This window comes from Tinamus guttatus, unplaced genomic scaffold, assembly GCF_059628265.1.
Source record: "Tinamus guttatus ecotype Peru unplaced genomic scaffold, ASM5962826v1 Tinamus_guttatus_pri_ptg000215l, whole genome shotgun sequence".
NCBI classification, from domain to species: domain Eukaryota; kingdom Metazoa; phylum Chordata; class Aves; order Tinamiformes; family Tinamidae; genus Tinamus; species Tinamus guttatus.
In genome coordinates, this window is record NW_028288749.1 from 427,656 (window position 1) to 499,744 (window position 72,089).

The window sequence follows — 72,089 nt, forward strand, 5'->3', positions numbered from 1 at the left end:
TGTACTTAGAGTATGCATTGGATCTCAGTTGTTTGAAGTGCCTCGAATTTTCTCATCTGAGTTGACATTGTTTTACTTCATTGTTCTTGTATTTAAGATAAAAACACTATTTTAAAGATAACACCAAAAGTAATCACAAGGAACACTGGAAGTTCACAATTCTTTGTAGGCTTTTCTAGATGTGTTTTGAATGACTGTGCTTTTCCTGTGCAGGTCTAGTTTTATGTTAAAGTATTATTTACAGTATTACACGCTAAAGAACTGGAGGATAAATTTTTCATGAATGTCCAAGAATCATTCAGGTCTTCACTTTGGTTTGCCAATTTGGGTGGGATTCTTGCAGAAAGATGATCCCTGGAGGTTACTCCTATTTTCTGTTTTTGGCTGGAGTTTATATGTTGATTGGGAAGAAGCGTCGAGTAGAAGTGAGATTTTTATGGAGTTTACAGGCCTACCTTTTGCTTGAATCTCCTTTGAATGCTCCGAGCTTAGCAGTGAATGTTCACTAAGTGGTGTATGTCTTATTGCTTCGCAGGAAGCGGGATTTGGAGGCCTTTGCGTTTGGGGTTACAGCTCAGGGCATCCCATCATGGATGCGTGATTGGGAGGCTCTCTTTGTGATTCTGAATGTATTTACAAATCCCTAGGAGACCTGCCTTCTGAAAAGCTGTATTTAGCACCACGGCCGCTTTATTCCCAGACTTTGATCTAATACCTTTCCTGTTGCTATTGCTCCCATCTTTCCTGGGGGATGTGACTTTACAAGACAGACAAAAGACATCAGGCTGTGTGTGTGTCCAACTTGGAGCTGCTGCCTCCTGATTTATGTCGTAAAGGAAATTCCCTGTGGTGAATTCAGCCTGTTGGTATCCAGGCTGGAGGCACCGAGTCCTGCTGTTGCTGCTAGCAAAGGGAAAGGCCCGTGTGGTGGTGCTGTTGTGCCTGCTGAAGGGCCTACCACCCAGGCTGGTCTAGCTGTTAAATCCTCCTTTACAACAGCTGCTGGTGTGGGAAGTTGCTGACCCCCCAACCCATTGCATCTTAAGCCCTTTGTGTAGGTCTGTAGCAGGTTTTTGCTAAATGATATGTGTTGGAGGAGACCAAAGGAGCATCTAGGGGTGGAAACCTCCGCAGCTGCAGTAAGAGGGGGACGTACTAGGAGATGTGATGTTTCATTCCCTGCCCTTGTATCTAGGGAAGGAACCCTTGGTTGAGCCAATGAACTTATTGAACTGTTTTGATCTACTTTAGCTATTAGGTAGGCCTTTTCATGTAGGAATTCTTCCCAATCACAAAGCAATTATAATCACAGACTGAAACATTTAATGGAACAACAATCACTCTTTTTTTCTCTCTTTTTATTGCAAGCATATGTTTGTCTCCTGAGTTTTGAAAGATGCTGCTACATCCTATTCAGTCACAGGGAGGAATGAGCCATGACATTTCTTCTTAATGAAAATGCTCATCTACTGTTTATCTTCATTGAGCTAAATGAAAAGTTTCAAAGATTGACTCAGTTTATATATATTTACACTTTAGCAAGTGAAATGTAGTCCTTGTGAGTGTTTTGGTATCTTTGTTCATATTTGGTTTGCTGTTTTAAAAAGTAGGGGAGAGCTCAGCTTGCTTAGTATCTCATCTCTTTCTGGGTCTTCCCTGACTTGGGATGGATGGTTTTATGTGGTGGAAAAAACTAAATGTTGAGCACTAAAGAATGTTTGTTAGGGATGCTTAATATGATCCTTTCCTGCCTAAACGAAAGGGTCATTCATGTGTTAAAGAAGTGGATAGATTGTCCAAGATGATAACTCCTGTTTTCTTAGACCTTCCAATCTGTCCCTTTATGGTTACCCAGCTTTATGGAGGATGCTATAGAGAGACAACATCTATTTCTTCCAGCTCTGCCTCATTCCACAAGAAGACACAGATTTTGTTACTCACTCCCTCTTACCCAGAATGATCATATCCCTGAGAGCTCCCTCTCACATCCTTATCCTCTGCTGATGCTTCTTGGAAAGGTGATGGAAGTGAAAAGGATGGAAGATTTCTCTGTAGACCTGTCTCAGCTGAACCAGCTCTGGGCTTCCAGAGGAACCTGGACCTCTCCAAGACCCGCTCGCTTCTCGTGTGTCCCTGCAACTCGGGTTGCCCCGCGCAGAGACACAACGGCAACTCGTGCCATCTCCACACGTGCAGTGGTGGCATCTCATCTCTCAAACTGGCCCACTTCCACAAGATCTCAAGATCTCATTTAAAAAAAAAAAAAAAAGAAAACCTCACCAAAACTTCAGTGTTTGGCAGCAGCTAATATTCCTCTGCTTGCAGTAATGTGTTGGAATACATGAGTGCCCTAGCATTTGTGCAGGGACCAATGTGAGGAATGCCACTCAGTATCTAATGCTAGCTGGCGTCGTGGCTCGCAGAGAGTGAGTTTTCAGCAAACAAAACATTTACCACGATAACGATGCAGCAGACACACACTGTGCCAAGCGACTGTTAAAAAATAATTTGCGCCTGCCAAGGGAAGGTTTTTGTTTGTAAGCTGCACAACAAGAGCGTTGCTGCTTCGGAATGGCACGTACCCGTAGTGCTCGAGACTGCCTGGGTTCTCTTCAAACGCACACCTTCAGAGCCAAACATCAAGTATTAAATGTCAAGAAAAAAAAACCTATAGTTTGTACCTTCCTGACTTTAATTCCGTACCTTAAAATTTTAACAAGGATGAACTCTAGATTTGGGAGCCGTGTAGAAGTTTTCAAGACTATTCAGTAAAGTCAGATCAATACGGAGCAAACTCCCTTCTGCAGTTTAATGCTCGCTCCTCACATCAGTGTATTTCAGTTTGGAAGTCTGCTTTTTTGGTGTAGTCAAGTCAAGTTTAAACTTGACTTGAATCAGTTTAATGACCACAACTTGCATTATTAGCCAAAGGACCAGGCAGATTTTTAGCGTAACCTTTCTGTCTGTCTGAAACCTCTCCCTGACCTTTCTTTCCCAAGCAGCTTTTACTTTATGCCATGCGGTGCCTCCTGGCTGCTGGAGGTCGATCCATTCAACTCTGAGAGCCTTTTGCTAAAGCAGCTTCCATAGTATGTCACAAATCATTCCTAAAAGTCACAAAAAAAAAAAATCATTTTTGTTATTTTCCAGTTCTAGCAGTTTTAACCAGCTGTAGGGAATTTTAATTTTTGAACCTGTTTTATACACAGAGATAAATGTTTTCTCTTCCTTTTGGTCTTCGTGATTTTTCTCTTCTTATATTAAATTTTGTTATAGTAGATTTTATTATTTGTGCATGTTGTCAAGGTAGCCTTTCTGCTAGTCATGGTTGGAAGTAACTAGACTCAGGTTCGGCTAGCCTGTGTCCCTTATAATCTCTGTATGCGTGCTTTATTTTCAATCAATGATGCAAATGAGTAGGAATTTGGGTCTTTACACGGCAAGCAGAAAGCTCCTTGAAGCTTCTGTCCTTCACTGCAAATAACTCGTGTAAGCAGTACAGCTTTGTAGCTAAATTTCCCCTCCTTTCACTGAATAATAGGAGTAAAAAGCTCCTCCACCTTTAGAATTTCAAGTCACATATATTTTATCCTAAGGCTCTAATCATGGTGTTGTGCAACTCCCGGTTAACTCAGTTGCCTCCTAGAATGAGACAAGCTATTGCATTCGCCCGATCATTTGTCTGCCTTTTGGTTCTCTTCTAGCATATCACCTGCCAGCACGACATGATCTCATGGCAGGAGTCAGCAGCAGGCAGGCTGGGGACACCCAGAGAAGTTTCCTGTGTGTCTGTGTCTAGGAGCCAGGTAGTCCTAAGGGGCAGCTGGCCAGACCAGCCACCAGCTGCCACCAAATGCCACCAGCATCCCTGCAGAGCCAGACCAGCCACACGCCACCCCTGCAGAGTGAATCCTGAGATTCCCTTTCCTATAATGGTAAGATGACAGATACTGCCCCCCGAATCTGACCCTCCTCCAGTAATTGTTACAAGCAAGTATATCTGCCTAATAGGTCCATATTACCTACACTCCTAGCGCATATTTCTCTCTAAGTGTTATTGCTTCTCTTTTATGTTAAGTTTTGCATCGGAATTGCTGCTGTCACACAATAAATTATTTTTCTGCTTTAGATTAACAGAGCTGCAATACTCAATGCCATGGGCAAATCATGATGTATCTGCACACATAGATCAGGGTGGCAGTGAATGATGACTGCTTTGCAAAGCAGAATGCCAAATTGATTACATATTGCAGTAGTTGGAATATAAAGCATCATACTAAAAAGACATAATACTTTATGTTGTTTAGCCCTGGGAGAACATTTTTTTTTTTTTTAACAATGAGGTAGAGGTGATTTTTATGGGATTAATAGCTTTACAAGCGATAAGAACTCAGCAGCATGGTAAGCCAAATTCTGTTCTTGTCTATGCAGAAATTGGCTATTTTTGCAATTTATTATTTCTGCGCTGCTCTAAAATGATGCTTCCTTTCCTAAAGAAGGTGTTGCATGCAGTGGAATGTGTGTGTTGCCATACCAAACTATGATGGATAAGGGGCTCCTTTGCTCTACACTGACAGAACAAACAGAGCTCTTTATTTAGTTTGTCTTCAAGATTGCAGCCACCCTAGTGTGCCATGCCATTTTCCCTACTCCCACTGAATGATGAGGGCGGGCAGTCTGAATTAGTGTTTGTTTTCCCTCCCCTTGCTGTCCTCTTGCTCTCTTTGCTCTCATTTTCTAATGGAATGAATAAACACAGGCCAGATTAACCAAAAGGTGGTGCTGATGCATCTGTGGAGCTGGTTAGCCAGACCTGAGAGAGGAAAACAAAATTTGCACCAATGTACATGTGCTCTGAGGAGACATGTATTTTAAATAATGAATGAATATTTCTGTTCACTGTATAGCACTGTGAATGTAAACAATATTTACTGATAATGTTCAGCTTCCATAAATGGATTAATAGATATAAGTAGCTTAATGGTATCTTTGAGAATTAAATGGGATAAATTAAAATATATCCACATGGTAACTCTTAAATTTTGCTATTATATTACAATTCCCATGACTGGCGCCTCTCCTCATAAAAAATTTATCCGAAAAGCGTAGAAAATACCAGAAACACGTAAGTAGGATGAAGAGTTGAACCGTACTTTTTGCCTAACCATATTTGAATGTTTACTTTAGTTTATATCATGTTCAGTTTAACCACTATAACCTTGTCATTTTCCAAAATCATCATCAAATGATTAAATGTTGGTGGATGCATTTTGCTGATGATACTGCTGAAAATGCACTTAGATGTTGACACTGGCAAAAAAAAAGCAAATAACACGAAGCTTCCCAGTTATATTATTAAGGAAATGGCCAAGAATTCTTGTAGCCCGTGCAAGACCTCGCCTGGTGCCCTCTGCTCATAGCCGCCTGGCAAAGGAGCAGGATAATCATTCCTTCATATCCGAACGTGCAAAGCCAGCGAGGGGGTACGTGTGTGCTGTCCCCAGGGGGAGCGAGGAAATCCTCCGGATCCGATTCCTCCCTAGCAGGGGAGGATTTTTGGTGGGAAAGCTGTAATCCCCAACTACTCTACTCCAACCATGGTTTTACAGGCAATATGGTTTTCAAAATCCTGGGCTACAGCTTTCCAAAAGACAAGCTTTCCACAATATGCAGAAGTAAAGCTGTTGCTTGTTGTCAGAGCCTTGGAGATTCAGAATTGCTATGGACTTGAGTTCTCAAATGTGCTCTTAAGAACCATGCTGTCAAGCGCTAGCAAAGTATTGGAATGACTTCTTCACCCTGCCAAGAGGTCATCTCCGCGCTGCGCCTTGCAGAGCAGCCCCTGCCAAACGGAGGATCCTTCGGGCCCACGACAGCTTCTCAAAGAGCGCGTTTGGGCTGCAGCACCAGAAGGCCCTCGGCTTTAAGCAGTTAGAAGCATAAGCTAGGAAATACCCTAGGTAGGTCCCTTCCTTGCCCCCACACACGCGCTGTGTGAGAATGCTTGTTTCTCTTCCCAGGCTTGGCTACAGTGATAGAACCCCCGTAGGGATTAACCCTCCTTCCCGTGCAAACAGGCAATGTGGGAGGAAGAGACGTTGTCTCCTGAGAGGGGTGACGATGACGAGCAGAAGGTGGTAATTCCCTCCACTGAGCTCGTACAGCTGAGGCTGCAAGAGGTTGTGTGTTTTGCTTAAAAACAGGCAAAAAAAGCTTCAGGAGTTCTTGGTCACAAGCTCCATGGAATAAGCAAATAGGAGCTGTCTGAAAATTTTAGCAGCACGACTCTGTCTCAGTGCACATCAGCAAAGCTTTTGCTGCGTTATATTTCCATTCAGGAAGTTTTAATTAATAGTTGCATTTCTGAAAACGAAGATGAAAGGGAAATGGAAGAGTTTGGTATTCTCTCAACTTTCTCAGATCGAAAGGAGACAGTTCAGATGGTCGGAAGATACAGACTGAGATGTTCTTTTATAACGGCTCCCAACTTCTCCAGATTTCTGTCCTGCAATAAGACAGATAGCCCTGTAAATATATACACATATACACAAATATATACCGTGTGCATATGGTGTCATACAAATCTGTGTTTTAAAACAAGGGGGTAAAACACTTTCCCATTAGTGCAGCAGCAGCTTTTTATTTTCTTTTTCCAGATGTGGCCAGGAATATTTTTTGTTTGGTCTGCTTTGCAAACACGTTGATGTTTTAATGTGACATTTGTTGATAAATATAACTAAAAATGCATTTATGGTTTTGTTTCAGGTTTCTGTTGACTGCACAGAAAGTGTCTTTAACATCTATATGTTTGTCAGGGTTGTTAATGAAAGAAACAAGCATAAATTCTTTAGCACTTTGGAAAGTGAAGAGAGTGTTTTTCTTTACATATAAGGCAACTGCCTTTGGGATAAAGAAACTGAGAGAGTAAACATGTGCTACTGGAAAGTCCAGATTATTATGATGCCATTTTGAGCATCTTCTCATTCAAGTTACAGCTGGTTGATAAAATTCCTGTGGTTCCTTAAGACTTTTTACCCACTTTATTATACAACCTAATGCAGACAATTGCTGTCAAAAATATTTTATATGTTAGCTTTTATTATTATTTATTATATATTTTATATATATGCATTTATTTTTTGTTTTTTATATATATATGCATTTATTATACATCATTATTTTATGACTTCAAGTCTCTGACAAGTTTCTAGAGGATTCCCTAAGGCTTCTTTCACTAGAAATTGCAGAATTTGCCAGAGTTAATGATGTTTTGTGCCTGCCTGACTTCGCCACGTTTTAGAAGAGTGACAAGTTCTTTTCCTGGACGTTGAAGTGCCCATTGCTGCCTCCTGCTCCCCTGAGAGCAGGTGTGGAAGAGGAGTTTGTGCTTAGTCTGCTCTCCACAAATGCAGTGGTGTGGTGCAAGACTCCCTTAGTGAATCACAGAATCATGGAATGCTCAAGGTTGGAAGGGACCTCTAGAGGTCATCTAGTCCAACCCCCCGGACCTGCTTATATGCAGAGAATCATCCACAGAGGCTCACAGAGTATGTTTAAGCTTCCTCAGAAAATAAAAACAGTGACACTTTGTGTCACGAGATGTTTTTTGTTGTTATTCAGAAATAATCACAACTGCAATGTGATTCAGTCCTGAGCTGTGAATGCATAGAGAGAGAATTTCTGTGTCCTTGACATTTTTATGGTCTTTAAGGTCAGATGAGAATGTGCGTACCAGGAGAGGGGAATGAAATAGCAACCAGAAGTTGTTAGAATTACATCCTGACATTTTTATTAGATCTAAATATGTCAGTTCCTCTCAAGAACAAGTGTATTCTGTGTAAAACCATATTATTCATTGCTGGTCTATTTTCTCATGCCTTCTATGAGAGGAGATAAGCCACTATGTGGAGCTGGCTACCGTGGTACACATGGCCTTTCGGAACACAATCAGCAGCTCCCAGCTGCCGACAGCTGTGAAACAGCAGCGTTGAAGTTTTTGTGGGTTTTACATTTTAGCTGATCCTTAAAAGTGAAAGCATCTCTTGCTGAAACCATACAAAAGGTTTGGTCTGAATTCTTAAGCAAATTTTCATATTTAGAGATCTTGATGGAATAAAAAGATCTGGATAGGCTTAGCTTCTTTGCCTGTTGGAGCTTTTTGAAGAAATGCCTTATGGAAGGTATTTATTGATAATATTATGTATATGCAAGGCTGAAGAAATGTGCTCTCTTAAAATCAACGTAAACACATGTGTATCAGTCTAATATGACTTTATTTGTAGAATTTATTTGATATCAGCTATGTATCATCTCTGCTTGCTGATCAACCTTTGAATGGAGATAGTCCATTGATACTCCTCGCTGCGTGCGGCTCTGTTTCCAGTTCAGAAGCTGTGCTTGGTGCGCCCGTGTCGGTGACACATTGTAGGGTGCATTAGCAGGGAAGGTAGGGGTTAAATAGCTAATGTAGAATAAGCTGAGTCTTAGAGCACAAGGACCCATGATAACTGGCAGAGTCCGGATGTCTTGCTCATGGCAGGGGCAGAACCCTTGATAGATGGCAGGGTCAGGATGCCCTGCTCATGGCAAGGTCTGGACCCTTGATAGGTGGCGGGGTTAGGGTGCCCTGCCCTCAATCAGGATGATAGGGGGGCTGCTTATCCAGATGTTTTAATTCAGCAAAATAGATAACATTAACAAGAATGCAAAACAGGAAAACGGGAGGGGGAACACTCTTGGGTAAGAACGGTATAAAAGAGGGACGCTCGAAGTGGTCGGGGTCCGTGGTGTGACCCCTGCGTGGGAAAGCCCGGACCCCAGCTAGCTGGTAATACTTATTATCTTTCTTCTATTAATAAAAGACAATATATCTATGGTGGTTGTCTCTCTCCCTGTCAGTTCGGGTACCGGACCTAACATTTGGGGGCTCGTCCGGGATCCGAATGCAGGGGAGGAGAAAGAGATAGAGAAAGATAATAAGTCAAGGGAGGCCTCAGGGGGTGAGAGTGAGCCGACAGAAATCCAGGTGGACGCACCGAAGGATAGTCGGCTGGAGTCTGAGGGAGACGTCCCTCAGACTCCCACGAGAAGGAAGGGTGGTTGGTTAGGTTGTTTGGGAACACCGTATCTCCTTAACGAAAGGAGACCGGTGTGGGAAGGGAGAATTCTGTTAATAATCGCCCTTACTGGTTTACTGGCAGTTGTATTAACTTTGGTTTTAAGCGACGAGCTTGATACAATGGGACAAGGGAAATCCACCCCTTTGTCATTTATGTTAAATCATTTTGGATATGTTAAACGTCGGGCACATAATTTGTCTGTAGAAGTGTATAAAAACCGATGGGAGGCATTTTGTAAAAGTGAGTGGCCAAGTTTTGATGTAGGCTGGCCGAGAGAGGGAAGTTTTGATTTAGAATTAATAAGGAGAGTAAAAGAGGTAATAATGAGACCTGGGTCAGAAGGACACCCAGATCAATTTCCATATATAATCACATGGGAGGATTTGGTTCTGTATCCACCCCCATGGCTGAAACCTCTTTTGGGGGAGGGTAGAAAAGACGGAAAAGTTGATATTTACGTAGTGAGAAAGGAAGGGAAAAAAGCAGTACTACCAGATTCGACCTTATATCCAGAAATATTAGACGAAGAAAGTAGGCATAACCCCCTCCCTTACGTACCTCTGCCCGAGGCACAAAGGGAGGCGAGTAGTAGTGATCAAAGAAGGGAGAGAAGGGAAGATAGGGGTCCCGCATATAGGACACGATCTCATCAAAGAGAAGATGAAGAAGGAATATCAAGTACCACCCATGCCTTCCCAGTTAGAACGATTGGAACAACTGGGCCACAGGGACAGCGTACGTATCAATACTGGCCATTCTCTTCTAGCGATTTGTATAATTGGAAAAGTCAAAACCCCTCCTTTTCCGAGAAACCGGGGGCGTTAATTGATTTATTAGAATCCATCTTGTTTACGCACAACCCTACCTGGGATGACTGTCAGCAGCTTTTAAAAGTGCTGTTTACGACCGAAGAGCGTGAAAGGATCCTGACCGAGGCGCGAAAGTTGGTGCCGGGAGAGGACGGGAGACCCACCGGGCAGCAGAACCTTATCGATGAAGGATTCCCATTGGTAAGACCACCGTGGGATTTTGAACAACCTGAAGGTAGGGAGCGTCTCCGAACATACCGGCAAACGCTGATGGCTGGGTTGCGGGCGGCGGCGCGTAAACCTACTAACTTAGCAAAAGTAAATGCTGTTAGGCAGGAAGCCGAGGAAAGCCCTGCCGCTTTCTTAGAGAGAATATTAGAGGCGTTTAGACAATTCACTCCTTTAGATCCTATGAAGGAGGAGAATCGGGCAGCTGTCATCTTGGCATTTGTAAATCAAGCTGCCCCGGATATAAGAAGGAAATTACAAAAGATTGAGAGGTTGGGGGAGCAAACCTTACAGGATCTTTTAAAGGTAGCAGAGAAAGTGTACAACAACAGGGAGACTCCAGAAGAAAAACAGGAGAGAATAAGAAGGGAGGATTGGAAACACCAGAGGGAAATGGCTAGAAGATTTTTTGAAGCAGGAGAAAAATCAGAGAGGCAAAGAAGGGGACCGCCACCCCCCAGAGGAGCAGGGGTACGGTTAGGAAAGGATCAATGTGCAATTTGCAAAAAGAAAGGACACTGGAAAAATGAGTGTCCAGAAAAAGGAGAAAGGAGGCCACCTAGAGTACTGGTGGCAAAAGAAGATAGTGACTGAAGGGGCCGGGACTCGGAACCCTTCCCCGAGTCTTGGGTAGAATTAGAAATGGAAGGGAAACGTGTAAAATTTCTGGTAGACACAGGGGCTGAATACTCAGTAATAAATAAAGCAGCGGGGAAACTATCGACAAGGAAAGCTCGAGTACGAGGGGTAAATGGGAGTAAGGTATATCGGTGGACATCAGAAAGGAAGGTAGATGTAGCTAATAGACAAATCACGCATTCATTTTTGTATATACCGGAGAGTCCAGTACCCTTAATGGGCCGGGATCTCCTAACTAAATTGGGGGTAAGGATATATTTCGAGGACGATGGGGTAAAGATCAATGACCGGGAAGGACAACCGATACAGGTCCTGACTGTTAGATTAGAGGACGAATATAGACTGTATGAAGAGAGGAAGGAAGAAATTGGACCAGAAACTCAAAAATGGATGAGGGAACTCCCAGAAGTATGGGCAGAGAATTCAGGGGTAGGAGAGGTTAAAGGGAAAACTCCTCTGGTCGTGGAATTAAAACCAGGAGCTCACCCGATTAGGGTTAAACAGTACCCAATGACCCCTGAAGCTCGACAAGGGATAGCGAAGCACATTAAAAGGTTACTGGAAGCTGGCATTCTGCGTAAATGCAAATCTCCTTGGAATACTCCTCTACTGCCAGTAAAGAAGCCCGGAGGAGATTTCAGGCCAGTTCAAGATCTGAGAGAAGTTAATAAAAGAGTGGAGGATGTGCATCCTACAGTCCCGAATCCATACACTCTGTTAAGTACGATGCCACCAGATATGGGATGGTATACAGTTTTAGACTTAAAGGATGCCTTCTTTACCATCCCCCTGACAAAACAGAGCCAGGAAATGTTTGCTTTTGAATGGGAAGATCCCGAGAGTGGATATAAGGGTCAGTTAACTTGGACCCGATTACCACAAGGGTTCAAAAATTCACCGACTTTGTTTAATGAAATACTGCAGGAAGATTTGAGTGAATTCAGGAGACAGAATCCTAGTGTGAAATTGCTTCAGTATGTGGATGATCTGCTGCTAGCAGCAAGAACGAAAGAGGAGTGCGAGGAAGGTACGAGGAAGTTGTTGCAAGAATTGAATAAACTAGGATACCGAGTAAGTGCTAAGAAAGCTCAGCTATGTAGTCCTGAAGTAACATATCTGGGATATAAGATACGAGATGGTAGGAGATGGCTAACTGATGCCATGAAAGAGACTGTTCTTCGGATTCAGGAGCCCAGATCTCCAAGGGAGGTTCGAGAATTCTTGGGGACAGTAGGATACTGCCGTTTGTGGATACCTGGATTTGCAGAGAAAGCGAAACCTCTGTATGAGGCGAGTCGAGAGAAACCGGACTGGCAGTGGACAGAAGCTATGGGAAAATCTTTTGAGGAACTGAGATTAGCCCTGCTAGAGGCCCCTGCACTTGCACTCCCGGACCCAGCCAAGGATTTCCATTTATATGTGAGCGAAAGAGCGGGAATTGCTAAGGGAGTGCTAACTCAAAAACAAGGACCTTGGAAAAGGATAGTGGCCTACTTATCAAAGAAATTAGACCCAGTCGCCGCAGGGTGGCCCTCGTGCCTTAAAATCATTGCAGCCGTGGCAATGATGGTTAAGGACGCAGACAAACTCACGTTTGGGCAAAAACTGTATGTAACAGCTCCCCATTACGTAGAGGCATTACTCAAACAACCGCCTGAAAGATGGATAACAAATGCTAGGCTGACTCATTACCAAGCCTTACTTTTAAACCCAGAAAGGATTATGTATACGTCCCCAACGACTTTAAATCCAGCCACTCTCCTACCTAACCCAGAATATGAAACACCTGTGCATAATTGTCAGGAGGTGTTAGCTGAAACTGCGACGGTGCGGGAAGATTTAAAGGATGAGCCGCTGCAAGGGGGAAAAGTGTGGTTTACAGATGGAAGTAGCTTGGTCGAGCAAGGAAAAAGAAGGGCGGGAGCTGCAGTGGTAAATCAGAAGGGAGAAATAGTTTGGAGCCAGCGTTTACCAGATGGCACTTCGGCTCAGAGAGCGGAACTGATAGCCTTGGCTAAGGCACTAGAAATGGCAGAAGGAGAGCGAGTGACGATTTATACAGATAGTCGCTACGCATATGGGACAGTGCATATACACGGAGCAATATACAGAGAAAGGGGATTTCTTACCTCCGCAGGAAAAGAAATCCGAAACAAAGAAGAGGTTTTGCACTTGCTGTCAGCTTTGCAGAAACCAAAAGCAGTGGCAATTGTGCATACCTTAGGACATCAGAAGAAAACCGATACGATAAGTAGAGGGAATGCAGCTGCAGATAGTGCAGCCCGGCGAGCTGCGTTAGAAGGACAAATACAAAGGGTACTAGCCCTGACTCACAACACTTTAAGAGAAGAAGAGGAAATTGGAGAGGATGAATACACCCCGGAGGAGAGGGAGTGGATTCAAAAGGTCGCAGAAAAGCAAAGTGCAGGAGAAGGACATTACGATACAGAAGGAAGAATGTTAATTCCTAAGCGGTTGGGACAGAAGATGGTGCAACAGTTACACAGTACCACACACTTGGGGGAAAGAAAAATGGGACTGTTAATAGAAAAGTTCGGGTTGAGATTCCAAGATCAGAGGAAAATATTAAGAGGGATAATAGAGGGATGTCAAGCATGCCAGGAAATGAAACCATCGAGGGTCAGGAAGGTACATGAAGGTATAAGGGAAAGGGGTGGTGAGCCTGGAAGGCATTGGGAAGTAGACTTTACAGAAATAAAACCAGGTAAATACGGATATAGATATCTGTTGGTATTAGTAGACACCTTTTCAGGGTGGGTGGAGGCCTTTCCCACTAAGCAAGAAACAGCCCAGGTGGTAGCGAAAAAACTTTTGGAAGAAATAATCCCCAGATATGGGATACCGGTGAGCATCGGGTCTGATAATGGACCAGCTTTTGTGGCAAGGGTTACACAGGAATTAGCCCGAGCACTGGGAACCAACTGGAAATTGCATTGTGCCTATAATCCTCAAAGTTCGGGTCAGGTGGAAAGGATGAACAGAACCTTAAAGGAAACCCTTGCTAAGCTAGTAAAAGAGACTGAAGAGAACTGGGTAACAATGCTACCTTTTGCCCTATACCGGGTTCGGATAACTCCATATGTACTAGACTTTACACCATTTGAAATAATGTTTGGGACCCTACCCCCAGTATATCCGTTAGAGATAAGGAAGGGAATAACTAAAAACTCAGGAATGAGGAAAGAGATGCAGATCTTAAAAGAAATACAAGATGAGTTATTCCCATTACTACAAAACTGGTATAAAAGAAATCAGAAGGGGTCAGAAATGGATATCGAACCTGGAGATTGGGTGTGGGTAAAAAGGCATAACCCAAAAACATTAGAAAGCAGATGGAAGGGACCTTATGTAGTAATTTTAGTAACACCCACTGCCGTTAAGGTCGATGGAATAGGACATTGGATTCACCATTCCCACGTCCGGAAGCTAAACAAAGAAGAGCGGAAGAAAGCAGAGGAGTGGGAGGTCCGAAGGAATAGTAACAATCCTCTGAAATTGAAATTAATTAGGAAAAATGTACAGTAACACAATTTGGGTAATTATGGTCCTGCTAATTATGATTCTGAGGTGTTCTAATGGGATATACAACATAGAAGAGAGAAGTAATATGTGGGTGACTTGGGCAAATAACACAGGGAATCAGGAATTCTGCCTGTCCCTCACCACCGCTAGTAATCCATTCAGAACCTGCTTGTTTGGGAAGCCGGGATTTGATGACAACAGTTTTAAAAAGGTATCTACGGGAAACTGCTCAGGGGTAGTAAGTGCCTCGGAATGTGCCGTAAGGCTAATTAAGGGATTAAATATCTCATTGCCTTGGGACCCCCAAGAGCTCAATTTGATGGGGGCACAAGCAATTGGAAATAGTTCCAATAATTGGACCCAAACGTGTTTTATGTTTGGGGACAAGTTTTTTGGAGAAAAGGGAGGAGTGAGACTCCTGGCACAATGGAACATTATAATTAAAGGAGGCCCTAGGCCCCAATGGTGGAATGCTTCGGGTTGGACTGATGTATCTCCCGACCCAATATTCGACTGGCGTAAGACCATAGGAGGAGATGGAACCTTCGGTCCCATATATGCAAACGGGACATTCTGTGGGATAAATGGGACAGTCGATGGGTTACAAGAACGGTACCCTGCGGGATTACCCTTAGGAGCATATGGGGGGGATCCATCAGGACAGGTACATAATAGGACAGATTTACTATGGAATAATGATACCGCTAAGGCCTTGCCAGATGGAGTGTTTCTAATTTGTGGGGATAGAGCATGGCAGGGAATACCTAAGAATGCCTATGGGGGACCGTGTTATTTAGGGCAACTGGCAATGATAGCCCCGTCTAAAGCTAAGTTGTTAACTATGAAGCAGGAACAAAGGAGGCAAAAGCGTTCCCTTGGTTTAACACCGGAATGTGATGATAATGTACAATTAATATCTGTAACCGCGCGGGTCGCCTTAGCTATCTTTGTGCCAGGAGCTGCAGCAGGAAATGCATTAAGGGAGCTTTCGAAGTTAGCCTGTTGGAGTGAGAAGCAAGCAAATGCGACAACCGAGGTATTGGAACAACTCCTGCTCGATCAGAACAGCCTGCGACACGCACTACTACAGGACAGAGCGGCTATAGACTTCTTGCTCCTCGCCCATGGACAGGGATGTGAGGAGTTTGAAGGACTATGTTGTTTTAACCTGTCGGACCATAGCCAATCGATTCAACAACAATTGCGCTGGCTTAAGGAACACACTCAGAAGATAACACAGGAAGAAGGACTGATGGACGGATGGCTAGAGTCATTGTTTGGAGGGTTACCTGGGTGGATATCAGGACTGATAAAAGAAGGATTACGCGTATTTGTAATTCTGTTATTACTGTTACTGTGTATCCGTATAATGTGGAAATGTGTAATGGGGGTAATGGAAAAAGCTACAAATCGAGTTAATTCTATGCACATAATGTTCATGCGACAAACTCAGAAAGATCGAGAAAGGATTCTCTGATATTAGCAAAAGAAAAAGGGGGGAATGTAGGGTGCATTAGCAGGGAAGGTAGGGGTTAAATAGCTAATGTAGAATAAGCTGAGTCTTAGAGCACAAGGACCCATGATAACTGGCAGAGTCCGGATGTCTTGCTCATGGCAGGGGCAGAACCCTTGATAGATGGCAGGGTCAGGATGCCCTGCTCATGGCAAGGTCTGGACCCTTGATAGGTGGCGGGGTTAGGGTGCCCTGCCCTCAATCAGGATGATAGGGGGGCTGCTTATCCAGATGTTTTAATTCAGCAAAATAGATAACATTAACAAGAATGCAAAACAGGAAAACGGGAGGGGGAACACTCTTGGGTAAGAACGGTATAAAAGAGGGACGCTCGAAGTGGTCGGGGTCCGTGGTGTGACCCCTGCGTGGGAAAGCCCGGACCCCAGCTAGCTGGTAATACTTATTATCTTTCTTCTATTAATAAAAGACAATATATCTATGGTGGTTGTCTCTCTCCCTGTCAGTTCGGGTACCGGACCTAACAACATGAGCAGGGGATGCCTGCCACCCTCCGCGGGCTTGGTCCGAGCAGAACACTAAGGGCCTTTGTGCTTCTCTGTTGTTAAATTAGTCCATATGTGATGGGGCTCCTGTCAGTTACAGAATTCTCAGAGCCTTGACTCCTTGCAGCCTTGCTCAGGTCTAGCTGGTCTAGCTGGAAACCCAACTTTGGGTTCACAGGCAGGCAGATGAGGAGAGCTGGAAGAAGCTGTTGTTACTCTAAGGTCTTTTGGTGGTGCTGTCTGACAGTGTATTTTCTCCTGAAGAAATCTTTGGCTAATCTTTTTTGGGTGGTGGGGTGGATTACAGAGCAGAGTACATGATCTAAACCTTCAGAGCAGATTAAAATGTTAAGTCATCTTCTGGAAGTGACTGATAATTTAAATTTTGATAAGGGCTAAGGGAGCATTTCACTGCACTGAATACACTACTTCCACTTCGCACTTTGGCATCTGTGAGCAAAGAGGTTAATATACCAATGGATAATTAGATATTTCAGCACCAGCACCTCACTATTTATTAATTGCTTTTTATGAAATTCCATAATTTCACCACCTCCACTTTTCCTTTTTGACAGCCAGCATTAGAGTCAGATTCCTTGCTGGAGCAAATAGGTGTTGAATCTGTTCTGATTACCCAGCTCGCCCCCGGGAAGGGTGCTGTGACTTTGGCAGTTTCTCTTGGGCTTAACACAATGTTATTTAAGCAGGTGGCAATTTTCTCTTCACAGATCAACTGGTCCTGTTAAGCAGGTTAGTGTGCTAGGAGGGTGATTAAATGTATATGCCAGTTTATGCAGCTTACCATCTGTTTCGTGCATGAGCTTCTAGACTGTGTGTTTCTCATCGTCATTCCTATTGCGAGCTTGCACCGTGCCGCTGTGGACATGCAGAGCGCCCTGGCAGGCATAGCTGTGCCTCCCGTGGAAGGGAATGGGCATGGGTCTCCCTTCTGTGGTTTACTCTGAAAAAAATGTCCATGCTAGATTTTATTTAGTCTTGAAATGAAGAATATAACTCATTTGGTTGTGTTTTAAATAACTGTTTCCCTGCCAGGCTGTTGGCATTGGTATTTAGAATGAGGCTTGGCTTGGCTTTGGTGGTGATTTGGTGGTGCTTGTTCATGCAGGTGGGTTACCAGCTCCCTTATTCATCATAAATATTGCCCTGGATGTACCTTCCACATGTCACCGGATAAAACTTTTGCAAGTTACCTGGGAGGAATCCACTGTGATTTTCAGCATCTTCTTTTATCTGGCAGCATGTCTCCAAAAAGATTGCTAGTCAGCTAGAAATGCTATTTGTGTCTTTCTAAAACTCAGATATATAAAAGCTGGAGAAGAGATTCACGGAGCGATGACAAGCTGTTAGAAACGTCCATTTTGAAAAATGCAGAGTAACATCAGAAACCAAAAGAGCGAAAGTTTTAATGATGAACACAGCCTCACTCCAGCTTTTACCTTTGCCACAAGGTAATGTAATAAAATGTCATGTTGCCATTTATTATAGGGGCTTGAGATGTCTGCAGAAGACATGCTCTTGTGTCTGACTCAACGGGGTGTGGGCTGCTACTTCAGCTTGAGGCATTTGAGGCGGAGTAACAGTTTTGTTGCAGCTGAGTATGTGTGGATGTAGGTGCAGATATCAGTCAGGGAATTGGACATCGCTGTGGAGGGGCTGTTTACAAAACAGACAAACCAGGCCGTGAGTAGAGTTGTTCTATAACAACATGCTTCTCACTGATGGTCACAGTATCACTATATATACACCAAACTCTTCCTCTATTCCAAATTAGCTGTCAGGAGATGATTCTGGTGAGGCTGTGTCACCTGGTTGGCACTGGTGGCCGTGCTTCTCGGTGGAGGAGATCAAGGTGGTCAAGGCTGGGAGTGAACCACGTTGCCCGTTTTTGTGCGCCCGGCAGGGTTCTCGGTACCCCGTGCTCCTCTCGGCCCCTGGCTGGCAGCGGTTACTTGGATGCCCCTGACGTGCAACCACCCAGGTCTTCCCGGGTCCTGCTGGCATTGCCCTGCTTGGGTACCTGAGCGGGGCCGCCAGCGCTGTGCTGCAAAATGCCTGTGTGCTATGGACAGCCACACTGCTTCAGGGTGCTTGTAGCTGGGTTCGTGGCAAGCTGATGTTAATATCAGTGAAATCCTGACTAGTACATTCATAATTTATAGGTCCTCTAATTTGGCTGCTGTTTCCTAGCATTCTTTTGGGAAGCATTATGGTGAAAAAGGATGTGGTGCACTCCCTCAACAGCAGTTACTGTGGCCCCTGTGGCCGTGTTAAGAGGGATGGGAAATCTCAGGTGCAGGAAATTGCTGTTGTCACATAGTGTTATTGTCTGTGGCTCTGTATCTGCTACCTGTTTGGAATACGCTTGAACAGCAGAAAGGAAGGGTTTGTAGCCCACTTCAGCTCAAAGAAAACACTTGTTTTTAGGTAGTATGTGTATATATAAGCAAATGAATTCTAGCTCCTTAGATGTGAGGCTTAAAATGTTGCACATAAAGTGTCTGTGAGGGAAACCTTGGTGCAGGCTCAATTCCTAACTTGTACCTACTTTGGTTAAAAGGACTGAATGTGCCTGATCTCTATCTGCAAACTGGGGCATGGCAATAACCTTGATCCAGAGGAGTGAAAGAGCTGAAGGAAAGAAGGGCTTCTGTTGCGGGGTTGGAAGAAATGACTTCTATTCATAACTTCTGCCACAAAGCGTGGGCAGCCTTTTATGAGGCACTGAACTATCCTATCTTTTTATCTTCCCTTTTTAAAGCATCCCTCAAGCACTCCTGAAAGGTATTTTTGCTACTTCAGCTTTAATTAGGCTGCTTTGTGGCTTTCCACCGTGGTTCAGGTCTTGTGGTATTGCTTCTCTCATTCAACCACGGAGCATATTCTCTAGTCTATTAGATGGACCAAGAAAGGGATCTATTTTATGTGGTGACACCTTGCAGAGTTCAAGGTGACGGCTGATGTACTTTAAAGGTGCTTGAGAGAGAAATATAACGTATGAAGAAACTTATAAGAAAATTTTAGCATAAGATCAAATGGTTTTAAATAGTCCATTCATAAAGTTTGTATGGATTTGAGAAGTTTGCTTATGAGTAGTGGAGGTGATATTCTGGACTGGCTTTCCAATGTTAGCAGAAAGTAATCAAACCAAGTCTAAAACACAAAGTATTTTCACCATGGGCAGCTACATAATATGATTTATAATCCCACTCAATGTGGGAAGTTTTCTCACAGATCTGTGTCTTTATCACAGTTGCAGAATGGTTATTAGGGCTCTGTTGGCTTCACTTCCGTCCTCCAGCTCATCCTCTTTCCCCAGTAATTGTCAGAAAGAAGGGAAATAACCTTGTCCCAAGTGTTTGGGGATCTCTGTGAGTAACCAATGCCCGAAAATACAGAGCTTAGTTTACCGGGTAAGAAAAACATCTTTTCTGCCCACTTGCCATAACCTACAAGAAATAAAAACCCATCCCTCTGCTTCTGGCCTGGGTTAGTGCTTGATGCTCCTTTTCATGATTTTAAATAGTGTGTTTAAGGAGTGAAAACATTTGACTTAAAAGGTTGGGTTGTTTTTAGATTGACTCAACTGTTCATTGCAGTTGAGCTTTAATTTGTGTTAACTCCATTTGTTTTTAATTAAATCATCTCTTTTCAGCAGAGACAGTCCATGACTGCTGCCAAAAGAGAACCTTTGCGTTTTAATATTGAGTCTTAAATTTTAGTTAAGCTGAGATAAAGCTTCGAGGGTGTTTAACTCGGTATAGATTTTGGGACAGCAGTACAAATTGTTGTCCTGCAATTTACAGTGGTCCAATTTAACCTAATGGCTCTTGAATTGGATTCTCAAAGAAACAACTCAACATATTCAGTTGCATCTTAACACATTTTGCCTCAGTATCAAGCGAGAACCAGGTAGTGCCTGTGCTTGTTAACAGGTAACACTAACACTGCCCAAATCTTTGCTTTCAGCTTTCGGATTTGGGTGCTCTTTTTCCATGCCCACAGAAAGTATCATTAATTGTATATATAATATACGGGATTTGGCTTGGCTAACTATATAAAATCTTTGATATGTAGATTATAGCTTAAAAAATGCACATGTGCACATAAACCTCACCCACCAGTGCAGGTGGCAGCCTGCATTTTTCACCACTTAATTTTTCCTGTTTGCTAGAGAAGTGAGCATGGAGAAAGTTGCCCGAGATTGATCACACTGTCTGCTTGAATTAGCAGCACAGCAAATTTATACTCAGATAATCTTGCGCTGGGACCTGTTCATGACAAAAGTACTAGTAACTTTTCTATTAAAGGCATCGTTTTCTGACTGATGATTGTGTGATGTCTATTGATAGTGTCATGTTCACTTAACAGTCCCAGGAATATGGCATTTCTTTACCTAAGTAGGATTGATGTGGTGCTTTTGTAGTACCAACATTGTTTATGTGTCTTTTACTTGTGTTAACCACACAACACTGATTATCTGCATTGAGTATAACATTTGCATAGAAAATCAACAAAGAAAACGTAATCCTGTGTATAACATTTGTCAGTGAAAAGACAATATTTGTTGTGGGAAGGTATTAAAACATTTTAGATGATATTTGACAGTGCAAAGCGTGTGAATTCTTAAATCTTTCTGTTTTTACTCAGATGATATTTTCAAAAGCAACTGGAAGCAGATAATGAGCAGTGTTTTGGTGTTAAGTGTTTCAAGATTTGTTAGAGAAAAACCCAGCAATATGAGCGATGGTCTTCTAACTATGAGGCCAGACTGGTTTCTCTTTCTGATTTGGCCAGTTATTTGACGTCTTTTTTTCTTGCAGGTTTGCTCTCGCGTGGGAAATGAATGGCTGAGTCCTATTTGCTTACAGAAAGCCCTGTAGGAAGGCTTTACTTAAAATCCTAGGACTCTTTCTTAGCACTTTCCCCCCAGAATGGTGTGTCTCACTCTCCCTGCTGGCCGCGTTTCCAGGACTGATATTGCTGCTTGCTTTCTGCTCTTTTTCCTAGCCAACTCCCGTGACTTCCTTATGCAGACCAGGAATTGAAGGAGATGAGTTTTTTGATTTCAGAGAGGCTTTACCCAAATTTCACCACGCCAATGACTCTTATCTCTAGTGATTGCATGTGTGAAGTCCAAAGCAACAAGGCGTTGGTCATGTTTGGGGCACAAATGTGACCCAGAAACCACACAGAAAGTAAAAGAAATAAAATTACAGCGTGGCCGTGCTTAGCTGCTTACGTGCTTCGAGGTGGCGCTTCTGTGGAGATGGTTTTGCTCCAGCAAACGTGGTTGAGTTTCACTGCTTTGCTCCCAGTCTGGCTCTTCCTCCCAGTCTGGCTTTCTTCCTGCTACCTACAGGATCTGTTTCCAAAGCTGTGGTGGGAGAAGAAGCTACATCTGGTGTCGTGCAGTTTTCTCAGGGTGCTCATCAACCAAGTTTGAGTTTTGGGGGGAAGAGCTGGTTGCTGATGGTAGGAGAGGCTCTGTTTGAGTCTAATCTTTTCACCCCCCTGTTGAACAGTTATTGATGACTTTCATTAATAGTGCTTTTTTGTCAGGCTCTGTAAAAGAGAATAATCAGTCCTGTGTTAAGCTGTATGTAGAAAGCTTGTCTCTATTTGCATGGTAATGAAGTACTACCTAAACTGTTGGAAGTGGAATCAATGGGCTAATGAGATTTTATGCAAACAATCTCGAGCAGCAACCTGGTCTCGCCCTTAGATAAAAGGATTTGTTTGAAGCAAGAAAATACTTTTAAATTTGTTGAAAAGATGTAGCCTTAAATCAGTGTAAATTGAAATATGAAAAAGAACTTTTTAGTGTAGAGTATTACAGAAAATAACCCCAATTTATCCACGTAAATAATAACCTCATCAGGCTCATTCTTTCGGGATGTGTGTGCGTGTATATTGGTTCCACTTTTTCCTTGATAGCAATACTGATCCTCAAAGATGAGGGATCCATGCTGATTTATTAGAGAAGCAAAAAAACAGAGAGATTCAGGAGGACAAGAGCTTGAGGAGAAAGCAGATGCCGATGATACTGTTCAGTGATTTTCGTTTCCATCTTTTGAGCTAGCTCTGGGAGGAAAGCGAGCAACACAAGGCAATACAGTGCTTTGGGGAGGGCAGATCCAAGTTGTGTTCAAAATGCTGCCCTGTCCAGACTGACGGTTGGTTGGTGAAGTCTTCTGGTTCCCCATTTTGTCTAAACATGAAATCAAAACTACATTGGATTTGAGCGTAAGCACAGAGGAGGGAAAGCAGAGGTTTGGCTTGCATGATTTCTTCCATCAACGCTTCTGCATTTTTGTGCACTGGAAACCATGTGTGTTTTCAGTTACTTGTTTACTGAAATTTAAATTCAAAGGAGAGCATTATTACAACCCTCCAACAAGCTAGACAAGGCTTTCTGCTTGCGGTGTAATTGAAGAGCTTACAAAATATTCTGTAACTATTTATGAATTAATGTCTCTCGCTGGTATAAATTTTTGTAAGCTCTTTGCAAAGTCCCTAGTTTCTCCTGTTGTGGAGCCCAAGGGAACTGCAAAATTGAAGTCAAAGAATGGTGATCACAATTAATTAAAACTTTACCATTTCCCATACAATGAGTTAGTTCCTTCCAATTCTTGTTCTTGTTATAGCCTTTACCATGAGCATAAATTATCAAAAGTATTCATCGCTTAGTCCCCCATAGAAATTTTAATGGGAGAACGGCAGACTGACCTTCATGTTGCATTGCTTTCTGCTTTGGGGCTTTTGTCCCTGGCTGGCCTTCACATAGGCCCCGTGAAACAACAGACTGAAAAATGGGTTATTTTTACCCTTTTTTACACGATAAGGGCTTTGCAGGGCTGGGGAGAATGTCTGATAGCTGGTGACTCTGCTCGTAATCCATCGGCAGGGGTTTCTCTCCCAGGCTGATGCTCGTGCTTCGTGCCCGAGGAGCATCACTGGCTCAAACGTGACTGCTCTTGTGAGCAGCTCTGTGTGCCTGCAGCCTCCTCTGAATAGGGAGATACGTGAATATTGAGTTACAGTGTAAAGCTGCCTTTCTCTCCCATGTTGTCTTTTTTAATAAGTGGAATAAATTGTCTTGAGGTAACTGCTACATTTGTAATCCTCAATCGTTGGTGTGAGTGTGGGACCTGATGCCGACGGAGAGTCTCTAGGCACAGCGTGCACGGAGAGGAGTCACTGCCAGGAATTCACCTGCAGGAAGGCCCGCAGTATTGAGAGCATCTGGAGACCACTGGAGCACCCTAATTCTATCAGCACATTATGCAAAGGTAACGAATCCATGCTGTTTGCAGCACTGGAACGCAGGGCTCTCCGCACGGCAGCGATGCGGGTGTCGCGCGCAACGCGGCCCCAGAGAAGGAGATTTTTAGTGAGGAGCCACTCGTGTGTCGTGGCCCCAGCCTGCTGCAGGGCCTCTGCACGCGCCAGCCCTGCTCTGCCTTGTCCTCTGGCAAGCTGAGAGGGAGCGTAACGGAGAGCGGAAAATGAAATATGGTCCGTTATAAAGGGCAACTCTTGGCTTCTTAATTGCGGACCAGGGACAAGTAAATGATCCCCTCTACAACTTAGCATTTCTGTCTTACTGAAATACAACAGGTTGTTGGATGTTGCAGATGCTGAGTACTGTGTAACAGCGTGTCGAAAGCTGTTTTAACTACTTGAGGTATGAATGATTTGAGTAAAAACTCACTTATTTTTTCTACTGCCTTTTCTCTTCAGGCGTTACACTGATAACTGAATAACCTTCCCAAGCTATCAGTGTGAAGACTAGAGAGCAGAGCAGTGTTCTTAGTTTTGTGTTTGTGAAACTGGCTGGCGTTACCACCGAGTCATAAGCTGTTCTGATGAAGTGATTTATTTGCAAAATGATCAGTTCCTCTTTAAAGAAGTAAGATCATAACTCTACTCTTCTGCCCCTACGGAGTGCGTAGGGGGAACAACCTTGGCTCTAATTTAGAGAAGCATCTAATAAGTATGTGCTTAATTCTGAGCACCCCCCTGGAGTCAATAGCACTTAAATATTCATAAGTGGTGTGCTAGCTGGAGCCTGTGGGCAGTGGGGCTCATCAATAACAAAACAAAGTGGATTAAGTAGAAGCTCTGGTTCAAAGAAGCAAGTTAAAAAAAATGCAGGAAAATCAAACATGCTCAGTGTTTTCCTGGATAAGCAAGATAAAAGTTAGCAGACACTTTTTTCAGGGGTGTGTGAATACAACACATGTGGAAAGCCATGGCTCCTGGCGGGGAGCCTGGACCTCCTCGTGTCCATGAAACATTGACGTGAGGGAGAGCCTGTCTAACGAGTACCGGGAAGACACGGACCAGCAAAAGCCACTGGTTGCTGGAGTTCCTCTGGTCACTGGGTGACATCCTGAGGAAAAGAAAGGAAAGACTCCTAGGGAAAGGATGGGGTTGTATTTGGAGAGGTGCTCTTGTGGCATGATGGGGGCTTAGAGGGATTGGAGCAGATGGTCAGTCATCGTCCTTGCTTTTTTTAGTTAAGAATATTTCCCTTCCACACACACTCTACGTACATGCATATGTACTGATAGTTAAATACTAAGGAACGTGGGTCAACCAATTTGGAATCAATATGAAAGCTTTGGCTGCAAATGTATGGCCCTAGTTTTAAGCTAAGCTCCGTTTATGGAACAGAGCAAGTAAGGAGAGATATATTTAAGTGTAAGGAAGAGAAATCTATTCCGAGCAACTAGAGCAAAGGAAAAGTGAAGAGTTATAAACATGTGCAGAATCTGTGACAGAAGCATAAGGGGAAACTGTGTTGTGATTTATCCTACCTTTGTCTTAACACTTAAATAGGAAATAGAGTAAATTCTTGATCCCGAATGAGCCACCAGCTGATTTGGCCTCAGTTGGCATGAGCAGAAAGCCAGGGCTCTTCCTGGGCTCTGCACCGCTCGTGCACTGAGGCCATGGGTTCCCAAAACTTGGATTTGGGCGTTTGAAGCTCCCAATGGGAGGCTGTTGGATGTAAAAGGAAAGCTACAGTCTGACTGGGGTCACTGGCTTCAGACAGTCTTTTGTACATTAATAATAAAAACTACTCTTTATCGCAGCCTCAAATCCCAGAGTTACTTGAACATTAAAACTGATATTTCTTGTTATTTTAGCTTCTACCACATACCTTCATTTCAGTAAATGACAGAACAGTATCTTAAGCTATTCAGTCTTCCCAGCCTGTCTTGCTGCCGTAGCTGTGCATACGTTTCAAAGATCAGCCCTGTGGAAATGCTGGGATGACCTCCTTTTTCTTACCAGATTGATTCCCTAGCAGATTCATTGTAAAAACCGTGGTTTGTTTTTCAGCTGTTGTTGCTGTCCGGGTCATCATGAATCTTCTGCCTGTCAATATGGGAGGTGCCTCTCGCCCGGGGAGGCCGAGCGGGAGCTCCTGGGGCCTCACCCCAGCTGCACAACTGAGCAGGACTGAAGATCTTTGTTTTTGGGGTGGTTGGGTAAGTAACCAGCTTCCCCGGCGTGGTTCTGCTGATGCCAGTGAAAGTAGACACGGGCCAAAGGTTTAAATCTCATCCTAAAATTGCTAGGGCATGTGTGGAAAGCGTGGTGGTTGTCCCAGCATGGAAATGAGGGAAATTCAGGTCTTACTGTGAAGCTCATAAAATTTCTATAGGCCAGAAGGGGGATAACTGTTATAAATATGTCTGGAAACTGCTGCTCCTTGCAGGGGAGAAGTTTTCATCCCAGGATGGTCATACACTGGGGTATCAGGAAGAGTAAACACTTCTATTTCGATTTTCAGTGGGAGAGTCCTGCTAACAACAGGAAAAATTAAAAGGAAATAAAAAGGAACACTCACTATCTGCCCATAAAGTGACCTTGCTTCCTGTTCTTCGAAGGCTCCAAAAATGAGGATTAATAATTTTTAGGCCAGCCCTGCACTCAATAGGTTGTACATTTAGGCAACAGTACTCAATTTCATAAAAGCTTTAATCCCAAATTAATTTTGAGGCTTCTGAAAGTGGAGTGTAGCAGAGGGACTCGGATAGAGAAGGGGGATTCACTGTAGATTATGACCGAGAGTGAATGGGAATCCTGCGCTGAGCTGCGACGGCAGGAGTGTGGAGGTGGAGAGTAAGTGTGCATATATACATACTTACTCATACTCACTTACTTACTTATAATATTTACACTGAAGCTAATACCCTTAAACCTTGCAGGGGTTTGCAGCCCAGGGAGCAACAAAATGAGCACCTCAGGAAGAGCTGGCCTGGCGGTGAAGGGTGGGAGCCAATGTTTGAACTGCATGAGGCCTTTCTATATGGAGAGGGCAGATTTTTTCCCTGCTTTGGCACTGTCTTTGACATACCCTATTGGGAAAGGAAGGTTCCTCTCAAATCCACTGACTCTGACCAGCAACAACTCGTGCTTTGTCCTTTGCTCACTGGCAAACGCCTGCCTTTCCCTGCGCACTGTGCTGGTTGACCTTGGTTGTGGTTATACACATTTCACATATATTTTTTAACGCATTTTTTTCAGTGGATGAGCAAGTTGTGCCAGGTTGTTTAGAAAGATGAAGTTACTAAATGAATGCAGTGATGAGAATGCTCCAAGGCTCCTTTGTATCACTGTGTTTCCATTGAATTAAATTGCCTTTCAGGGAAGCCTGGCGCTAATCAGTTTATAGCAGATATGTCTGGCATTTATGTGCGTAGTCCTGATATTAAGTTCTGTGTCTATACATTTCTAGATTATTGGTAACTCTTTTATAATTGTCAAACTTGATGCAAAGGTGTAATTTGCTTACCTTTATTGGCAGTGTAGGAGTGGGTATCACTTGTAGTCACTTCCCCAAGCACAGCCAGTTTAAGTCTATTGCTTTTATGATTTCTGAGCTCTTCACACTCACGTTCCTCAGATTAGACTGAAGCCTTTTGGCTTTATCTGCTGCATCCAGGCAATCAAATGACAAGGACTGGTGGTCACTGAGGACGGAGGGTTTTGGGTCTCAGTATCATTAGTTGCCTGTAGAAATACAGTGAGCTTTTCCACCCAAGGAGGGATATTTCAGCTTTTAATTAATAGTTATAGGATGGTGTTAACTTTTCTTTTAATTTCTTTCATTAATTAAAGTTTGTAGGTATATCACTGAATGGACAGAGGGGAGAATACAAACTATGTGATGAAGTCTGACAAGAAAAAGGATATTCTTGTTGCTCCAGCAAAAGGAAAACGGGCTGTTCTCTATCAAAGTTCTTGGTCGTGATTTTGAGATTTTAACCTGCTCCAAAGCAGGCAGTTCATTTCTTTGAATTGATAAATCCTCATCGCTCGGAGGACAGCTGCCAAAAGAGCAAAGTTGTTTAATAGCACATCCAGGTACTAGCCTCTATAATGGTTTTGTGCTTGTGAGTGTGTAATTTAAAAGCAGTAATGAGTTTACGCACTGTATTCATGAGCACAAGGGAAAATACTGTGTGTGAATACTATAAATAGGCTCTTGAAAAGGAGAGGAAGGACCCACTGCATCCAAGGGTCCTATAGCCATGGTGCACCCTGTAAGGCAGCGCTCCCCTCTTTGGGGCTGAGCCGCACCGGGATGGGCGATGCTGCCTGGGGCTGGGCTGGGGGCCGTGTCCCTGCGCTCCGCTCGCCGCACGTGCGTGTTTGCAAGGAGCCTCCTCTGCAGGGAGCTCCCCACCTGGCTCCGGGCACGCCGGCCAGGGAGGCAGCTCAAGTCTGTGCCTTAAGCTCTTGGCAAAGATTCCCGTGTTTTGCTGGGGCCAGACTTTCCCTCCAGGCCTTTTCACGAGGCTTATGTGTTTTGGCATTGATTTCCCCCATTTGAATTGTGGTTTCTCCTGCCTCTTCCTTCTGGTTTTAGTTGAAAGCTCAAGTGATACCCAATTTTCCTGTGCTTCTGGTTATATTATGTCAGGAAGCACAGAGAGCATAGCAGCTCTATTCTCACTCAATGGGAAGAGACATGCACTTGATTAAAATGTATTGCTTATGTGGTTTGATTACTGTTTGGGTGGATTTTATTGTTTTACATTTTCTTTTTTTGGACACTTTCTATTTCTGTTTTATCAGTGCTATTTCCTCCACTTGTCTTTGACATAATGTATGAGGTTAATAACATGTCAGCTTCAGAAATTAGGAGGATAAAATGATACTTTTGCTGAAAGCTACAGTTAGAGGGGAGAGTGATTTATAATGCTGGCTAAAGTATACAATTACATTTGTTTATTGAGATGCCAGTTACATATAGAAAGAGAGGGAAATATGCTTGAATTTCTTGTTTCAAATTATTTAACATGAAGTTGTAGTTTATAGGTGGGAGGAAGATCTAGTGCATAAACTAGCCCGGCTCTGATATAAAAGTCTCTCTGCTTCCTAGAGCCTCTTCAAGACCTCTTTAAGCTTCTCCTGTTCCTTTGTAAAGTTTTCGTGCATATTTTATAGGCATTCAGCCCATTAATCTCCCGTTTATTTTACTCTCTGTATCTAGGAATGTTATGTTATGCTCATTGGCTCCCAGATTTTCCTTTCAGGGATATAACTCAAATATTTCATAGGGCCACTTCGGCCTGTTCTTACAGTATTCTGTGATCCAACCTACTTTGTGTTGGAACAAATACCAGTTCGAGTGTTGACTGATGTGGAAAATCTAGGCTGGTGTAGACTGTTGCTTATGTTTTTTACTATTGCTGCCTCTATTTTGGTTTTTGAAGCCCCATTTAACAAACCACTTAACGCCTGGGATGGACTTTACACATCTAGGCGTTGCTGCTGGCCCATCCTGCATGGGCTCTTTCTTGCTCCTTGACCAAACGTCCTGCAGGCCGCTCCTGGCCATCTTCTCCAGACGCCCTGGAGAATCCATGTTCCAGTTCCAGCAATTCCTGTGCTCAACCTGTGCCTTGGTGACTGTTTCTCTCTGGCTTGCCAGCTTGTTGTGTCCCTTATTACTTGTCACACAGCTTCACCTCAGTTTCAAGGACATATCCTTGGGATTGTTTGTCCCCGTAAGTATGTGCTAAGACGTGTCCAATTTAAACCTTGTCGTTCTGACCATTTTTCTGATCTGTCTGCCTTGCTGGTGTCAACTGTGCCTCATTTGCCAGGTTTCTCTTTTCTGCCCTTTTCCAGCTCATCCAGGAAAATATGGAAATATTATTTCTTAGGAAAGAATAGGAATCATAACCCTGCTTACCTTTGTGCTGCAAGAGATGTCAGCCTGGCATCCTGTCACTCCTCGTTGTCTTTGGTTCACATTCAATTAGCCAATTTTTGGAGCAGTCCAATCCAATCTCAATCAACATTTCAATTACTCCTTCATGAAAGAGAGTGAACGCCTCATTAAACTACGTGCTTTATTAAAATAACCAGCAACAGCTATAAAGAAACTTCCTAATCTGATGTTATACAATGTGCATCAGTAATTTGGAAGGAAGTATCACAAACAGGCTTAAAAGATGTATTATTTAAAATAGGTTGGAATTTAAAATGTCAGATTTCTCACATATAAGGAAGATGAGCATAATAAACAGATCTAAGGGCTAGAAGGACTCAGATTTCTTGAAAAAAATGTCTATATTTGTATGTCTATTGGCCAGTCAAGTAGATTACAAGCATCTATTTGAAAGACTTTCAGCGTTCGTATCTCCTTATTTATTCTTGCTTTTCCGCCCTCAGCTCTACCAAGACCAAAAAAGATCATCTCCTCCTCGATTATTAGCATGAAACTTACTGCAGTTTTAATGCCTTTACTGGATTCTTCTTCTTTTTTTTAATTTAAAATTTTTAGATTTTAAATTTTTCTTCCTAGCCTTTTACCAGAGGAGGAGGAGGAGAAAAAAAAAAAAAAAAAAAACTTGATAAAACAGCTGACAACAGTTCAGTGCAGATCAGAGTGATGGCTTTAGTCCTGCAGTTGCATAGTATGCTTGTAATAATGACACTAAGATCTTTTATAACAAAGACATAAAAAAAAAATCTGTTTTTAGTGTTTGTCTTGCCTGCTACACTTAATATTACACTGGGATGTTTGCTTTCAGCCATATGTGTCCGACTTTCGAGCTTGATAAGCCTGAGTAGCTTCTTGGTAAGCTCAGTCATGGACTGGTGACCTGTATATTTTTCTTTTCCCTGTGACCTGTGCAGTCATCTACGTAGCGAGTGAATTAGCTGGAAAGCCGTTTCCTCAGCGCTGCCGTAGCTACAGGTTGGAGACAGCTGCAGGGTGCTGCAAACTGGCACATGGAAATTACAAAGTGTTTATTAATCCAATAATGCTGCCTTATCCTGGCTCCAACTTATAATTAAATTAATGTATCACACGGGCGTCTTTGTTCTTGAAAGAGGTTTTCAGAATGTCAGTTTAGACACATACAGTTTCCTTCTAAAGAGTTTGCTTTGCTTCATATGTAGGCAACATAATTAGATCTTTAAATTTAAACAAGCATTTCTTATTTTGTTCTTAAATAATACATCTGGGTATTTTCACTTTCGATGCAGAAATACTGTTTATAGACAGGAGAAAAATCTGCCTGCAGCTGAAATTCAAGATTTTTATAAAGCTGGTCTTAGCAATTGCATTTGGAAATAGTATAAAGAATTTGTCCTTCTATTGAACCCCATTTAAAGTCTCAGAGAGCCTGGTCCAATTTCCAAGTACTAGAAGGGGAGGGGGAAAAAAACTGCTACTAAATAAAAAACATGTTAAGGTGAGTTTCAAGAGATGGAAATTTGCTGTTCTCTTCTAGATCTCCTACAGACTCGCTGTGTGGGTTTGCATGGGTAATTCAGGGTTATCTGCCATCTTTATTTGTAAAAATATCTTTGTGATACCTAGTATTATTTAACACTGATGTGGATTGGCGATGACGATGATGGCCTTTCAAAAGGAAATTTCAAGTTTTAGAACTAATGGATTGTAGATAATATAGTTGACAGTGTCTTCTATACTCTGTGGAAGCATATATAAATAAATATAAGTATATATATCCTTCCACAGAGTTCAGAGGACACTTTCAACTATATGATCTCTACATAATATCTATAAATATAAAGTATATAATGAAATGTATAAAAATAAGTGAGAAGGTACTTCTCATTGCGACTGTCTTAAAGCATGTAATTGCAATAACTAAACTTTAATTTGCATCGTTACGTTAGAGATTGGAGTAATACTAATAACCTTAAGAGAACTACCATGAGCTTTACTAAGGCTTGGTAATATAATGCCTTTTTTGTCTTAAAATCATTTTTATTTAAATGTTCCTATTTTTTTCACACTACAGAAATACATATTTAATGATCAGATATGTGCTTCTCTCTTACCTGCTAAGGCCAATTCCTTACTTAGCTTTTAGCTGTTTGCTGGCTGATTGAAGTTGATTATGGTCTGCTCTTTATACAGACTGAGTAGATTTCAGCATTACCCTGTATTATTCTAGACTTCCAGAATGTATTTTTTGTATTTAGGTATTTTATAGATATTGTGGTATTAGGAAATAGGCAGGCTGCATCCAAATAAATGTCTGTGTGTGTCATTGCTCTCTGATATGTACTCAAACACCTCATAAATGTCTTTATCTTTGAAATTATCTGTGAAGGATGTTTACAGTCTATCACTCATTAATTAGGAATGTTAGGAGGGTTCTTTTTTCTTTTTGCTTTTTTGGCAGGTGATCCATATTGGCGAGGGAAAACGTTTCTCCATACTGGGAATAAATGGAGGTTTTAATTCCACAAAAAAATGAATTGAGCTTCTGCCAGTGCTTGACTGCAAAGAGCTTGCTGAAGCCAAACAATTTGTGTAAAAAAAATGAAATCTTCTTTAAAGAAAAATAATTTAAAGAAGACATTCCCATCTACCCCCAGTAAAATGGTGCAATTCAAGACAGCTGTGCAGGCAGTTTTCTGGAAGTCAATGGAATAAAAACTGAGAAGATATTCCCACAATTAAGTGTGACTGCAAAAGTAAATGCAGTGGAGAAAGCAAATGTTGGGTGTCTTGGTGTTAAAAAAAAATATGGAGGATGAAAATGCATTCCCCATCTGAGTCTTAAAATAACCAAATTCCCTGTCCTCTCAAGCTGCATCTCAGTTACTAAGTACAACTGACCCCCAGATAGATCAATACATTTATTTCAAGGGCAAAACGTTATCAACTTGTTCTGGGGTTACACTGAGGCTGCTATCTAGATCACACGCAAGCCCTGTATTTAGAAAATTCTATCCTTAACATGGAGATACCTATATTGAAAGTAACGGCAATAATAGATGGACCTGCTGTGCAATGGTACTCAGTGATAGTACGATGGTCTTTTAGGAAACATCTCCCCAAACAGCCTGATAACCAGCCAGCACTGAGGGATGTGGCTGATTTTGGGACAGGGGCTACTTTCTCCCTTCTGTACCTTTATGGAGAAAATCGGATTTATAAATCAGATTTCTCAGCATTGCGCTCTCTTGGCAAGATGGAGACTGCCCTTTCCCTCTGAATTAACAGCCGCTTTCGGCGTGGGCCTCCGTGGCGCCGATTCTCCTCTGGATGAGGAGAAACGAGCCGGCGCGGGCTGCTGCGGGGCGGCCGTGTTGCCCGGCAGGCCCCGCTGCCCTCGCGAGGCAGCGAGGTGGGAGCCCACCTTTGCCTGGCCCCGATGGCTCTCGAGGCCGAGATAATGCATCGCAGCAATTTGTTTTATTGTGCTGGTGGAGAAGGGGAAGGGTATAATTTTTCAGTCATTTCACACATGCCATTAGCAGCGTAATTTGAAAAGATAATGATTTACAAACCACCTGCTCGTTGGCAGATGCTTAAATATTGGCACATGAAGGGAATAAGGTATGAAACGTATCTCAGTGTTTTAATTGCCCCCTAATGAAATAGCTTCTGGTCTCCTGTGTTTGTGAGGGTTTTTTGTTTGTTTGTTTGTTTTGGGTTTTTTTTTTGTGCAGTTTAATGATATATAGTTGCTTTTTCTTTTGAAGTAGATCTGCTGGGAGGATCCTCATGGGTTTAGTCAGGCCTTCTCAGTTATATTTGTGCCAACATAACTGGCAAATTTTAAGAAATGGTGACCAGCAAGGGTGTAATATGAGAGAAAGCTAGTAAGATATATTTATTTATCAACAAGAACAGTGATTTGTGTTTTACGTAAAATGAACTGACTACCTCTGATCTTCTCAGGAGCTCATGGAAGTCAGCAGAAAACTCACGTGCACTTCACTAGAAGCAGGTTTAAGCCTCTGGCATCAGGAATCCTGTGCAAGGCTCAAGGTTAAGGTGACATTCACAGCCTTGGTAATACTTTGCATTTGCTTTGTCCTCGACCCATTCCATCCGAGTTAACAAAACCCATCTAAATAAGGCAAAAGTCGTAGCCACCAAGGCAGCAGCAGCTTCCAACACTGCGGAGGTAGGAGCAGGACAGCCGGGTGTGTTGACACCGAGGACTCTAGCACAGGGTATCGGAAGTGCTTTGGCCCCACGTTAGCTTTTCCGTCTGTGTTCTTATTCTCACTCTTGCAGCTCACTTAATCCCTGCTCTTGAGTGCTTAGCGATTCAGTTCCTGAAATCAATGAACCTTTCTCCATCATGATTTATAACTCACTAATGGAGAGGAAAAGTGAATAAGCTGCTAAAATCGCAGCTATTCCTGTTCCTTGCTGCAAGGGCAGCCTCCTTCCAGCGGCAGGAGCGTCTCGGAAGGAGCAGCAACGTCAGCCTGGGCCCCGGGCAGATGAGTGGTGTCAAATACACCGGGTCTGACAATATTAACAAATGTACCTGGTTGGGTTTGAATGCATTAGCTGTGGAAAGGGCTGATAATGTCACGGCTCTCAAATTACAGGCTTACGATGTGCTGAACAGATTTGCCTGCCGTTTCACATCTGGAAACAACTGCATAATTTACACGTGCAATGGCTGTTGGATGGTGTCTGCTCTTAGATGCTTAATCCACACTGAATGAATGACCAAAGCCCACTCCTTTCTCAGGACGTAAGTGCTTACCATCAGTGGCATTAATGTATTATCCTTGGTGTCACGATACTGCAGCTTTGGAAAATCTGCCTGGAACAGATGGCTACACCAAGTCATTAACTAGATTTAAGAATTTCTATCTATTCCCTGCAGAAAAGTGACTTGGAAAATCTTGTCTTACTGTCATTGCACATTAAAATGAGGTTTTATCAAAACAGTGATGCTGGACATTGGCCTGGGGATATCAACCTAGCTGTTAGCAGGGGTTAAAAAGAGGCTTCTTTGCTGCAGCTTCTTCACTTTTCTACCTTGTCTAGTAATAAAGGAAAATAGTAAAAAAAATACATCTTCAAGGGAAAAGGGGAAATAATGGAACATTTGTTGTGTTTGGTACCACTGAGAGAGCGTCCTCCGCTGAACATTTGGGTAGGTGAAACGTATACAACTGAGGAAGTGTGACAGCACTTCAAGCTGTGAAGTTTAGTGGGATTGACAGGTCTCAGGGTGACAGCTTTATACCAGTTATCTTTTGAAAAACCCTAGAAAGTTAATAGATATAAAAGTAGCAAGCTCTACAGAAAGTAAGCTAAAGGATGTATATAGAATGTAAGGGGTTCTCTAGAAATAACTGTGTCGCATAGAATTTAATAGAGAAATGAGTAGAATTTAACAGAGAAACGAAACCACAGCAGCTTGATTTCCCACTTGGATGGGCGCTGGAAGCCCGTGGAGCACGGCAGGTTTTAGCACAGACTGTCCAGGCAGTGCGTGAGCCCCTCAGTGCAGCGAGGCCGACTTCCAAGGGGCAAAGAGGCTAAAACGCTGCTCTGCCCCACATGGGTGCCGTGGGGCCGGAGGGCAGGATGCAGCGGATCCATAACCAGCGGAACAGACCATGGTAGCAGTAAGGATCCAGCCCTGCAATTGAGCCTCCAACAAACCCTGTGTTAATCAAGGTTATTTTCTGTTGGCGAGATTTCGTATTTCCCATGGTGTATAATTTAAACCTGAGCTCAGCTGCATAAGAATATGGACCCAGGGCAATAACTCGTAGAGTAACTTTAGGTTAAAATCTTCAGATCAGAAACAAATTCAGATTTGTTTTTCATTTAATTAAGCTTTATTTTCTTACAAAAAATAACAACATGCTCATAATTTCATTTGATTAGCTTATTTATACAGCTGCTAAAAGTTAATTCCATGTTACAGAATTTCCTTTAATATTTAGCAAATAAATGGCAACCAAACAATTTTAATTTGATCAGTATTTAACAAATTATAATTTCCCTTATAACTCAGCATTTCGCACTGCTGTATTTTCCTGCATAATGTTTAATCAGGAGGAGAGAGACTGAAATATTGCTGGAAAATAGCTATCAAGTTTGTGCTAAAGCCATGTAGTAGGATTATTAACCAAATTGTAGAGGTTTAATTTAGTCACTAGTCTAGTTAACATTTAAATAATTAATTTGAATATTGGTTTCCTGATTTTTTTTTAATATTACAGTTATTTAAAAATGTGAAAGGTACACAAAGAATGCAATGGCTGCTTGGTGTTGCTATGAGTTTTGTGATTTAGAAAGGACGTCCCCATGTATGGCTGGCACAGCGTGGCCAGGAGACATTGCTTACACCCTACTAGGGTTGCTTGTACATCAGCAACAGGGAATGTGTAAATACTGTGGAAACCCAATAAGCCATTTAAAGTTAATGTAACTGCAGAAAGGGAAATGGGAGGCCATTAAAAATGTACCTAATATTAAACATCCGGTTCCACAAATTAAGCCTTAGAAATGCAGGTGATCCTATGTGTTTAGTAAGATGGAAAGTATTTTCAGAGATGTGTGACTAGTTGAGGAAAAATTAGGAATTGTGAAACATTTTCATGTTGGATGGGCTCAGCTGAGTGAATGGGGGGGATATGGAAATTCTGGATGGGAAGGCTGTAAGGAGAGAACTCCAAAAAGACCATCCAGTTTATTTTCCCCTTTAAGACTTTTCTAATCTGCAGTTATGTCTTTTGAAAAATTTTATTTGTAACTGGTGGGATTAATGATGTTTTTCTTCTTTCCAGACCTTGCCCAAGAAGGTCTGGAAAGACAAGAATCACCTGCCCAGGTGGAGCTGCTGGTCGAAGGACACGTGAGCTCTTCCCATGGACTCTGTGTTGTGGCGTCTGCCACGTTATTCATCCCTTGAACAGTCATTGGCTTGAGGTAAATTTTCAGGTTTCAGTGGGGGATACAGTGGCGGAATTTCAGGTTACCTGTTGATATTGTGAATTTTCTATCACTTCTCCTAATAGTCAATTCCAATTTAAATGCAAAAACTTTTATCACAGAGTCACATAATAGTTAAGGTGGGAAGTACGGAATGTATCCAGCTCTGTCTGTAGTGCTGGCTGGTGATACTTTGTCCTCACTTCACTCTTAGTGAAGAGTGTAAAAATTTAAAAGCAAAAAAAATCACCATCTAAGGTCAAAATGTTCATCTGTGCAAAGGTTTTACTAACAGATGTATTGTAGGGCCCAGTCTTGCCTAGTGGTTTCAAGACTGCGGTCTTAATTTGCTTGTTTTTATCACAAATCATGTTCTTAAATAATGCACTTGTGTTCTTCTTATTTCCTAGATGTCATAACATTTTTTAAAATGCGGAAAAAAAGGCCACAGTTCTAATATTATTAATATATGCAAAGTATGACTTTCATATCTGACACTATTCATCACAGCTCAAATTAATCATCAGGGACAGAACCCAATATCCCATTTCAAGCAAAAACCAATAGCTCTTGGGGAAATTAAATCATCTTTCAGAAATATTTCATTCTGCAAAGCTAATAATTCAATGGAAATGGATTTTTTAGAGGAAAAAACCTGAGTGTATTATATAATCTTTCTGTAGGGTTCTCCATCTCATGTATTAACATTTCATACCACATTTTAAATCGGAATTTTTGAGAAATAATTTACACTGTTGTTATGAGTGTCACAGTCTTATAATGCTTTTGAAGTGATAATAATATGATTTGGAAACTCAAGAAAATCACTTCAGTCTGATTGAGACAGAGATGAATACAAAGGCAGGGAAAAGCATGAAATTCTCATTTTTGCACTGACATTTTTATCTCATCTTTTCCCTCCCCTCTTCTACTTGATAGCAGAGCAACCAACTACTTCTCCAATAAAATTTGCAATTTGCCGTGCTGTTACCCTTCCCACTTGGTATGAAGGTTTAATGGAGAATGGAAAATGCATTAAAAGCATATTTATTTTTAACTTTTCTGCTATAAGCACTGGATAGCTCATGCCAAGCAGCAGGGAAGAAAAGCACTTGCATCTCATGCCCAAGATGCTTTCGAGGGAGTTGTTGTGCTTACGGGGGGCAAGGCCGTTCGGGGCGTTTTCCACTAAGTGTTTATAATACTTGAGGCATTAAAGATATGTTGGCTGTTTGAAATAAACCCAAATGTAACTGTTATTTTTCTGAATTAGAGAATAGGTTTTCAGGTGTGCAGTTCTAAAAAGGAATAGAAACCTGTGCATGACAGTGCACCCGAGTTAAGGTTATTTCACGGTACTTCCCGGCTCTACTGGTACAAATTCGAGGAGCAATTCTGCCCCTTGCCTCAGTGCTGGCAGCATGTTAGTGTTCCCTCATAACCAAAAATGTGCTGCTTTTGGTGATCTTTCAGAATATAATTTCCTAATAGGGGTTAGGGATGACCCTTAACTCATTCCTCAGCTCCTTCTGGAGGATCTAGAAAAAAATGGCAAAGAAAACGGCCTTCCACTTGCACGTTCTGGGCATTCGTAAGTTGAGAAAAGGATTAAAACTGCTACTTTATTAATACCAGCATTTCTCGTCCGTGAGTATATCTGCACAATAAACAACAGACCGAATAATTGGGGTCTTTTCAGAACAGTCCTAGCCAAGACCTAACTCAATCCCTGTGTTTCATTCAGGTGACGTACTAATTATTGATTCTGCTTGATGAATATTCTAATTGGTGGCCGCTGCCCGGCGGCGCTCGCTGGGCCCTGGCCGTGTTGGAGCGGTGGCCGCAGGAGGCAGCGCCTGGGCTCGCGCCAAGCGCCACCTCAAAGGCCACACACAGAGCTCAAGGGCTCGCGCGTGCCCTTCAGCGCTAACCTCTGAAACTTGCTCCTTGAAACTTAAATCACATTATTCCCCTTCTCCCTGTGTAAGTGGAGGAAGTTATTGCTGTTTTTTTTTTTTTTTTTTTTTTTTCCTCCGTTCAACTGGAGGCCTAATAGAAGAGTTGTTTAGGTCAATGGTGTAATCAACAGTGTATTAAAACCTGAGCGTTTTCCTTCCGTATGCATTGCAGTCAAACTATTAAAGACATTACCCCCTTCCATCATCTTGCTGGTTTTAATACTCAGGTGAAATCACCACTAGCCACAGCGGGAACAAACAGTTTCTGCTGATTGGCCTTGGCTGTGGGTCTGAGCTCGGCCTCGAGCCCGGGCGCTGCTCGAGTCGCTGCCGTGCCGAGAGCCCGGGGCGCTCGCCCAGGCGCCACAGCAGGGGCCTTTGGGCAGCTGAAACTCTTCAGGTACCCACACGTGTCCATGTGGGAATGATTAATGTAGTATCGTGGAAGTAAAAATGAGAATTGAGACCGTCGTATTCCCGTCTCGAAAAAAATAGGATATTATGAGTCTTGACAAATGCGAGGCAGAGTGTATTTTGAGATTGTGTTGCCATGGCCACTCCATGAACTGATAAAAAATCTAAATTCAAACTATCAGATTAAAAAAAAAAACTCTTTTTTTTTTTCCTTTGAGAAGCAAAGTTTTAAGACACCTATTCTTCCTGTTGTTGTTCTGAGGAAATAGAAAAATTCAAATTTGCTTTGCTTTTTTGGCTTAGAAGCAGCTTTTACTAAGAACAGGTTTGAGAATCTTGAGCAATCCTACCCCATGCAAAACTGCTAAGCAGGCCATCCCCACTACTTAGAGTCTTTTTAAAGAGAAAAAGACTGAGCTGCTGACTTGCTTAATTTCAGAGGTCCTCATTATTCTGTTCTCTTTCAGGCGTAAATAGACAGCTCTCTCCTGTAATCCAGGAATGCGATGGAAGGTAACACAACAATTCCTGCTGCAGCAGAGCAGCTGGTAGCAGGTAGATTCCTCTCACCTTCCCCCTTTCTGAGGAGCAAGAAGGTGCCTTTAATGTGAGCAGAGCAAATGCTGGTTTCCATGGTTGTCCTTGTGGGTCAAAGCAGCAAGTCCTCTACTTTACCTCCTTGAAGTTCATGCTTTTTTTAAGAATGTGATTTTTATTTTCAAAAAAAGCCCCAATTCTTCCTCCATGGGAAAGCAGATTCCAACACAAACCCATAAATAATCACAGAAAAAAAAAAAAACCGCCTGATTTACATCTAACCTTTATTTTTAATGATTAATGGGCACTATTTACGTAAACTGTTTCCACATTCCAGCATGAAATGAAATTTAAATTGCAGATTTTACAGTGGTGTATTTTAACTGGTGACCCTTTCCCCAATCACAAATGTATTTTCCAAAGTGCTCCCAGATCCCTGTGTGCTCGTTTAGGAGTGCAGCTTTGCCACAGCGTTCACGGTCAAGGAAACCTGTTGTACCCACAAGGCCACGTCATCTGCTGTCCCCAAGAGCAGGTGCTGGGGGGAGGTTGGTTTTCAGCACGTTTGAGGTGTCAGAACCTTGTCCCACCCCGAGGCCTCTCCTGCCTCTTTGCGTGGCCCCTGCTTTGCGTGGCTCAAGGCCGATGCGGGCGCTGCTGCTCTCTGCCTGCCGGGGCGACTCAGCGCTCAGGGCTGGGTCACCCCCGTCCTCTCTGCAGCCGATGCAGCCCTTGCCTTGCTGCTTCCTTCCCCAAGTGCTGCTCTTGACATTATTTTTTTCTTCCGTGGAGCTTTTGGACTTGGGCAATGCAGTCTCGGACTGTAAAACAGGGAGCTCTTTGTTTTACTTGTAATTGCACTGGGAGCGCTCTTTGGTGTACAAAATGAGTTGGTGTTTTGTAATACAATTTATCTTTCTTTAAGCTCCTAAGGAGAATGCAGATGTGGGAGAGAGGAAGGAGCGCTTTCCCAGCGGCACGTGGGTTTCCGGAGTGGATGCCTCTGTGACTTGCAATGGGCAGTATGGAACTACTGGTGTCCTCTGAAAACGCCTGGTCACTATGGCAAGTTGCACAAAGCCAGAGGGATGAAGAAATCTGAGGACTTGCTCTCATGGACTCATCACATCAGGTTAGGGGCATTTCAGGAGAAACAGGGACTTTCCAATGTGTGTGGGAGAGAACTGTGGCCCAGCAGGGAGTATTTTGCTACTCTGAGATTGCGGGTGATGTTAAGGGAATGTGGTCAGAGCTGTTTGGTTGGATGCATTCTCATACCCAAAGCAGAAAACCTTGGTACATGTCCCACCATTGCCATTTTATTGTGCTTAAACAGCTCTTGGAGCTCTAGACCTGTCAGAAGGGATTAGTTGTCTGGGACTGGGTGTCTCCCTGCTTCCAGGATTCACACAGGAGCGCCTATTACTTCACCTATCTGCTCAGATGAAGCTTTAAGCTGCAGGTGCCCACAGCTTTTGTGCAGTGTAAGGAGAGTTTAGGAACAACATTGCTCCAGGGGGTTCTTTTGGTGAAAGTAGGAGCACTCATCTGGATTTCAGGCCGCATTTTGGGCACCTTTAACTCTCCTGCCTTCTTGCCTCTTTCATCTGCAACCCAAGGAGGTTGTACTTCTCAGTGCACTTTTCAGCAAATTTTGTAAATCAGCCCGAGAGCCACACAGGACGTTTTTCCAAGGAGGGAAGGATTTCACCTGCCCCTGACAACCCACCAGCTGCTCTTCTTTTTCTTTACCCTGGCAGAGCAACCTCCCGCTGCGATGTGCCTGCCCGTATGTCTCGAGATAAGCGGCAGGTCCGACGTGAGAGTCGGAGAGGTCCTTGCTCTTTGTTCATGTTTCCATGGGGGCTCATTAGTCCTCTCATTACTGGGGGGAGGAGATGGCTGAGTGGAAATGGGCTCGGTCTCTTGGGACTTGTGCTGAGCAGCCAAGGGAAGCATAAAATTAAAAGGCCTTAGGTGAATTGGATACACGAGCGTCATAGCAGGTTAGTGGCCTTTGCTCTTTAAATGCTTCATGTTTCCCATCTGTCCCCAGGGGCTGTGTTTTCTGTGAGAACAGCAACCGATCCGGCTCTAGAAAGGATGGTGTTCATCGCCAAAAGAGCTGCCAGAATCATCGTCAGAGACCATTCTCTTGCAGCACATGTAGGTAGGGTCCTGTGCCTGACTTGTGCAGAAGTGGAAAACACTTCAGGTATATTTAGTTCAAAAGCCAAATCCAAATATTTTTCCTTTTTGCATAATTTATTCCCTTTTGGAATTAAGCTTGCCTAGTAGGCATCATATCGGAGAGATTTTCAAAATATCTGAAACATAATTTAAAATAGTAACATGAAAATCATTAGAACAAGGGTGCAGCTCATTCAAAAAGCCAAACATAAGGACAACTGTGTTATTTCAGACCTCTGAAGAGTCCCTGGATTAGAGAAACATGTTGGACAAAATATATTCCAAACCATTCTTTTGAAATTTCAAACCTGTTTCAAAAGAATGGTTTGGAATATATTTTGATACCAGTAATGAAATTATTGGCTTTATAACCATGCAGAGGGGATAGAGAGTTTTGAAGACCTTGACAAAAGCTGGAGTTTGCTGTTGCCTTGTTGCTCATAGGCCTGTCTCGCTTCTGCTGAGCCCGCCTCATCGGCACGTCAGGCGAAAATTAAGTCTCTTGCAGAGCTGTATCCCTGTTGTTTCCTTTAGAAGCAGGCACAAAAACTCGTCTTTCTGACAGTCTTGGCAATTGGGGATACGGAAACACCATGTTCCCAATGTTTAGCTGCACATATACTTAATAGATTTGTCATTATTTTCTATGCCTCCTTTTCCAAGAGGTATACAAGAGCCAAGATGAGATGGAAATTTCCATGGAGAAAATAATAAACCCATGCTTTTTTTTCCCCCCCTTTTATCTGAAAGATCAGATTCTTGATTTCTATAAATTGACTTCAGTTTTGTGAAATATGTTTGAAGAATTATCTTGTTTTATAGCTGTAGTGTGTGTCATAACAGCCTAAGTGACTACAAATTGTTAGCTTTTTTTTTAATTATTCGCTAAAAAGGTACTATTAAATGCTTTCATATATATCTAAATGCTTATTTTATATATATATATTCTAATACATACATATATATAAATCATAGTTTAACCAAAACAAATGTTGGTGTCCAGACTTAGAGTAGGCTGTTTTTCTGCTTATCTTAATTTTGCTTTCCTTCCCTTCTCGGCCTGCAGTAAAGTACCGTCCTTGCAACTGCCCTTATTTCTGCAGCTGTTCCCAACAACAGTCCTTTCCTGCTTCCAGGTCTGATCACACAGGACCTGCTCTTTTTGCATTTGTCTCTACATCTCTTCTGGCCGCAGTTGTCCTGCATGTCCAGCCCTTTCCCGAGCAGCTAGAGGGGCTGGTAGTGCAGGTGGGAGATGGGCACTGGCACCACGCTTGTGAGCGATGCTCTTGGAAATTCAGAACGCGTGTAAGTCTTCATTAGACCCATTACTTGTATTTTATTACTGAATTATGGCTCTGGGGGAGAGGTTCTCATAGCCGGAGCCCTGAAAAATCCCATAATGAATTCCCACGGTAGTGGAGATTGCTGCCAATAACACAAACAAATGTGTTGTACTCTCCTGCAAACATGAAGCGGAATACAAAACACAGCCGCCGAAAGCTCGGCAGCGGTTGTGCTTTGGTAGCTAGTTTATATTTTATAACTATGGCAACTAAATCAATAACATCGTTCTTTATGCACAAACACTTTCAATCTTGTTAGGGGATTCTCATAAAATATTCACTAAACCAGAGGGAAGAGAGCAACTTGCAGGGCTCAGGTTTCCTTCTTTGCTCGAGGTGCAATGTTAACTTTGGAGGGCTCAAAAATACCCCATTGCTTTTTTTCCAAGGGTGAACTCATGCAAGCGGGTGTGCCAGACAACAGAAATAAAATGCAACAGCTTCATGTTAAGCAGGTTAATAACATTATTGAAGATATGCTGATAAATACAGTGACCCTTGGTTAAGAGAAGCTGGGGAGTTTTGGTGGTTTTGCCTAATTTTGCATCCATTAGTTCCTTTCCTTCTCAGGGGATGTGTTTTAAAATCTAATCGTGTGGATCAAAACTCAGCTTTATATTTAAAACACATTTAACGGCATTCGTTTCAAGCAAAAACATAAATTGGCTTTAAGTCTGTGCTTAAAATAAAGCATTTAAAAACAAACGTTTATAGCTGTACAGAAGAATGGAGTCGAGGATATTTTAATGCAAGCGGGAATTTAATTTGTCCTCAGAGCTCTCTTAAGCGTCTGAGAACATGAGCCATGCCCTACATGAAAAACAGAGTTGTTTCATCTAGTCAAGCTCAATTTTTACTTCAAAGAGCGTGGAATTTTGCATCTCCTGTTTGGAAAAATACCGTTTATTGAAGTATTTAAGTGTTCTTTCTAAGCTTAGCATTTAGTTAGTAAATTAGCTTAGTAATTTATAAAATAGTGCTTTGACTCCTCTGCTGTCCCGTCCATTCCACGGCTTTAAGCAGCGCAGTGGGGTTTGTGGGCTGAGTGTTTGCAAGGACAGAGGGGCTGCAGCAAGAACGTGTTTCCCGTTGAGCTCTCCGTGGTCGGAGCAGGAGCGGCCTTGGGTACCCAGCGCAGGGGAAGAGCCGGCCCAGCAGTGACCGCGCAGCTGGTGCCTGTCTCCACCACGCTTAGTCTTTGGCTCTTTAACTGTATTATTTAATGTCTTTGGAGAGCATCCCAGTTCGCTGTGCTCGTCCTTCTCTGCTGTAGCTGAGTGGGCTTTCGCTGTATTAATATAGTTAAATAGTTTGGATGTGGCCCTGCTTTATTCCAAACAAAAATGAAACACACACACACTTTTAAAGATAATTTTTGAATGTTTCTGTGGACCATATGGCATATTCTTATACAAAAGTCAAAAATCAGAACTTTCCTCCAGGCAAAAGCATTAAAGGTGTTTTTTGTTTGTTTGTTTGTTTTCTTTTCTTTTTTAAGCAATCACAAAACATCAGGAAATCATTTCCGAAGGAATTATTTTTGTTCAAAGATGATCTTTAAAGGTGTGTGTGTGGTTCAGTCTGGGCGTTTTTTACGGAGCGGGCGCCAGCTGCTGGAAAGGATCCGTGGTGTCCGCGTTGCCCTGAATGCACCTCCCAAGCTCTCTGCCTCCCGAGACCCAGCTGGGCTCCTTCCTCGACTTCTGGGTGTTACTCGCCTGGCAGGAGCCTTCTGGTGCTATATTTATTTATATTATATATATTTACGTAATATAAATTACATAATAATTAAAAATTAATGTCCTTAGCTTTTGATGAAAGTTACGTTTATACATTTTTAGATGTATTATAGGAAAAAAATAAAAGAATGCTACCGAAGGCTGCTGTTAGAGTTTGATTGCTTCTGATTTCCCTTTAATTCACTATTTGTTGCTACAAGGAGTTTACCCTTTATCCCCCCAAAGGCTCTGATGAAGTTATAGATGTGTTTTATTATCTTGCTCTTAAAAAAGAAACACAGACCACACAATAAAAAAGACCTTTGTTTTTCTCTTCCCCCAAAATGAATAAAGACAGTCTGAAATCTTTTTTCGTGATCTCAGTTGTGAAAACATACTTTGAAGCAATCCTTTGGTTCTCATTTTCAGATGTTTTGTTGATATTTTGGGTCTGTTTTTGTGCGGATGCATTCATCACATACTTCTTAGCTGGTGTGATAAAAGGACTCTCTGGGAAGCAGTCAGCAAAGGCGTATTTTTAATGCATCTCTATTATCAGTATTACATTTCCGCCTTCCCTTTAGATCTCTGTTTGCTTTGTAAGCTTATTGTGCAATACTATATTTTAAAAATTGATCTGATTCTCTTTAAAAATTTACATCCTGGTATTTGTCACTGCAGCTGGGATGATTAGGCACGAGCAAGTCGTGCGTCTTCTGCTGTCGAGTGCTCCAGAGGCGACGTGCTGCCCAAGTCCAAGGGCTATTGGGAGACCTGAACGTGTGGCAGATAAGGAGCCCAGTAACAGCAGGGCGGTAAGATGCAGAGTTTTAAAATGGGAATTTGTTGTATTCTAAGAGCAGCACGTTACTGGGCCAGTTCTTTCAGACACCATGAGAGTTTGTATGTTCCCAGCCTTTCTCGCTTCCAGAAATCTTTGTTATATTTTGCTGTATTTCATTAAGCTTTTCAGTGATGCTCTCAGCAGATGACCAAAGGAAATATTCATTCTTTCTGAGAATAATAACATATGAGGATATTTATACAGGGGAAGTAGCACTGTATTTCCTGTAATATTGAACTGGCAAGTGTTTTTGACTGAAAAGTAAATCCAACTAGTTACCAAAAAACAAAACTCATTAACCCAATAGTCAAACTCTTTAAATGATGAGTTTCCTAGGGAAAACCTCCATAATAGTGAAAATAGATGTTTCCCACAATACTTAAATGCTACTGGTTTGAGACAAATTTCTGCTGGAAAGAAATGACAGGAAACTTTCAACTCCATCTTCTCCATGAATGGTCTTATTGAAGGCTGTGGGAGCATTTGAGGAACAAAGTGCTATTTAGTTTGAGAAAGGTGTCACATATCTGTCCCACAGTGCTTTTTTCTTTTACATAAAATACTCATCTACAGTAACTGGACACTGAGAATTTTCTTTGCTGCTTTGTCCTGATTTCAACTAAATGTTGGCCAGTCAGTTATTTCCAGGTAGTGGAGATAACAGTAGTCAGTAGTGGCTACCTGCCACTTCTGCAGAGAAAAAGCTGTTGCTAGCAATAACTGTCAGTAGGCTGTTGCTAAAGATCTCAATAGTCTGAGGGTGGTGGACAGAGGTGAGGCAAGTCTGGATGGTCTGTACTTAGTGACCTTTTCTATATAGGGTTAACAGGTCTTTTCAAATAATTATTTTTCCTCTTCCAAATCAATGGGACTTTGTTACCTCCTCTTCACAAATCCCCAAGATTTGTTCAGATTGAGGAATTCCTGTGGGTCATAGGTGATTTCTTATCTCCAAAAATAAATAACTACCTTCTGTAAACCCTTCAGTGCAGAAAGGCTTATCCTGCTTGCTGCGTAATGGCCTCCTCGCAGTCTTTCAGTGGGGTGCCCTATGGCCATAGGTGATGCATGTAGGTGATGCATGCTTTCCCCACTGCGGCTCTTAAATACCCCTTTCCTTGCTGCTCTCTTGACCATCTCGGTTCTTAACGATGGTTCTGCGGCTGTAGTTGCCAAGAGGAAAATGCTGCTGGCTGCCGAGGCTTAAGCGCTGCGCGAGTGATTCAGCCAAAGGGAGGAAAAACGTTGAAAATTGCTCCTGTGCTCCCCCTCGTTGGGCTTTGGCTCTGACAATACGAAGGGGAATCACAAACGCAAAAATCAAATGTAGGTTGAAAGGAGAGATAGCCCTGTAAAATGATGTAATTTTGTTAAGTCGCTGCTCACCTTCGTGAGGGCGAGCAGGAAGCCCGGGTTACGTTCAGCGTCTCCGATGCGCCTCGGCCTTCCTGGCGTCATGCAGGGTCCTGCAGCACTGCTGTGACCTGGCCCTCGTTCTTGCTGCCTCTGCTCTGATATAGTCTCTTATTTAGGCTCTAAGTTATTTTTGATGGTCTTCTGTGTAGAATATAGTGGAATGGGTCAGCACAATGGCTGTGTGCTACCACCCGTTATTCAGATCATGAGAGGACATTTTTTTTTCTAACTGGTATTCATAGCTGCATAAATTCGTGTTTTTTTTTTTTTCACAGAGCTGTATTGAGGTAGGTGCTAAGCTGCTATGATGGTTTCAGAAGTCATGGACCGCCCCAGTGATCCCTCAGGTTGTGACTGCACCTGATTCCTCCAGAACAGCAGCAGCTTCTCTAAGCTTCAGCAACCACAAGGTGCTCTTTGGTCGCACAAGACTTCCTTGTGTGTAAGATCTTCTTCAGGATATTATTTTTAGATGGTATTCTCACAGGGGTTGGGCATAGCCCAGGTTTATGCTGCATTCAATTACTACAGGATAAGGCTTTTTAATTAGAATATAATAATTCCACGTGTAAGATACTGATTTGGCATGGGAGAGACCCAGATTCTGCTCCTGACTTTATCACTGATGTGCTGTTTACTCATAGAGGGATCGCCCCACTGTGTCTGTTTTAGTCTGCCTTGCCTCGAAGATTGAAAGCATTTTAGGGAATGAGGTATTTTGTGACTGAAATGCGTACAGCAAATGCAATGCAACCCTGATCTCACCAAGGGACTTGAGTCATTACCGTGTAGCAGGTCCAATTCTGAAAGTTGAAGTGGTTAGTAATTTCTGAGAGAATTCAAATCTGCAGGCAAAATAATTCCTCTGCGTTCCTTTTTTGACGTTGTGGTGATGAAGCTCCTGGTCCTGCAGTGACTAATCTGCATATCCGAGCACACTGTTGAGTAGCTCATCTGATGAGCAGAGCCCCTCGTGTCCGTAGCGTTAAATGTGGGTGAGAGTTACGAAATCGGGGAATAAAGTAACAAATTACATCACTTCCACTGTTTTAAAATGCAGGCTTGGGATTTTGCACACAAACATACTTTATAACAAGCAGGAGCTTCTTAATGATTTCAAGCTAATGTATTCTTGCTCGCTACAGCAGATGTTTCTGGTGCCACAGTCTTTTCATTAGCTACATCACTGTCAGAGTGTGCAAAGTAATGTTATTTCGGGCTTTTTTAGGGTCTTATAATTATGAGCAGACCAAAATCAGTGAGAGAATTCTCTCTGTGTGAGAGAATCAGTGGTTTGGGGAAGGTTTTGTGCATTCACAGGTTCTGGATGAGGTTCGGATGCCTGTAAGAAGAGTGTGGGTAACCAGCTCTGATGACCCCTCTGGCACCGGGAGAAACGAGTAACACAGCCATGGCCTGCGCAGAGCTCGGACACGGGCCTGCGGGCGCAGGACGGGTAGAGGAAGCTGCTTCCATGGCCCTGGGGGTTGTGTCCTTCTTTGGCAGCGTCCAAGGTCAGAAGTATTCTTGTGGGACAGACAACTTGCTAGATACTGTGGTTCAGGAGATGAGCATTTAAAATACTTTGTAGGTTCTGACTCCTTCTGCAAGAATGTGGTAAGTTGGCTGAGGCGGGTGTTTAGAGTTTTTCATTTTTATAATTAGATTTTTGGTTTTGTTCAGTAGAGGAAGCTGTGTAAATACTGTCTTGTTTTGCTGTCAGGTATTACAGAAACTCTACCTCCAACCATAACTCATCTAGGAGGCTGGAGCCTTGTGAGAAGCATATGATGGCTCCTGAGGAGCCAGTAGTTGATTTCAGAGTCAATATTTTCTGCTGACAGAGAAGGTAGGAGCAGTCTACTGAAAAACAGAGGAGCTAAAACCCTGCAGACCAGGTGGGCCTAGTTAGGTCCCTAAACAGAACCTGGGTAGTGCCCAGAGAGGGGAACTTGGTCCAATTAAATTACACTAAGAGAAGTATTTCATGTCAGGTAGAAGCAAAGTTGTTTGTCCAAGGCAAATTCTTCTTTTTTAACGTTTGTTTTCATCTTTCATGGGAACAAAAAGCTCAAGCTACTTGTGAAGGGAGCCGGCCTTAGAGACGAGCTGGAGGCTGTGGGAGCGTTTCCCTCGGCTCGGTGCAGCAGGAAGGCAGCAGGTCTGCTCGCCGTGGCCGCGGTGTCGCCGCGGGCTCCGTGTGGCTGCAGGATCAGCCGTGCTGGGTGCCGCCGCGTCGAGTCGGGCTGGGTTCCGCCTGTGACGTGTCGACATCCCGGCCGCGATCCTGGAGGAGCAACGGCTCCATACAGGTTGCTTTGAGAAAATCCCAGTGAAAGGAGGCTCCACTGGCAAACCTGCGGGATATATTCAGCTTCGCACGAGCTGAAGTTGCAAGGCGATGAGTGGAGGATGAGGGGGGCTCATGTGTAACGGGTGGGAGGAAGGAAAGTGATACCAAGTGCAGGATGATCTAGATCAGGCCGGAAGGAGATCATCTTGGACAGGATTTCCATAAAACAAAGATAAGGGTGAAGTGCGTGGTGTAGGCTGCCTCACAGTGGTATCAAAGAGGAGAAAGGCCTGGTGATGAGAGTGGTCTTAATGGATTTTAGAAGTTTAGAGCAAAAATGATGTTTTGCCCCAGGGAAAACACCGAGTTGGAAAATTCCTGATCTGTGCTATGTTCAAAGAAGCGTCTTCATTTAATCAAGCACCTGTCAACCATGCTTCACGTGTCTCTTGCAGCAATTAAAGAAGCCATTTTCCTGAAGTGAGGAAGGCGTTTGGCTAGACATTATTTTACATATAAAATATGACATGTTTTGTCAAGGGTGTCTTTAAAATGACAGTCTCGCTTTATGCTCTGCTTTTTTTTTTCTGCAACAGACTGCTTGGATGGGTGTCGCTTCTAGGACAGCAATTTAGCATGGTTTTAATTAGTTTGCTATCTCCCTCTGATATTTTGCTCTGTATAAAACCTAGAAAATATATGTTTTTCTCCCCCGTAAAAGAGCTACATATCAAAATTCAGACACCATGATGGAAAGATGCAGCACATTTATGACCTTGTGTGATTAGTGATCTCTGAATCTAATCTTAAGGTACTTTAATGGACTATAATTATCTGCAGTGTATAGTTACTGCCTTTCCTGAGATTGATTTAAAATTGCCTCGGGCAGCAAGCGCTGTGTAATTATCTGATAAGAGCTAAACTTGATACTCTGGCTGCAAACTTTTGGAAACACAAAAATAAACACAGAGCAGGACAAAACTTGCAGCTGGTCAGCTTCGGAAAAGAAACCTGCCCTCGCAGGCTGCCGCTGCAGCTCCAGACAAAGAAGACAAGGGAGAAGCTCACAACTGTCCCCAAGGTACCGGCCTCATTTAGCTGGTGCCAGGGAGAGGGCCTGGCCGCTGCCATGGGCCTCCTTGGGGGAACCGTAAGCAGAAGAGTGTCTGATGGGGGAGACAGGCTTGTGCAGTGTGTTTCGTAGGAGAATAGTAAATTAACCTCGTTGACTGAGGGGTGGTGTTTGTGAATATTAGCCACTGAAGGGAGCTCGAGGTGGATTTCAGGGACAGTAATCCAGCCTGGGCTCAGAAGTGTGCGTGCCCCGTGCCAATGCCAGGATTTCCAGGGAAGAATATCCCCATCTTAATGTGCAGCTCCCACTGGAGTCAGTGACACGGCTAGCACTGATACAGTCCCAGAGCTTCGGCAAATTCAGCATTTCTAGTGTTTTACGTTTTGGAAGCACTGTTGGGACTGTAGTGTTGCATGTCCCAGGGAAACCAATTCCATTCAACTGGCTTAACATACACTTTTTTTTAATACAATTTGGATACTTTTCCTGATATTTCAAAAGTTTATCTGCCCTTCTGCCCGGTCACAACAGGTGGAGCTTCTTTGAGGAGCTTTCTGTCGGTAGCTGCACAGGGTGGTCGAGTCTCTTCTATGTGCTTTGACTCCAGAAAGGGCTTGGGAGACTGTAACAGATTAAGGAGATGTTACCTTAAGGAATAACCAATTTCATTTTTGAGTGAAGTACCAGCATGTGGCACACTGAAAGGTGGCACAGCAGTGAGCTAGTGAGCAGGAAATGCCTGTATGGCCAAAAGACGGTGTTCTTTGAGCTCGATGACTTGTTCACTATTTCCTGCCATCTTACCAGAGCTTCTGAAAGTGTCAGGTATTTTTTTAAACCCAAAGCTGTAGCGCCTACCACAAAGCAATTCCATTTTGGACTTCATTTTGATGAATAAAAAAAAAATCGGTTGGTGCAGTAGGAGGTTGTAGTGGCTTAAGGGCCACTGGCTCTGGCCAGGTTATATTCGGTGTACGTAGCAGATAGCCCGTGTGTGCTCTGCGTTTCATGAAGTATGAAGTAAGTGGTGGGTGTTCCTAGTCTGGTAGAGTTTATTAATGCATCTAACTGAGTTTGTATTACATTTCTTATAAGAATTGGCAAGACCACATCAGAGCAGCTCCTGTTAATTGGGTTAAAAACAACTGGTACAGTGAAGGTGTAGTTACTGAAGAATAACCCCCAGACTCTTTTAGTTCTCTCTTTTTCCTTTTTGCATAGCTTGGGGTCAGTGTGGATTAACAGTAGTCAGAAGCTATTCACTGTTTTTATATGGAAACAGCACAAAATCCTTGTGTGTTGAGTTTATGGATGGCAGAGGTCCGATGAAGAGGTAAATGAGGAGGAGGCTTGGGAGGAATCCAGATGGCTTGGCAAGCCAGCCTGCTCGGAAGGAGTTTGTTTCAGTATCATTGCAGTAAGGTCAGGCAAGGCTGAAACCTTTCTGTAGAACAACTGGTGCTTTTTGGGGAAAGTAAAAACCAGTGTTCGGGCTTGGAAAGGTGTGAGCTCGGGAGCAACTTCTGCCATCAGCACCTCAACTCCAGACTACTTGTAGGTGGAGAAATTCTCTGCTAACACCCCATGCAGGTCTGCATGTGGGCTCAGGCTTTCATTGACATATAAATCCAATCAGACTTGCAGGATTTTGTTGTAGATATATAATTTACTAGCTGTTCTGAAGCAAAAATGTCACTTGCCTTTTGTATTTACAAACAGCTGGGGATTAGAAGGCAACTGTTGAAGGAACTGCTTTTATTTTTAGATGTAACCAACATATTAAAGTGCCCTCCCGAAATGTCTGCACGCTTGGGAGTGTCTCACATTCTGCATTATTTGTGTGCGCGAGCGCGTGGGGTCTCAGTGTCACATTAGTTCTCCCCACGTGACAACTCCTCGAGCTGCAGCATGAGGAGTGAGCGGCCGTGCTGGACAACGGGCTGCTACAGGAGAGAAATCCCTTCCTCCCTCATCTCAGGTGAGGGAAACGAAAACAATCTCCTGAAATGGGAATTTTTCCATGCTGGCCAAGACTTGGGAGATTTTCCTTGTGAAAGAATAAGCAATATTCTTGCAACTGTAAAGAATATCGTGGAAAGATTGAAAAATAATCAACTGTATCCTAATGAGCAGGTGTAGGAAGACTTGTCTCTTCCCTGGTTGCTTTTTTTGGAATCCATCATATGTCCTCACTTACAGCCTTAGACTTGCACCTTTTTCTACACAATGGGGAGTCTGCCATTGCCTGTGCATCCTCCGAATTTACTTTTAAAATATATAGAGAAAGAAATGCCAGTTCCAGAGCAGTCCCAGAGTTTTTGTCCACCCTGGAGCTGAACCAGAGATCCTGAGCTGCAGGCCGGAGTTCCTGGAGTTTCCTGACTTACATTGCCAGGATACGGCCTCTTATCTTTGCAAGAGTGAGCAGGATGGTTTTATAGGAGTAATATTATTTTGCCCTTGCAGCCTTCCTGCAGTGACAAGCAGTAACCTCACCTTCCTCCCTCCCCACACCTCCCAGGTATGATCCAGCTGGGGCCACCTCTGGAAGCTTGTGTCTCCAGATGAGCTTTTCTTCTGTCGTGATGGACGTGCATCTACTGGCAATGTCTGTTCTCCAGGTACACCCACTTTGTAACCTTGGTATTCTGAGACAGCCCAAGTTTTCTATCGACTCAAACACATTATAAATTTGGGCTATGGCCATGCGATCAGAGGAAAATTTTTCGGGTTACGTGACAAGATGCCAGAACAACACAATCTGAGAGCTATGAAAATCAGCACTATGTCCTGAGAAAAAAATCAATAAGTAATTTGCGCAGAGAATCCCAACAAGAATGGGTAGTTTTTGAGATTTAGAATAACTTTTTCTTATTGACTCATAAAACCTCCAGAACAGGGAAAGAGGTAACTCCAGGGCTCCTCCTCCTTGGAGGTCAGCGGGGGAAGCCTCCTGCCCTGAGCTGCTAGCCTGGGGACTTAGAAAGGACTGCTCTGGTGCTTAATTAAACTATTTAATTAGAAAACTTTGTCACAGCCCATCGAGGCCTCAAAGGCAGTTTTGTCAAACAGGCTGAGCAGTTCTTTTGAGCCATTAAAGTTGATTGATCTTCTTAGCATTGGAGAGCCAGAAGCACAGCGACCATGGGAGGTGGATGGCGTCCTGGTGGTCGCCTTTGCATGGGCTTGAGTCTCCTCTTTGCCTTTCCAGCAGGTCCTTGTGGCCTCTGGAGGAAACTTCTCGGCTGACAAGCCAAAATGGACCCTAAACACTCACCCAAACATTGATATTTTGCCTGTTTTTTACTGAAGACTGTGCAGAGCCTGTGTGATGAATCTGAACAGATTTAGCTCAGTGTGAGTGTGCACATAACCAAGTCTACATTAAATGTGTCCAAGACTCTTCACATTTGTTTTTAAATAGTCTTTAAAGCTTTTTCAGGAAAATCTGCTAGTACAGTCTTTGTGAGGGTCCTTCTTGAGGAGAAACCAAGAGAAAAGAAATTAAGAACCTGTTCTTTAAAGGTGATTTTGTGACCATTTTTGTTGACTTGAGACTTTTTGATATAATTTGCTTGTAAGAAAAACTTCCACAGTTTTAATCTTCTGCTTCACTCACACTGTTCAAGTACTAAATGACAGACCCAGCTGTTCACAAGTGAGAATGTCACCCTTCTTGGTCCTAAAAATCCAAAGGAAAAAATTCTGCATTGCCTTTAAGCTCTGTTTTTTAGGATATATATAGAGGTATATATACCCATAAATATGTCCAAAATAACCAAAAGGTTTTGAGAGAAGAAAGTAAAAACCTGGACATGCTTAGAAATGTCCTTACTTTGGTATTCCAGTTATACGATGGGTCTTACGTAGAATGGCCATTTCTCCTGGCTATCCAGAGTGCTGCAAATGAAAATACTCATAGTATTTATATCTGCTGTGTTAAAATCGTTGTCATATGTGTCCCAGTACTTTAATAACAGCAGCACTTCACGGTTTTTTGTTTTCCACATTCTACCTTTCTTTTTGCAGAACCAACATTCAGCAAGAAAGATAATAAGAGAAGAACACGGACTCTCATTATTACAACCGTGAGAACAGCTCCACTGGCAAGTAACAGCCCAAAAGCTGGGATGTTTGGAATTTCTGGTGACTGTGGCCAAGTTTCCAGTGGTGAATCCAGTGAATACCCTGTGCTGGGCATTTCCGAGCAGTTTATGAGCTGTAGAAAACAAAAGTCTTGGCTCTAGGTTTGCAACCTTTGCTTTCTACACAGAAGAGATGTTACAGTAACATAACTGTTAGTAGGCTGGAGGAGGAGACAAATGGTGCAGGTGAGAACTACCAATCGCCTCGCAGGTGGTCGGCTCTAGTGTGCGGATGTTGGAGGTAGATTGTGCTCTTCCCAAGGAAATGATGGTGCGCACGCTCCGGAGCTCCTGTGGCTGAGACAGTCACAGTAACTGCAACTCTCTGAACTCCCCTGAGATCAGCAAGTGTTACTCCGGACGAAGGCTCTCCCAGAATTTAAAGTAGCATCCTTAGAATTTTATGACTTTTATTGTGGGTTTGGAGGAACATGGTAAACCTCACTTGCACCTCTGAATCCTTGGTGGGTACAAGCCTGGATAGAAAATCTCCTGGGAATGGTCTCTCCCAACAGATCGGTGTAGAAGCGTCAGGTTCCTTCACGTATCTTGGAGGTGCAGAGATAAACCAATGCATGTTGCTATTTTTTAGAGGCAGAAGGCCTCACTGCTTGAGATTAATCATGTGTTGTTTTGCAAAAGCACGTAGAGGTGCTAACCACACCCAGGCCTCATTGCATGTTTGAAGTGTGCTATGAAAAAAAGTCTTTGGCCAATAGAGTTACTGTTAAATATGAACTTATGAGGAGTAGGGAGAAGGAGACAGCATTTGAAGGGTGAAATGGCCACCTTTGTTGGCAAGTCAAGCTTAGTAGATTCCATGTGTCTTTATGAAGAGCTCAAAGGAAACCAAAGGTTGAATTTGATGTGCTGCATGGGCAATGAGTACTTCTGATGCGTGATTTATGAATTAATCTAACAGTCTTGAGAGTGTCCAACGCTCAAAAAGGGCATTTACAGTGCTGGGAATGTGCCCTGGGGAAAAGCAATCTGTCCCTGTATTGGGCTCACATTGACATAATTGGATCAGGTCCCCAAATAAGAGAATGTAAGGGATATGTGCAAGGATATGTGGGAAGTGTTGAAAAAAGCTGGCAGCCAAACCTAGAATGGTGTGTGCCTTCTTACAGGGTCATCTACCTTCTTTTTACGTAAGCTCCATAGGTGCTATTTTTATGATTATGATACTGCTGAGCCTGAACGTTCAAGAATTGTGAAATCTAATGAAGATGCTGAGCTCTTTTATTTGTTGTTAGATTTTGAACACTGGAGAATTCCCTTGGGTCATCTGCTTGAGCTTTTCTGCGCAGCTACCAGGGTTAGTAATGCTGTTTTATAAAGGCAAGACAGACCTATCCCCACGTTCACCGAGGTTCCTGAAACGAGCACTTGACTTGGCCAACTGTCAGGCCAAGAGCTTGGCACCGCCGGCACGGCCGAGGAGCAGAGAGATTTGCTGCAGGTTCACGTGAGCTGAATCGAGATAAGGAGCACGTAGCAAAGGGCTGCGGTTTATTCTGCTATTTTTTGGGTTGAGTAAGTTCTCTGTAAGATAAACTTGAGACAGGGGAGAAGTTTTCCTCTTTTATCTGGCCCTATTTTTACATATTTCTCAACTTACTCAATATTGGGTTAAAGGTATCACTGCAAAAAAGCAAAGAGTCTCTTTTGGAGATGTGACATCCTCTGACTAATGGAACTGGAAATATTTTTATAATTCCCCATTCACTTTTCCTAATATGCTTATATTCATTTTCAAGGTGCAGGGCAGAAAAAGTCAGACAATTTTAGCTTGAAATTTGTTTCAGGTTTCTCCGAATTTTTGGTCACTGAGCTATAGCTGCAATTTTAGGGCTGCAAACTCGGCAAGGAAACCTCTAGGCTCCAACCTAGAGCAGAGCTGCTTCTCACTAAATCAGCGAATTATTTCTTTTGGGTTTATTTTTGTCTTCTCTGTAACATTTATATATCATATCTCACTAAATATGGTCTCAGAAGAGTATCTAATGAGAAACATATCAGACGAGGGTTTTATGGTTTCAGTAGCCAACTATAATGGATAAGTAAAATGAAAAACAAAGAATAATGGGAAAACTCCCCTTACACCCACACTGTCAATAAAAGAGCTATAAGCCAGTGTAGATTCAGGTGATACAGAGGGAATATTTATTCCTACTTAAAGCCCTTTTGACTGACTCTATTTGATCAGCATTCCTGTTTCGGTTGTAAAGTTTGCTTTTCATTTTTTCCTCTTTCCTGTCTTTTTAGTCTAGCACTCTCATTTTTTGAGCGGTCGGCTTCATGATGACTTGTCTTTGGACCTGGCAGTTAGTCTTCAGCAGTGAGTGATGGGCTCAGGCACCCCGGGTGAAGGGAGGAGGCTCGGACGTGACCCGCTGCTAACGCTGCCAGCACAGATGCTCTTCAAATATTTCCAGTGCTGAAGACTTCATGTTGAGAGGTGCCGCAAGCCTTGGTGGTGGCGCTACTGTGTGTTATTGAGCAGTGTTAGCTCTTCAGTAGAGAAACATTTTAAGCTCTGATGATGCCAACTTGATAATGGGATAATGAAACTCGAGTAACTTCTTAGTTCTTAGTTTTAGTTCTTAGTTTCTTAGCTGTTTCCTCCTCTTTCTGTGCTTCGTGGAACCTTTCATGGCTTAATTGGTTTACGTTTGGGTCAACATCACCTGAATAACTTACTTTAAAAAAGATTTTGAAGCTTGGAAAGCCCTTAAACAGAAAGCAGGGAGTTTCATTGTGGGCAGAACTCTGGCAAGCCCTGCTGAAGTCGGGAGTTCGTCGTGACTTGTACTTGTGCCCTGTACGACAGACACTTGTGAGCGTCTCTGTGAGCGTAGGGAACAGCTCTGTGCGAGGAGCACATGTTTCTGCAGGAAGCTTCCTACATTAACATCTCTCGCGTTACGGCAGAGCTTGATGCTCACAGTGCAGCTCTGTGGCTGTTTCTGAGGAGGCCCGTGAGAGGAGCACACGTGGGCAGACCACCACGGGAGCGTGGCTCCCCCACGGTGGCGCTGGGCATACGCGGCACCCTTGCATGGACATTTGTGTCCTTTAGAAAAAGGAACAAAACCAGGAGCTTTGCGCAGGGTAATGTTCATGTGGGAGTCAGGCCCTTTGATGGGCATGGTCAGATGCCGTGTGCAGGTGGAGTCAGGTGGGAGGGTCATTGCACCCGATCTGCAATGGCATCAAGGGAAATTTCCAACCTTGTTCTAGTGAATGCTTATGGCTTGGCTGGCCAGTGGTCCTATGTGACCACTCCAGGGCATGCAAGACCCGTTGCTACTCATTATCTTAAATCATGTGCAAAACAGCTCCTACCTAAGTTACCTACAACCAACTGAGCAGTTCAAAATTCCCTCCTGGAGAGGTTCAGATCCTTGCATTAGGCAGGTTGGAAGCTCTTCAGGGATTCCAGATGGGCCACAGATGGGGTACGTTATCCTGCTGAGCTGCTCAGTGCCACAAGGGCCTGGCCTGGTGCTGCTGCATTGCCATTACCCCCCATATTTCTTACCTCTGCATCAAAGAATCTACAGAAAAAAGCAGCATTTTCTTAGAGGCGATCAAGGAACCAAGTATTTCCATTTTTCTCTATTTCATGCTTTTCTGTTTGAAACCACATTCAGGTATTGTCAGTGCTTGTACCCTTCCTACTTTCTAAAACAAGATAAGGAGCAGCTCTAACTAGAGAAAAAAACTGTTGGTGATAGGGAAGGGAAAGGAAAGCGCGAAAGAGGACAACTGCTCTGCACTTTTAAGGAAAGCGTAATGTATAAGTCATGGTAGGGATTTTTTCTCTCCTTGAACAGTTTTCCAAAATACACCTACCCTGTCAAGGATTTTAATTCCTAGCTTCGGATCTCTGGTCACATAAGCAGGTGATTATCTCTTTTTTCCAACAAGTGGCTATTCTGAAGGGGCTCTCGCATCCACCCAAGAACGAACCGGTGGGCGCCCGCTCGGCGCCCGTCCTGCCTGCCGTTCCCGAGGAGGCCGGAGGTGGAACCGTGTCCTGCAGCAGCAGGGAGCTTTGCGCCGTCGTCCCCAGCGGGGACACGCGTTGCTGCTGCTCAAGGGAGGGACGAGGCCGCGTGCAGGCCCAACAGAACGCGGCGGCGCTGGGGCTGCAGCAGCGCTGCTCGCTGGCGTTTGCCTTAGCACCCTCCCCAGCTCCACCTGCCTGGGCGCAGGTGCCGGTTAGCGGGGACTGCGTTCAGCACAGGAGCGGCCTGCGCTGCTCCAGCTGAGACTCTCCCCATCTCACTGCTGCTCCGATTACAGCTTTGCGCCTAATTACTTTCAATGAAACAGATTACTCTTTAACTGAAATTATCTTTAAGTGCTTTTCTTTTTTTTTTCAGTAGAGTTTTCTTTTCTGAGTGCGTGTTGTTAGAAGACAAACCAAGATCATCTCAGGATGAGGATTTGTGGATCTGTGCGGCTGGCACATATGGTAAGATGCGACACCTTTGGAAACACCGCTCAGGAGGGCAGTGCACATCAACCAGCTGTGCATCACCCAGGCTGCAGCGCTGCCCAGGAGCTGCCATCCGGCAGGGAGGGCTGGTAAAAGCCAGGGCAATGTTTGCCGAGCCGTTTGCAAGGCTCTCAGCGGGCTGTCAGGCTTGCCATACTCTTGCCCACGTGCTTCACTGACCCTTCTGTCCCTTCCTCTCTCCTAAATCAAAATGCTTCATTTGGAGAAAAAATTATATATATATATATACACACACATATATATAGGGCTTTTGGCTTGTATCACACCAGGTTGCCATGATATATAAAGGTAAGTTGTACCAAAATTTCCACAGGTGATAACTGTTCAGCGAAGGCAGTGCTCACAGTAGGGCACCGTCTACCATAGACGATCAAAGTTACTTCCAGGCTTCCAAAAAACAGCTCACAGGCTGATATCTCTATTAGCCAAGCGCACAAAGCAGTGTGTCTTAACCTGGATGGAAGTTCAGCAAGGGTGCCTCTCCTGAGGTCATGATTTTCATAGAGCCTCTTAACCTGTGATTAATTACAAAAGTTTTGCTCCTTCCCGTGTGAGGTTTCATCAAAACCAAAACTCCCAAAGTAAATCTGCCCTAGGCATTCCTAGGCAGGAAGGGAGGCAGGCGACTTGTTGGGCTGGTTGAAAACCAAGCCATCGTGCCAAGTCTTATCAGGAATAAAATCAATAAAAATTAGACAAGGAAAGCAGAACTTCCCTTCCCGTTGTGCAGGCCCCATATGAGGGCAGTGACATCAGTACTGAGATGGGAAGGGAGGAGTTCTCCAGCGAGGCTCAGGCTCGGCTCAGACTTAGTGTAGTTATATGATGTCACAAGCATTCCCAATCCTGTTGTCCTTAAATTGAATGTCCTGTGGACCTATGGACAGAATGAGCAAATGGGCAGAATCAGAAAAATACGAGTTCAGCAACAATTTTGTTCAAGGTTTTACAGGACTAAATCCATGAACAGCAGAAAATACTGCCGACCTGCTACTAGCATGTAGCTAGCAACTAGCTATTAGTTCATCTGTCTCCATGTCTTGTATGACTTGTGCTCCTCTTTAATATCTTTCTTTCTTTCTCTCTTTTTTCCCTAGGATAGAGGAAGAGGACTCATGGGGTCATTTTGGTATACAGGAGAACTTGAAGTCAGCAAAGAATTCCTTGTCCTTGGTCTCCAACCTCACTCATCTATGAAGTCTTCTGTATCTGATATGTTCTCAGTCTCATCTAGCTAGCAAGTGAACTGGGTGCAGTTGGCAGGTCTGTAAAGATGTGGATTTAAAGAGAGGTTGCAGGTTTTGGGCGAGTGGCTCTTGTGGCTCTTATTGCATCTTGCCATTGCACCGAATGTTACAACGCAGGCAACTCCTCAGGCTGTCGTGGGAATGCAGAGAAAGTACAAATAAGTTGGCTCGCATACTGAAAATCAGACACGGAGCACTGGCTGGCTCTGTGTGTGTGTTCCCGTTTCCTCTTTCAAATTATGCTCCGCGTCAAGCAAGCATTTGCATTCAGATCAGAACTATTCACAAGAGGCCTGCAGCTGGGGAACGTGTTACATATTGTAATTATAAAGATATATTTGTTCCTTTTTGCCTGCGAATAGATGCTGGTATTGATTTGTTCCTACGCCTCACACCTACACGGAGGCAATGGGGAGGAGGCTCATTTTACGCGAAATGACTTTAATTGCCTTATCTCTGGGGAAGGAACGCAGCCGTTGAAAACCTCACTTACAATTTGGTAACAGTTTTTCCAAACAGACCTAGACTAATGATCCAAAACACGTTTTTTTCTTAATTAAGACTATGCTTATAGATGGCTGTTGGGGTGCTTGGAAGGTTTGGCAAAAAAAAAAGTCTGGAATGTTCAAAGAGAAAAATACCACATTGGCTAAACTTTTTTTTTTTTTTTTTTTATCAAGTGACTTCTGTGAGTTGGTCTTGAGAAAAAAAGGTCTTAAAGCAGATTCAGAGCCATTAAGTAAGTGAAAACCTGGACAAAAACTGCAAGAGTTTTATGTTTATCTTACAAAAAAAAGAACCTAAAAGGCCAAAGAAGAACAAGGCACCTCATACAGTAGGGCCCGTGAAGAGACATCTGCAGAACACTGTGAACATCAGGCTCGATTCTCCTTTCCCAAAGTATAAACAGGGACAAAATCCCACGGAGGGAAGCGACGGTGCTGGTAAGGCCCCGCAAGGTGTGCTGGCTGAGGGTTAGCTGGACAAGCATCTCCGTTTGTTTTAAGAATAGCCTGAATATGCTTATTTAAAGAGAAAAAAGGAATGAAGATGGTGCCGACCCCGCTGTAGTGACCCTGGATGTGCTGCATCCCGCTGCCGTCCCGCAGCGGTACCGTGCAGGGAGCAGCACTCACTGCTGATGGCGAACGCTGCAGCATGTAAGTACTTCAGCTCTCTTGAATAACAGCATTTTCCTACCTTTGATATGGGGCAAAACATTACTGAGCAATATTCCTGCTTCAGAGTATCTCAGAGCCCAGAGCTGCTCTCTGCCACAGGTTAATATTAACCAAAGTCCCCCAAACCTTCTTGTTTTAGTGCCACTACTGTTGCTGCTAATGTCGTACGTGTCTCCCCTGCCCCAAAACAGAGCAGAGGCAGCACTTGCTTCTTGTTGACAAGGAAACATATTCAGCTCTTCGGCAGGAAATGAAACGCATCAGTTGGGCACGCTTGGGTGTCTGTGTTTGGGGTGAATTCAGCAAATTCATTTCTTAAACCTAGGAGCGCTCTGCCTCTTACAGTGTTATAGTTCCCTCTCACCTGGGCATCCTCCTGGGCTGGGTGTGCTCCCTTTCCCTGCTGTTGCTTTTCTGGGATTTTTTATTTTATCTATCTATATATATACGTATATTTCTGCAATTACCATAGATGCCTCTTGGCTCAGATGGTGCTTCCTTGCCCGAAAATTAGATTTTAATTAATCTCGCCCAACTTTCTGCCGTGTGCAGGTGATGTCATGTTGCCATTACCTAACCCTTAATAACTGATTAGAGCCTAATTGAATGTACTGGAGGAAACCCGACAGGATGTCAGGCTATAAAGTTCATTAAGGAAAATCAATTTGCATGGCTTTAAATTGCGTTAAGGGCTACCCGTTAAATCAGCTAATGTATTTCTTCCTGGGTCGGGGAGGTAAATAGCCACATTGTGGAGAAATATGTGCAACACGAAATGGTAGATTTTGTGGGTAAATTAAATTGCAAATGACTGTAGAGATCGGGCACCAATTCTGTTAGGGATGACAGGCTGCCAAGGCGCTCGAAGAAATACTTGGCCAAGTCTTTTCCCATTTCTTTGTAATTTAAAAAAAAATAATCTCAGCAGTAGGCTGGACCAAGATGTATCTCATTTTATTAAAGGAGCAAATGGAGGCGGGTTAATGCATACCAATTGTGTTGCTTGGTCTCTGGGATGGATTTGGCAGCCCCTTTGCACGTCGGACCGGGTGTTTTTCAGCTTTTTCAAATCTGTAAGCGACAGAAGCTGCTTACAGTCGTGTTCCTGGCGTCGTTGTCAGCTGGATGCGTTTCAAACAGCGGCTTCGGTGCTGCTCAGTCAATACAGTGACTTGGCAAACTGTTTAATTAAAACAGCCAGTGGGATACAACCTTATCTTGGTAGCTAACCCCTGATATTATCCAAGGATGCGGTGATGCTCTGGCAATGGTTTAGCTGGTGTGAAGTGGTTGTACTGCTGTTGAGCTCGCTGGGCAAGCCCGTTAGCACCATAAAACGCAGCACCATGGCCTCTGCTGCCTTTCTATCCCTTTTTTAGGAGCTAGTTGCTTCCTGCTGTGCTCTGCATGTGCATCAGCGGGGCCCGTGCAGCAGGAAGAGGAGCCCAGCTGAACCGTCACCCGAAAACAGACCCGCAGCGTCACCCTTCGGTACTGACCGGTAAGTGACATAACGAATTAAGGCTTGTAACGAAGAGGAGGGCTTGCTTAGCGTAAGAGCTGAGTCACGTCTTGTCACCTGCCCAGAAGCTGTTGGTAGAGCACGACCTCCTCTTTGAGATGGTTTGTATGGAAATTGTGATTTTGTGAGAGCTGTCTTAAATGTGCTTTTGTAGGCTGGCCCCCACAGGGTGCTACCTGGATGCCTCGCTTCACCTCCCACGGAGCAGAGGTGGGCAGTAACCTGCAAATGAAGAGCAGCCTCAGCACAAAAGAGACGTGATTTAACATATTGGAGCACAGTGTTTCTTGTGATCATCATCACATTTGGTGTGGCAGGGGGTGTTCTGGAATCAGATGTGCGTGTGGAACAATGTTAGTGGGGCTGAGCTCTGCTCATTAGCTCTTTGTAGTGAGTTTGAGAGAAAACTGATAAGAGCTTCTTAAAGTTGTGGGGTTTTTTTTTTGGTTTGTTTTTTTTTTGGTTTTGGCCTGGTTTAATCATTCTGGATCACCTCCTAAATATCTTGTAATATTTCAGTATTCGTAGTGGAAAAAAAAAAAGGTGAACAAAGAGCCTACACGTGCCTGCAACGTCATATTTTTTCTTTTAATGAATTTGCTTTTCAGGAATAAAATTCCACTGAAGACCCAAAAGTTATGCATTGATACTTTGTATTTTTCCCCATTTTCTTGTGAACTGCACATGCCTTTGTGCTCCTTTAGTTTTTTCATAGTATTTTAGGCCATTTCCAGCATCTTTCTCTGATTGCAAAAAGAGGCATCAAATACTTGCCTTTAATGTGTTATCAGCCCACAGCTGAACTAGTAAACATTTTCATTCTGGGTATGTTTAGTTTTGTTGTTGTTCTTTGGGTATGCTAAGGAGGGAGAAGGCGCTTCTGATGATGCCTTGCATTTGTCACGGAAATCTCTCAATTTTTCTACAGATATTAATCACAAGCTTTATGTTGTAGAGAACGAAGCGTGTATTTTGTATGCCGAAAGCATCAGGCTAAATTTGTCGCTACGGTAATTCCAGGGAGTTGCTGAAATCTTTCCATCAATGAGTAAATGCTGCTGGGGGCTCCTGTCCTGCCCTGGTGCTGCCTCAGGGAGGAGGGAGCGAGGCCAAAAGGAAAGGCCAGTATCCCCGTGTGGACCGGGGGACATTCCCTGGAAGGAGCCCACATGCTGTGTCTCCAGGAAGGAGCTGCTCGGTTTCCCCAAACCAAAACAGCAGCTTGTCTTGATCTCCAAGAGCTCTGCGAGGCAGAGGCCAACGCTGCTTCTCATGGGCTCCTTGTTACCAAGGAGCTCAACAGAAGTGACGAGGAGCCCCCGCCATCCTCGCAGCGCGCAGGGCTGAGCCGAGGCCCTGCAGCTGCAGATACGGCTTAGGAGGGGCACTTCAGGTAGGTCTTTATCGCTGAGGCTTCCTTGATGTGTGTCGTGTGGCACTTGTGGGAGACAACAGCGCTTTGGGTGTATCAAGATGTCCTCCTGTGGCCCTTTTAGTCTACATTTCATTGCCAGCAGACACATGATCCTAAGATACTGTCCATCGCCTGCAATGAGATACTTTTAAGTGGACAGAGTTGGGCTTTATATACACTTACTGTACTTAATTGCCATGTTTGAGTGCCCTTTAAGTGAAAGCACATCTGTGCTGTAGCCTGCTTTGCCCAAAATGCAGTGTAGCTTGGTATAAAGTTCTTTGTTTGAGGGACACCACTAAGTAGAGAATCAGCACTGGGGCAGGTCAGGGCTCAGATGCTTCGTCCTCGATGCATGATGAGGAATAATAACCTGTCAGCACCATGCCCAGGCCTGATCACTGCAGTTTGGACTAAGCTCAAAGCTCTTGGGAGCTGTCAGTGTGCTCTGAGTGATGCCTGCAGCAACCTGTCACTTGAGTAGCCTCCGTGCATTGCGCACCCGTTCTCATCTCGCCTCATCGAGGAGGGGTTTGGGCACCCAAAGAGGGTCCAAGGAGGCTGCTCTGGGAGCACAAGTGGCTATTTTGGCTCACTGCAAGAGCACGGAGTGCAACTAGATGTATTGTATGACCAGGCAGCACTGCAGGATACCCTAAATGTATCTAACATCCACTGCAAGTACACAGGAAGAGGGGTTAATTGATTGATCAAGTCTCAGCGTCATTCAGGGGTATCCAGACCCTTGTGTATTTTCTGTGTGTTAAAGACTGTTTTTCTTCTCCTATGTTCAATTTAATTTTTTGATCTGTATAGATTCCTAGCTACTGTATGGAAACTGCTTCCCTTATTGAGTCTAGGGCACTATAAAGTCTAGTCCCTGTTTCTCACTTTGACAGTCACATTTTTCCTGTGGTTTGCAAATGGATTTGCTTCGGTCTTTATTAATCCAAGTTTAAACCACATGCTCTTTATTATAGGGTCAGCTTTTCATCTTAGTCCCTAGACTGGCAACTCTTATTTATTTTCACTTGTTCTTTCTTTTTATATGCATGGCAGAGCAGGATCCCTGCCATTGAAGGTAACTAAAATATATGTATAAACCAGGCAGCTGGAGCTTCGCATTTAAGTAAGAATGGGGGGCATTTGTATAAAATAACCTTAGCAAAATAATAATAATAATTATTATTATTATGGTTGATCTGATCTTTGCAATGGTGGAACTTTATCGCCTGGTTACCGTCTTCTGCTTACTGTGACAGAATCCTGACCAGGATGGAGTAAAGCTGCCACAGCAAATGGGAAGAAATGAGTGGGAAACCACGGCTTTGTCAGATTTGGGCAGGCGAGTAGCACGATAAGAAAACCCATTGTGTATTTTCTGTCAGGCTGGAGATCTGCAATTTGGGAGCGAGAAGCGTGTGTGGCGCTCGACGAGTGCGCTGCAAAAGCGCCGCTCGCGGACGGCGGGGCGAGGACGAGGCAGATAAATGAGAAGGACCCACCTGCTGCATAATTCAGTCCTGCGAGGGCACTGCAGAAAACCAGTGCGAGATGCAGACAAATTAATCTGTCTTTGGTTTATTACTATCTCAAGGCCTTGTGTTGCCACAGTTCAGTCACAGGTACGAGTGTGATCATTATTTCAAATGGAAACTTATTTTCCAATAGCAATTTTGTGAGCGATGTGGTCGTGCAGCAAACGCACTTCAGTGAAGTATGCTTTCATTTCCAAGTACAACGGGGCCTGGCAGGGCGAGCCATCATTTGTTTTGCTTTGGTTTCTTGCTGCTATTTGTATATTATCAGGTGCAGGGAGCGTATCTGCATGCAAGCACCAGATGCCTGGACCTTTCATTTGTACTTTTGACTGTCAGCATCTCTGTATTGCCTCGTGCTCACCCTTCCCCATCTAAACCCGATTGTTTTGAACAGCAGTGTTGGCTGCCCTTGCATGTCATGGCACCCTAATGCCTGTGGAGAAAAGTAAGAATATTCCAGCAGTTTGCAGGAGACGAGGTAAGATGTAGATGTTGGTCATGTGTCCTGAGGGCAGTGTCTGAGGTCAAAAGCCTGGCTTGAAAAATCTGAAAAAGTCTGTGGTATCACACCTCCTTCAGTACTGAAACTGATGGTACAATTCAGTATGATGGATTTAACACCTGTAATTGCAAAACCTGCCTGTGTGTTCAGCCTCTGGAGCGATGGCCTTTCTTTTTCCCTTCCCCAAACCTAACTCTGAATCCAGACTTCTTTTCCTTCCTACATTATTTATTTATTTATTTATTTATTGTTTTATTAGGTACAAATTGCTCAATGTGAGCCAAAACCTTCCCAGCTTGCAGCCTGTAGGGTTGACTCGTGTGCTTTTGTGTTTTCTGCCAGGCCTCTTTCGGTGGGGGAGGCTCCCTGTGAGAGAGGAAAACATTTTGAACGTGAAAGAACTGCATCCAAGGGGAAATAGCAGGGCGATTTCAGGATGGGTGATAGGGATTTCATATAGAAAAATTGTGGATTCAATAGCCTTAGTTATCTTTTAGATTAGACCTGCAGCAAGCCTGGCTGTGGCTCTTATCGCTTGGGCTATCTGAAAAGATTGTGGGTATTCTCTGCACAGCAGTAATACAGCAAACATCCATCGATCTCCTTCACGTACCATTATTCACACACAGGGTCATTGCTTTAATGTTCAGTGTTAGAAAAAGGTCCTCTGGAATTGGCTCTGTTTGTACTCCACGCTTTCTATCTGGTTCCTTTGCCATCAGAAAGGTTTTGCTGTAAACACTAGAACAGAGCAGATAACAAAGCCGACTCTTCATTTCTGCTGGCCAGACAAGCGGGCTTTCCTCCTGCCTGATATAACAGCAAAAAACATGGGCAAAATTGCATTTTCATTCACTAGTTTCTCGCAGTCCTGGAGCTGATAAAATCTTAAATGTGCATCCAGCGCCAGGAGCAGCTGAAGGAGGGAAGCAACCTTGCTGGATACCAAAGAGGAGAAAAAGGAAAAAATGTGAACATTACCCAGGGCTATAGCCAGGGCACGGCGTAAATGGGTTAGACTCGGGGAAGAAAAGTCTTCAGAGGGTGGTTAAGCATGATGCTGCAGTTTAAATTTCTGCTTAGAAACCCCTCAGCTACACGTCGGCAGGAACTGGGAGGGGATATCAGAGGAAGGATCACGCTCTGCCGTCGTCTTCTAATGTGCTTTCCCTAAATAGCTACCATTAAACACAGGGCATTGGATTTAACAGACCTTTGGTCCTTCTTAGGATGGCGGTTTCTTCCATTCTTAAGTGGCTCCCCAGGCGAAACGTGTCGACAGATTGATAGTACCATGACATGGAGAGAGACAGGTAGGGGGTTTGCAACACTTCTTTTCCCCTCCAGTTTCGTCTGGCCTTCCTACAATATCCAATGTAGGAAGAATGCAACTTTAAACACAGAGCCCCTTCAGCAAGGGAAGACCCAATATTCTTTATTTAAGTAGGAGTTATGTGTTGTATCAGCAAGTGTTAAAATTCATTTGCGCTTCATTTTACAGAGCTGTCAGCAAAGCATGCTAGAAGTGTGGGGGATAAAACAAACTGTGTGCAGTTTGCTTAGCACCAGGTTTTACCAAGGGATATATCCCAACAGGATTGGTAGGGCCTACCTAAGACCCATGGAAGATAAGGTATATGCCTGATATATAAGGGGGTCACACATGCTTTCTAAAAGTGCCTTAAAGCAAGCAAGGCATTTCTAAAGCCAACAGTTTATTCTTCACAATATATTTCATGTTAATAATAAATGAATTTAGGGAATTGAGGTGATTTCCAGCTGCTTTAAGGCTATCTTCTGCAAGCCTGCAAAAGATAGATCTCCAGAACTATAATCACAGAGATAATGGAAAAAATATATAGAGGAATAGACTCCTTATATAGAGGAACTGAAACATCCTCATAATGGTAACCTCCCTAAGTTGCTCTCTGAATGTCCATCAGGATTGGGGGCTCTGGAAAACAGATTTTGTTTTGTGCACTGAAATATTAGCAAGTATTGCGTGTCAGTTTTTAACCTATTTTTTGCTTTGCATCACTGAGTATGCCTTGAAATAATGTCTCTTACTCTAGGTAGTAACCTTTTAAAGAAAAAAAAAAAGGCAGCATTAAACAGAGCACGTAAATACAACTGATATGTCAATGGAAGATATTGAGTAACAAGACCTGCTTCAAAAAGCCTGTGGAGACAGGCTAATGTAGCCTCTTCAAAATATCTCAGAGATCTTTAACTGCGGCGTCTTGCACAATGCTTGGGGAATTAGAGGTTGTGTCCTGGAATACATTAGATCATTATTTCCAATGACACTGATGCGATTTTTTGAACAATGTGCATTTCATTTACATAGAACGGCAGTAGAATAAATAAGGCACATCTCGTATTTTGGAAAACACCAACAAAAAAAGCTAGATTTCATGAATCACTTAAGGTTTGGCAGAAATATAGAGACAGGTAGATATCATGTCAAAATGACTGCTTCTCCCAGGCTGCTTTCCCCACGCTCACCTTCTGGTGACCTGCTGCTGCAGGTGAGGGTTGGCGTCTCCCACCTCCTGAAGGCTTTTGCTCTAACGGGTGGCTGTTCTTGGCTGTTCCTGGTTTAGGGGGTGCCTACACCTTCTGCATACACATAGAGGATCTCCAGAGGTTCCTTCCAACCTCTACCATGTTGTGAGATCCTAGACAGCCAAGAACACAAGTCCCAGGCAACTTGGCATTTTCAACAACACAGCAAATGCTTTTTCCCTGTCTGAAGTTCTGCAGTTAAATAACAGGTACAGGACAATGGAAAGAGGGGGAGAAGATGATATGCCCTCAGGGGAAACATCAGTCTGCTGAGCTTCCACCAAGTGTGCGTGTGAAGAGAAAGAGGGTGGTGGTAGTCATTGGAGACCCTCCTGTGGATGGTGAAAGTGCCTGTCTGCCTGGAGAAGCAGAGGTGGTAGATGTGGGGAAGGCCCCCATGCCTGGAGAAAGGGAAATGTCACCCCTGTTTTCAGGAGGAGACTACAGGTTTGTGAGCTGTGTTACAGTCCTTGGGAGGAAGATGATAGAGCAAATCCTCAAAGCTGTTTCCAAGCCCAGGAGACAACCCTGCCCCTTGTGACAGCGAGCAGCTAACATGGATTTACTGAGGTAATCTTACTGCTTTCTCCAGTGAGATACTGGGCTGGGTGAACATGGGGAGAGAAGTAGCTCTCTGGCTTTCTGCCATGGCTTTAAAAACGTCTTTGTGTCTCTGTAGTCAAATTGGTGGCATAAGGATTGGATGAGTGCAAGATTCTTTGAGTGGAAAACTGGCTGCATTGTTGAGCTCTAAGGGTGTTGATCAGCAGAGCAGTGTTGGAATGATAACCATTTCAGATGGTCCTGTTGACAAGTGTGGTTCTACTAACTGGGATCCACCTAGTTTGACTGAACAAAAAAAACCATTTAAATTCATCTTCACTCAGTGTGGGAGTTGAGCACACAGGAGCTCTATGCAGTTATATCTGTGTCACGTTAGAAGAGGGTTGCTCTGGATTAGGTTGGTGTCTTGCACATGTGATTGGGAACCACTGATGAGACATCAAAAGTGATAAATGACAAAAACTGAGTTGGGATCCGCTTTCCCAGGCTGGATGGGGAATCTACCTTCACATGCCTTGAAAAGCTCACGCCTTACTCCCTTTTCTTGGTTGTGTGATCTCATAAACCAACTTATCACAGATGATGATATGAACAAACCTTGGTAATAAGCTCCCTCAGAAATCTGGGATGCTTTGCAAGTTCTTGCATGACCTACTTGAGAGAGTAGTTTAATTTGGGTGATATTTGATTCCCAGTGTTTCTCTGCTTTCATTTTTCTTCTTTTGCCTTTTGCGGAGATTAGCTTTATATAAACGCTTTATCCATAATATAAATCAAAGTATCTGGAAATAGTAATGCGTTATAATAATGTATATTCATGATTTTTTGATGAAGGAAAGATGGTAACATATTTCTAGATTTTCTATCAATCTCTTCTGTCCTTTTTTTTTTTCTGTTTTAAAGAGATAGCAGAAAGAGGTCCTAGTAAATTCATGTAGATTAGAAAAACAAAACAAAAAACAACAACAACAACGAGTTTTTTCTGGTTTCCTCTGTAGGTGATGTGAGTTTTTTTGCTGTTTTAATAAGCAGGGGAGTTTTCCTTCCTCTCTCTCAACATGGGGCATTTGTGTGTGTTTGAAGCAACCATCAGAATCGATTTGACAAGCCCGGGTACCTGCGCTCATGCTGCACAGATCGAGGCGGCTCTGCACAAGGCAGCGGCCACAATTCCTCGTTTCCAACTCTCACCCGTCAGGACTGCTCATATCAAGTTTATTATCTGCCGCTTAGGATTATCGTGGAGAGACATCCCGTCGTGCAGGCTGTGTGGTAGAAAGCCTTGTTATTCAGGTGAAGGGAAGAATGGCCCATAATCTTGTATGTATATATAGATTTAGCCCTTTAGGAATTAATATGTGCTCAGCTCAGATGAGAACATTACTGAGTTCTCTTGCCTACTCTGATTTTATTGTTAATTTTATTACTTAACAGCTACAGCAGAGAGAAGCATCTCGTGGTGCTAGGCTTCTAGAAGATGACAGCTAGTGATTGGTAAACTTTAAACAGAGAAAAAGAAGAATTATCCTTATTTTACAAAGGAAGAAAATCTCTGTCATTTAGGTTTGCTAAAGGTGCCTGGAAAGCCCAAGGTCTTCCTGGGATCCAAGGCCAGACTTGCTCCCAAGCTTGCAGATCCCTCTGCTAAGTCTGCATTTATTTCTGTAGTGAGCAGGCTATACCTTGCCATGTGCATACCATGGAGATCTGCTTTTCTTTGCTTAATTTGAGCCACTTTGCTAACTTTCTGCAGGCATCTCCAGATGGGGCTGGTGAGCCACAAAGTTGGGTGTTTAATTTTTGCTGCTGGTAGGTTGGGGTCTGTGGACATAGGAGGACATTCGTGGCAGCGGATGTTGCATGATTGGCTTGCTTATTATTAAAGTTAAATGAGAGACTCAACAAATCTCAATACACTGCCTTGCATAGGTCAGTAAAATAAGTCTGTGGATTCTCCAGTTCTTTAAATATTTTATACTTAATCAGTTAGGCTGACCCTGCCATTTTTAGTAGCTTTGGCTCTGTCTGGAGCAGAATGGGTCAGAAATTAGATTTTCTATTTGATGTGCCATATGTGATTTATGGGGGGGAGAAGGGGGAAGAGGTCATTCATTCATATGAGAAAGGAAAAATAGGAATTTTGAGTTCCCTGAAGGAGGGGGAGCTTAAAAAGAGGGAGCTTAGCAATAATGGCATCATTAAATGCCAAAGCCTCGAGGGAAATGAAGCTTCCTATCTCAGCAGTGAGTTTAATGTCTCTAGGTTTCCCCATATCCCCCAGCCTAGAGGAAGCAGAAGCCCCAGAGTTCGGTGGTTTGGGTTTCTGCACCCACATGGGAGCACCCTTGGGTGCCAGGGGGTGACGCGAGCTGGCGCCAGGCTCCTAGCGAGCGCAGGGAGCGGGAGCGAAGCCGCCAGCAGCCCCGAGGCTCCGTGACTCTGTCGTTGCTGCAAGAAGAGGGATGAAGTGAGACGTCCCACAGCCAGCCTAGATAAGCT

General features: G+C 43.4%; 1 protein-coding gene across 1 annotated transcript; it reads left to right on the plus strand.

Moving 5' to 3' along the window:
* Positions 1-14,657: 14,657 nt before the first annotated feature.
* LOC148594663 (uncharacterized) lies at positions 14,658-58,803 on the plus strand. The gene is made up of 2 exons (XM_088524832.1): positions 14,658-15,696; positions 58,460-58,803. Exons 1-2 carry the CDS (start codon positions 14,658-14,660, stop codon positions 58,801-58,803), a joined length of 1,383 nt encoding a protein of 460 aa, XP_088380958.1.
* The last annotated feature ends 13,286 nt before the right edge of the window (positions 58,804-72,089 follow it).

What these genes read in the sequence shown, in the direction of transcription:
- LOC148594663 (XM_088524832.1), top strand. Translation starts at nt 14,658, where the DNA reads ATGGGGGCACAAGCAATTGGAAATAGTTCCAATAATTGGACCCAAACG. An exon ending in TCTGTTATTACTGTTACTGT is followed by an intron (nt 15,697 to 58,459) that starts GTATCCGTATAA and finishes TTTTCCAACAAG; the next exon opens with TGGCTATTCTGAAGGGGCTC.